The 72,089-nt window shown below is 39.6% G+C and overlaps 1 protein-coding gene across 1 annotated transcript; it reads left to right on the forward strand.

Moving 5' to 3' along the window:
* The first annotated feature begins 11,273 nt into the window (after nucleotides 1-11,273).
* bpnt2 (3'(2'), 5'-bisphosphate nucleotidase 2) lies at nucleotides 11,274-37,800 on the forward strand. The gene is made up of 5 exons (XM_069921455.1): nucleotides 11,274-11,817; nucleotides 25,052-25,214; nucleotides 33,208-33,303; nucleotides 33,756-33,917; nucleotides 34,495-37,800. Exons 1-5 carry the CDS (start codon nucleotides 11,470-11,472, stop codon nucleotides 34,767-34,769), a joined length of 1,044 nt encoding a protein of 347 aa, XP_069777556.1. The 5' UTR covers nucleotides 11,274-11,469; the 3' UTR covers nucleotides 34,770-37,800.
* Nucleotides 37,801-72,089: the final 34,289 nt, after the last annotated feature.

The following is a 72,089-nucleotide window of genomic DNA, read 5'->3' on the forward strand; positions in this document are numbered from 1 at the left end:
CCGCCACGAACTGTCATTCGAAGAAGGATGTTTACTATGGGGTTCCCATACAATTATTCCAGCCAAATGGCAAACTACCATGTTATCAAGACTACACCACAACCATCCGGGAATGGTACAAATGAAGGCACTGGCCCAGATGCATGTCTGATGGTCCTCCATAGACAGAGACTTTGAAACAACAGTAAGAGAATGCAAACTATGTCAGTCAATACAGCCAGAAATGCTGCAAGGCGAAGCTAACCCATGGAAATGGCCACCCAAACCCTGGCATCGGATTCATGTCTACTTCGCTGGACCATTTATGGGTGAGACTTTCACTCCAAGTGGCCAGTAGTTTCACAGCTAAAAAACACCAAAGCAGATCCCACGATTGACTGTCTACGACCTATCTTTGCCACTTATGGATTGCCTCATGAATTAGTTACAGATAATGAGCTTCAATTTACATCAGAACATTTTTAAAAATTTATGCGTGACAACAATATCAGACATATTTTGTCTGCACCCTATCACCCAAGTACTACTGGGGAGGCAGAATGTTTTGTACATTCAAAAAAGCAATGAAAACCATGAAACTTCTTAATGCCCCCTGGACACACAAAATTGCAAATTTCCTTTTGAGATACAGAAACACAAAACGCACTCCAACAGAACTAATGTTTGGCCGCAACCTGCAGACCAGGCTGTCCACAGTTCATCCAGATCTGGGTCTCCGATTTAAAAAAAAACAGCATCGCCACAGACCTCTCCTAGAACATTGGAAGTGGGCGAGAGATTTCTGGTACAAGATCATAGACAATATAAAGACCCATGGGTGGTAGGAGTAATCATAGAAAAATTGACCCCCTGGTCATACTCTGTTCTAGAGGGGGACAGATTGAGTAAGTGACACATTGACCAATTATGAGCATGAACTGCCTCATGAACTGGAGGAGGTGGAATCAGACCTGCCATGGCGGGGAGGGGGGGGGTGGGGGGGGGGGGGAGGTGGCTAGAGATGGTCACAGAGCTGAGCAGTTCAGTGAGGAACCCAGTAACTGAGATTCGCAGCCAGGAGGTCAGTGAAGATGGGCAGTCACCACCGACTCGACTATCTACAGGTCCCGAGCATAGACCGGCACAGAAAACCATGCCGAGGTGATCCAAAAGAGAAAGAAGGCCATCAGAACACCTTAAGGACTATGTGCTCTGATTATTATTAAATACTTTCCCTTTTATAATTATTCATGAGATGCATTCTAATTCTCACTTGTAGTCTTGGGTCCAATGTAATCTTATTAGTTTGAAGGGGCCCAGTCAGCATTTACTGCACAGGGTGGTGGAAGAGTGTTGGGTATAAGCCCGCCCTCTGCTGGACGTCATGACATCCACGTCATGATATCACCCTTCCAGATATATATATAAAACCCTGTGAGTCAGTAGCCATGTTAATCTAACAGAAGTAAAGGATGAGAAAGCATCTCGTCTGTCCATGGCTTTATTTACTGCATCACATCTTTGAGTCTTAATTATATAGCTTCCTGCTTTCTATTCCACTCTTTCCCACAATGGGGACATCACATTTGCAGTTTTCTAACACACTCGGACTTTCCAGTTTGTTGGAAAATCACAACTACTATCACTGCAGTCACCTTACAATATTCTAGGATACAGATCTTCAGGTCCAGGAGGTTTGTCTCCCTCGTACCCATCAGATGTTATTTACCCTTTTTACAATGAAAGAGCCTGCTTTACAGAGAACATTACAGCACATAGCTTGAAGAGAGTTCAGGCTCTATCTATGTTTACCTCCTATGGATGCTGCGAGACCTGCTGAGTTCCTCCAGTATTTCTGAGTTTTTATTACAGCGCACTACTAACCTATGTAAACTAATCCACAACAGATTTTTCCTGCCTCACACCCATAAACTTCTACTTTTCTTTACATCCACGTACCTATCCAAGAGTCTTTTGAATGTTCCCATTCTACCAGTGTCCATCATCACCTCTGGCAATGCATTCCAGGCACCCACCATTCTGTGTAAAACAAAATCTTAATTCTGACATCTCCCCTAAACTTACTACCACTTGCCTTAAACAGATGTCCTCTGGTATTTGCTGTTGTCATTTTGGGAAAATGGTTCTAAGTGTCCACCCTATCTAAGCTCCTCAGAATCGGAAACCGAGTCAGAATTTATTGTCATGCAGCAGCAGCAATTGTGCATCACAGGAGCAAAAAATGCTATAAATTACATTTCCATAAATGCACCATTTAATAAATAAATAAATAACCAAAAATGTTTTAAAAAGTGAGATAGTATCTGTGGTTCATTTTCCATTCAGAAATCTGATAGCGGAGAAGAAACTGTTTTTGTACTGTTGGGTGTATGTATTCAGGCTCCTGTATCTCCTTCCTGAAGGTAGCAGTGAGAAGAGCGCATGGCCTGGGTGGTGACGGGCCTTGTTGCTAGGGGCTGCTTTCTTGAGTCATCTTGTAGATGTCCTTAATGCACTGAAGACTAATGGTCTTGATGGCATTGACTGTTTACAAATTCTGTAGCCTTTTCCTGTTCTGTGCATTGGTACCTCCATACCAGACAGTGACGCATCCAGTCAGAATGCTCTCCAAGGTACACTTGTAGAAATCTTATATACCTCTATTAAGTCACCTCTCATCCTTCCTGGCTCCAGAGAAAAGCTCTAGCTCTTTCAACCCTGCTTCATTAGGCTTATAAGGCACGGTCTGCTTCTCTCAAAGCCACAATGACTATCCCTGAGAAGACTATGCTTCTCTAAATCTTCATATTCCAGTCCCTAAAAATTCTCTCCAATAGTTTTTCCACCAATAACTTAAGACTCACGGCTCTTTAATTCCCATGATTATTCCTCTTGACTTTCATAACCAAGGGAACTATATTTGTCATTCTCATTCTTCAATACCTCTCCCGTGGCTTAGGAGGACGCAAAGATCATTGCCAATGTCTCAGCAATCTTTGCTTCCATAGAACCATAGAAAACTGCAGCACAGAAAACAAGCCATTCAGCCCTTCTAGTCTGTGTCAAAACATCATTCTGCTAATCCCACTGACCTGTACCCATTCCATAACCCTCCAGACCTCTCCTATCCATGTACCTATCCAATTTATTCTTAAAATTTAACAGTGAGCCTGCAATTACTAAGTCAGATGGCAGCTCGTTCCAAACTCCCACCACTCTAAGCCAAGTAGTTCCCACTAAACCTTTCACCTTTCACCCTAAGGCCATGTACTCTCGTACTTATCTCTCCTAATCTAAGTGGAAAGAGCCTACTCGCATTTACTCTGTCTATACCCCTCATAATTTTGAAAACCTCTATCAAATCACCATCCATTCTTCTATGTTCCAAGGAATAAAGCCTAACCTGTTTAATCTTTCCCTAATTACTCAACCCCTGAAGACCCAGTAACATTCTAGTAAATATTCTTTGCACTCTTTCTATCTTACTGATATCCTTCCTTTAGTTTGATGTCCATAACTGGACACAATACTCCAAATTTGGCCTCACCAATGTCATACAACCTCACCATAACATCCAAACATCTGTAGTCAATACTTTGATTTATGAAGGCAAAGATGTCAAAAGCTTTCTTTACCACCCTGTCTAGCTGTGATGTCACTTACAGGGAATGATGTATCTGTATTCCCAGGTCCCTTTGTTCCTCTGCACTCCTCAGTTTGGTTTTTCCTGCCAAAATGCAACACCTCACATTTGTCTGCATTAAATTCCATCTGTCTTGTTGTTTCATTTTTCCTGTTGGACCAGATCCCTCTGTAAGCTTTGAAAACCTTCCTCACTGTCCACAACATCTCCAATCTTAGTGTCATCAGCAAAATTGTTTACCACATTATTATCTAGATCATTGATATAGACAACAAACAACAATGGTCCCAGCACCGATCCCTGAGGCACACCACTAATTACAGGCCTGCAGTCTGAGAAGCAATCATCCACTACCACTCTCTGTCTTCTCCCATTCAGACAATTTCAAATCAGTTTACAACCTCTCCATTGATACCTAGTATCTCAACCTTCTGAACAAACTTCCCATGTGGGTTCTTGTCAAAGGCCTTGCTAAAGTCCATGTAGACAACATCCACAGCTTTTCCTTCATCTATGTTCTTCATAACCTCTTCAAAAAAATTTGTTAAACACGACCTACCATGCACGAAACCATGCTGACTTTCTTTATTCAGCCCTCGGCTGTCCAAATACTTGTATTTCCTATCTCTCAGTACACCCTCCAATAATTTACCCACTACTGACATCAGATTCCTCGGCCTTAATTTCCTGGTTTACTTTTAAACCCTTTTTTACATAAACGGAAAAACATGAGCTACCCTCCAACTCTCTGGCACCTCACCTGTGGCTAAGAACATATTAAATATTTCTGCCAGGGCCCCTGCATTTTCTACACTAGTCTCACTCAAGGTCAGAGGTAATATTATGTCAGGTCTTGGGGATTATCTACCTTTATTTGCTGTAAGGCAGCAAGCATCTCCTCCTCTTTAATCTCTCTATGTTTCATGCCATTACTGCTTGTTTCCCTTTCTTCCTTATGCACCACACCAATTTCCTGAGTAAATATTGATGCAAAAACAAACTGTTCAAGATCTCCCCCATCTCGTTAAGCTCCACCCATAAATGACCTCTCTGATCTTCTAAGGGATCAATTTTGTCCCTTACTATCCTTTTACTCTTGACATACTTTTTTTAATTTTATTTTTTTTATTTTTCATACTATGAACCATACTAACCAAAATACACACAAACATTTCCCTCTTGAATATACAGTGCCATTTTCTCCACTTTTTCCCCCCTCCCTCCCCACCCACTCAATGTTCAACCTATATGATACATTAAACCCATTAAACAATGTCATCACACAATGAAAGTAAATAAGAAATTTGTGTCTTCTACTTTTACATACTGGGTCAGTTCATTTCGTCTTCTTCTCCTTCTGTCATTTTAGGCGGTGGAGGTCCGCGGTAGGACTTCTCTGTTGTGTTCCATGTACAGTTCCCAAATTTGTTTGAATACTGTGATGTTATTTCTTAAATTATATGTTATTTTTTCCAATGGAATACATTTATTCATATACCATTGCTGTATTCTCAGGCTATCTTCTGATTTCCAGGTTGACATAATACATTTTTTTGCTACAGCTAAGGCTATCATAATAAATCTTTTTTGTGCTCCATCCAAATCGAGTCCAAGTTCTTTACTTCTTATATTACTTAGAAGAAAGATCTCTGGATTTTTTGGTATGTTGCTTTTTATGATTTTATTTAATACCTGATTTAGATCTTCCCAAAACTTTTCCACTTTCTCACATTCCCAAATTGCATGTACCGTTGTTCCCGTTTCCTTCTTACAACGAAAACATCTGTCTGATACTGTTGGGTTCCATTTATTTAACTTTTGGGGCATGGTATATAGTTTGTGTAACCAATTATATTGTATCATGCATAACCTCGTGTTTATTGTATTTCTCATAGTTCCGGAGCATAGCTTTTCCCATGTTTCATTCTTTATCTTTATGTTTAGATCTTGTTCCCATTTTTGTTTGGGTTTACAGCTTATTTCCTCGTTCTCTTTCTCTTGCAGTTTGATGTACATGTTTGTTATAAATCTTTTAATTATCATTGTGTCTGTAATCACATATTCAAAATTGCTTCCTTCTGGTAACCTCAGTCTGCTTCCCAATTTGTCCTTCAAGTAGGTTTTCAGTTGGTGTTATGCAAACATTGTACCATGAGTTATACTATATTTGTCCTTCATTTGTTCAAAAGATAATAATTTATTTCCCGAAAAAGTTTTCTATTCTTTTGATCCCTTTTCTCTCCCATTCTCTAAAGGAAAGGTTATCTATTGTGAAAGGGATTAGTTGATTTTGCATCAGTATTAATTTTGGTAGTTGATAATTTGTTTTATTCCTTTCTACGTGAATCTTCTTCCAAATGTTGAGCAGATGGTGCAGTACTGGTGAATTCCTATGTTGCACCAGCTTTCCATCCCACTTGTATAGTATATGTTTAGGTACCTTCTCCCCTATTTTATCTAGCTCTAATCTAGTTTTTCCCTTGTTTGATAAAAATCTGATAGGTATCTTAATTGTGCTGCTCTATAATAATTCTTAAAGTTTGGTAGCTGTAAGCCCCCTTGTTTGTACCATTCTGTTAATTTATCTAGTGCTATCCCTTGTGAAGATATTCATTTTAATGCAATTTACCCTTCCTATCAGTGTTAGTGGTAAGTCTTTCCAATATTCTAAGTTGTCTTGTATTTTCTTCATTAATGGCTGATAATTTAGTTTGTATAGATGGCCTAGATTATTATCTAGTTGTATACCTAGGTATCGAATTGCTTGTGTTTGCCATCTTACTCTTGACATACTTGTAGAAACCCACATTACCTTCACATTATCTGCCAAAGCAACCTCTTGACTTTTTGCCTTTCTGAAGTCCTTCTTAAGTATGCTCTTCTAGTATCTCATTTGCTCCTCATTGCCTATACCTGTTATACACCTCTCTCTTCCTCTTTACCAGATTGTTAATATCCCTTGAAAGCATGGTTCCCTTTCCCTGTTAACTTTGCCCTGAGCAGATAGGATATATCCCATCTGCTAACAGGGACTTGGCTATTTGAATATTTTTAAGATCCAGCGCTCTCTTTTTTCTTAACCTGGACAGGCTGCAAGTCCCTCACAGCTTTTGCCTTTGGAGTTTCTGCTATTATCTAGTTGGATTCAATTCCTCCTAATATGATGTTTAAAATCTGTGTTTTACTCTCTTCCATTATTGATTTTTGAGTTTCATTCTATAAGAGACCGAAGTTTACCTTAATCACTGTCTTTTATGTTCGGACCTGTAAAAGTTCTTTTTTTTTTGTACTTATTAACATTATAATCTATTCTCTTTAATTTTTTTATTTTTCTTGTTTCAAAAATGTTACCAATCTGCCAGTCTTTAACTATTCTGAAGTACAGGAAAGGATGTACAAGATATTGAAAAAGTGTTGAAAAATAAAGCAGAATGTATTCACCATTCACCAACATGTTATTTGGGATATGATTATGAGGAGACGTCCTGCTTTGCGGAAACTGCCAAAATGTTTGGCCTGGAAGTCAGCCTGAAGAAAACTGAGGTCCTCCATCAGCCAGCTCCCCACCATGACTACCAGCCCCCCCACATCTCCATCGGGCACACAAAACTCAAAACGGTCAACCAGTTTACCTATCTCGGCTGCACCATTTCATCAGATGCAAGGATCGACAATGAGATAGACAACAGACTCGCCAAGGCAAATAGTGCCTTTGGAAGACTACACAAAAGAGTCTGGAAAAACAACCAACTGAAAAACCTCACAAAGATAAGCGTATACAGAGCCGTTGTCATACCCACACTCCTGTTCGGCTCCGAATCATGGGTCCTCTACCGGCATCACCTACGGCTCCTAGAACGCTTCCACCAGCGTTGTCTCCGCTCCATCCTCAACATCCATTGGAGCGCTTTCATCCCTAACGTCGAAGTACTCGAGATGGCAGAGGTCGACAGCATCGAGTCCACGTTGCTGAAGATCCAGCTGCGCTGGATGGGTCACGTCTCCAGAATGGAGGACCATCGCCTTCCCAAGATCGTGTTATATGGCGAGCTCTCCACTGGCCACCGTGACATAGGTGCACCAAAGAAAAGGTACAAGGACTGCCTAAAGAAATCTCTTGGTGCCTGCCACATTGACCACTGCCAGTGGGCTGATATCGCCTCAAACCGTGCATCTTGGCGCCTCACAGTTTGGCGGGCAGCAACCTCCTTTGAAGAAGACTGCAGAGCCTACCTCACTGACAAAAGGCAAAGGAGGAAAAACCCAACACCCAACCCCAACCAACCAATTTTCCCCTGCAGCCGCTGCAACCGTGTCTGCCTGTCCCGCATCGGACTTGTCAGCCACAAACGAGCCTGCAGCTGACGTGGACTTTTACCCCCCCCATAAATCTTCGTCCGCGAAGCCAAGCCAAAGAAAGAAAGAAGATGAGGAGAGGTGGAAGAAGGAAGTCGGCTTTCCCAGGAGGGGAGGTTAAGAAGTGTCATGATTTCAATATGTAAAATTATGAGGGTGTCAATAAAGTTGATGGTAGGAAACTTTCCCTCTCTATGAGTGGTAAATAAAATTAGTGATTTAGGGTGAGGGATAAGAGTTTTAAGAGAGAATATGAAGGGGGGGGTGTTTTCACCCAGAGAGTACCTGAAATTTACTGCTGCAGAAAATGGTGGAAGCAAAGTTAGTAATGGCATTTATGTATCCAGAGATTAGGTTATGGGATGTGGCAATAAGGAAGTATTAATATCGATTGGTGCCTACTGCTTGTTATGTTTGTGGTGGGCCAAATAGCTTGTTTCTATGTTGATTTGATGACTCTTTAAAAAAAGTGTGGTCTGCATAATTGCTTATCTGACACCAGCTTACTCAGCTTTTAATTGGGAAGACTGCACTGTAGCAAGTCAGAAGATGAGGTGCTCCTCAAGTTTAAGCTTTTTTAAATTTAGAGATACAGCACAGTAACAGGCCCTTCTATCCCACAGGCCCTAAATACAACATAAACTCGAACCTGGGTCACTACCATTGTAATAGTGTTGCTCTATACCCCCTCTTGGTTATTCTTTAGCCAAGACTATTTCTTACATTACTCAATCTCCCTTGATCTCCATCTTTTAAAGACTTTGCCTTTCTTCTCTGTATCCCTCTTCACTTTCTCTGTAATTTTACCCAATTTTAATGATGTCTATTGGCCTGTAAATTGAATTTTGCTTCTCCCTCCACACATGCTGTCTGATCTGCTGAATGTTTTATTTTAGCATTTTCTGCTTTATTTTGAAGATTCCCAGAACAGCAGTTTTAATTTTGTTTTTGCGTAAATGTCTTTCAAGTGGATTAGTTTATGATTATATGTTCATTTAAAATCATCCGTTACAAAATTAGCTCAAATCTAGGCATGCTCAATCTTTTTAGTAGTCCAAGAATTATCACCCACTTTCAAAATGAGTAAAAACACAAATGCTGGAGGAACTCAGCCAATCTCACGGCATCCACATGAGATAGATATATAAATGACTTTTCGGACCTGAGCCGTTCTTCAAGGTATGAGTAAAAAACAGGCAGGTGTCTGAATTAAAAGGCTGGAGTGGTGTGGGGGGGGGGGGGGAGAAAAGGTGGGAGAAGAGTAGAGACCAACAGTCAAAAGGTGTTACTTTGATTATAGGACAGGTGAATGCAGAGCTGGGAGGAAAGGAGACAGGGAAAAGGGAAGAGAGAGACAGAGCTAGAGAAAATGAAACCTAGGGATAGATGTGAGGGGGATGGCTAATGGAAACTGGAGAAATCAATGATAGTGGCATCCATTTGGAGGGTGACCAGATGGAAGGTGTTGTTCCTCCAATTTACGGGTGGTCTTAGTGTGGCAGAGCATGAGACCATGGATAGGCGCGTCAACAAAGGAATGTGGCGGGGAATTGAAATGGGTGGCCACTGGGAAATCCCAGTTATTGTGGTGGACAGAGCTGAGGTGCTTAACACAATATCCCAGTCTGCATCCAGTCTCTCCAATGTGGAAAAGACCACACGGGAGCACTGGATGCACTTCATAAGTGAAGTGTTGCTTCAATTGTAAGGACTATTTAGGGCCCCAAATGATGGTGGAGGAGGTGTCGGCATAAGTTGGTCACCTTCTGCTGTCATAAGGGTAGATGCCAAAGGGGCGATTTGTGGGAAGACAGGAGTAGACGAGGATGCTATGGAGGGCGCGGACTCTGCAGAAGGTGGAGATGTGTCTGGTGGTGGGATCACATCGTAAGTGGTGGAAATGGCAGAGGAGGATTTGTTGGATGCAGCGGCTGGTGGGATAGTAGGTGAGGACAAGGGGAATCCTGTCCTTGTTGCGAGTGGGGGCAGAGGGGACAGGGCAGGTGTACGAGCAATGGAGGGTATGCGGGTGAGGGCCAAATTGAGGGTGGCCACGTTTTTCGGAGGGCACGAGATGCAACAGAGAGGGTGGAACTGAGGGGGGGAAAAAACTTGAATTCTTACAGGGGACAGGGTGTGAAGAGGTGTAGCCCGGTGTTAGAAATGGAAGTACCTTTAAAGAAATTGCTCGAGACAAAAATTGAGAACAAAGAACATTTATTACTACAACAATGCAAAGTTGGGTGCTTCCCCTTACCCTGGGAATACACACACATACTGGGGCTCACCCAACATTTATACAGTCAATTTCAGTATCAGAGTGCCCTCCCCCTTCCATTCTTCTGCCCCCTGGATGGGTTTGGCATAGGCAATCCTTCCTGCCTACGTGCAGTTTCAGTACACTTGGAGGACCAGGGGGTATCCTGTGGGTGTCCCATCATGTCATTGTCCTTATTCACACCTTCCTGATTCTCGGAGCTACAGTCTCTTGGTATGCAGAGTTGACTCATCCTATCTAGGGTTGGCTAATTTAATATGTATAAATCTGTGTAAGGTTAGCTAATTAGATATGTAGGACTTGGTACTTCTATCTAGGGCTAGGAGACCCTTATCTGATCCAGACTACCTCAACTTCCTACATTCTATTGTACCTTACCATTCCTTTTCTTAGTCTTATGGTGGCTCTTGTCACAAAGAAGATTCTTATGTTAATCGTGCTGACTCTGCTTTCCTGCATCCTAATCCCCAAGCTCATCCTGGTTAACTGATGAATTTTAGTTTCTTCCATGTTCATAATTTTCGATCAATTTTCCCATCTCTCACACCGGGGAGCTGTGGGAGTTTGTTAGAAAACACCTGTAGATAGAAGTCTCGCCTCCCCTGATCATTTCTCATCTTTCCTCCCGTCCATATCCAACTAACACCTGCGGTCTGTTGGTATCTCCTTTGCCCGCTGTCGGGTCACTGGCGAAGAAGGGTCCGAAACGTCGGTTCAACAGTGTCTCTTTACGTCGTGCCGGATGGTGCGAGTCCAGCTGATTTCCTCCAGCATCTCTGTGGACACGACAGCGTTCCAGCGTCTGCAGGCCTTCCTGTTCTCTGAGCGAGTTTCGAAATCAGCTCCATTGTGGATTTCACGAACCCCCAAATTCCAAACTTGCACCCCCCCCCCCCCCCCCCCCCCCCCCCCCCAAACCACTCGAACGCCCAAGGACGACGCTGCTGCATCTGCAACCCCGCTTCGGAATGGAAAGACCCCTCACGACCCAGAAGCGGTTGCATTACCTTTACCCTCTGACCCACAGAGATGACGTGGCCCGGGACGGCAGCTGCAAAGGGCAACTGCTGACGGACTGACGCTCCAGTCCGTGGAGCCTCGAGCTGGCGCGCCCGGAATCCCGGCGTGGGGCGACGGAATTTGCGCCACGCGCCCCGCCACTCAGCCGCGAGCTCCCGGGCCTCCCCTGCACGGCCGAGACTCGTTGACGGCGATGGCTCCTATGGGCATCCGACTGTCTCCGCTTGGCGTGGCCGTGTTCGCATTGCTGGCCCTTGGAGTGCTCTATCATTTCTACTCGGGGGTTCTGGCTGGCAGGATCGCCATCTTCCGAAAGCTGCCCGGCGGGGACAGGGTGGACCTGAGGGAGCTGCTGGCGCTGTCGGTCGAAGCCGCCGTCCGGGGAGGGGAACAAGTGAAGCGAGTGGCGGAAGAGGGCGAGCTCCACGGGAAAAGCAAAGGGAAGACCAAGGAAGGGGCCGAGGAGATGCTCACCAATGGAGACTTGAGGTCCCACCAAAAGATGTACCATCTCATTAAGAACACATTTCCATCCATCCAGGTGAGCTCGGGGGCGCCAACGAGGCAATGCGGTAGGTGGTTTTCGGGGGGGAGGGGGGGGGGGGTCCACAATATTTCTTTTGGATTTCATGCTGAAATGTTGATGCATTGAGTGACGATTCCTGGAGGGAGCAAACGAGTAAAGATCGGAACGAATGCCGATGGAGAACCCCAGGGTTGAAGAGAACATTTCTGATTTCAGCTCCCTTCAGCCTCAACCCAAATTGGAGCGTTTACCACAAAGGCAACTCGTTTTCCAAGAGCACACCGATCATTTACTGCTGGAAATTTGGACTTGGTGCACCGCAGTTTCCATTTTGCTTCAGAGTTCACGGTCACTGGCATCTTAATTGGGGAGGAGAGTCGCCGACTCGGTCTCTCAAAGCAGCTCTGTCCTCACTGATCTGATTTGCAAGTTCAAGATTTCCATCTGCTGATGGTAACTTTTAACCCACCCCTTTGTGATGTCCCCTTAAAAGTTAAAGACCTCTACATTTCCACCACCGTTTGAAGAGGAGTCTAAAGATTCGCTCCCCTTTTCCTCATCTGTCCTTTACTTTTAATGAGCTGCTCCTCGTTCTAGGTACATCTGGGTGCGTCCTTTAAACTTGTTAAGGCCATCTTGTCTGTTTCTTGCAAATCTTCCTTTGCACCTCCCTACTCCTTTGGATACTAGACTGAAACCCCACTTGTTACATTTTGCCAAAGACCACTTTACTCTCATTTTTTGGAGTTGGTCAGTGTTTAAACGTGAACTATTTTCTAAAACTGCGTAAGAATACACCCATCTCCCTGTAGTACACCACTGGGGCATATGTATATGAGTGTGTGTGAAAAGTTTCCTTTATGGGGTGGATCTTCTCCTTGAGTTTTTCTTCACTGGTATAACTATTTTCTTAATACCAGACTTTGCCACAGGCTCCACATTCAAATGTGGGGCACCTGTTTCGGTTATCAAAAGGCTCCTGCAGGTCTTAGGGGTTTGCACTTTTCTGATTGCCTTCTTTAGAGCATCAACCTTGCCTTCTTTAGAGCATCAACCTTGCCTTCTTTAGAGCATCAACCTTGCCTTCTTTAGAGCATCAACCTTGCCTTCTTTAGAGCATCAACCTTGCCTTCTTTAGAGCATCAACCTTGCCTTCTTTAGAGCATCAACCTTGCCTTCTTTAGAGCATCAACCTTGCCTTCTTTAGAGCATCAACCTTGCCTTCTTTAGAGCATCAACCTTGCCTTCTTTAGAGCATCAACCTTGCCTTCTTTAGAGCATCAACCTTGCCTTCTCTTTGCTGTGGGTGGGTCTGCATAGATAGGGATTTCATTTACATCCTCAAAAGGCTCTGGATGTATCTAACTGGCCAGCTTCAAGCTATCCTTCCCTGTCAGAGATTTTTGCACTTTGGGATGGGCACTCGCCCATGTTGACATCTAGTCTTTCCTCTATATCCTTAAATTTGCATTTTGCGGCAATAATTTTGAGTCTTGTGGGGAAGTTATCAACAGTTTCGTCAGTCTCTTGCATTAAGCTGTGCAATTCATAGCATTTAATTCTATGATTAGACCTGGATTTCTGCTCTGGATCATTTTTCTCCACCTCTGTAAGCTCCCAGCTATTAAATAAGTCAAGGCCTCCCTCCCTCGACCAGAGAAGTATATAACTGACCTTCTCCTCAGCTGTTGCATTTTAAAAATAGCTCTTGAATGCTAAATTGCACTTCTGAAACTTTTTAAACAATTCAACAATGTCTTCAACCTCCCAGTCCATCACTGGGCGAACTGCTGTTGCTCCAGCCATTTTTTCATCAATCTGGTTTTTTTTTCTGGTCACCTCCTTGTGAGACTCATTTACATTTGTGAGCCATAACTTGTCTAAACCATGCTAATTGCTCCTAATTATAGTATGCTTTTCCAAAGGCTTGTGAATCCTTTCCAATACTTTGACCACCACTTGCGTAAGGCTCGCTGCTCTGTTATTTCTAGAATTCTCCACAATATCTTTCTTGAACAACAGAGCATTTACCATCCTGCAGTGCCATTCCTGTGGCCAAGGAAGACACAAAGATCATTTCAATACCCCAACAATCTTCTCCTTTGCTTTCTTCTGCAACTGGAGTGCATTCCGTCCATGTTATGTGCTTAATATGATGGTATCTTGAACTTTTTTGGTTAACCCTAAACAGTGAATCCTCCCTTGAAAGTTTTCTTTCTCAGATCATCATATTCTCTTTGTAAGAGAATGTCTGCCACTGCTTCTTGATGTCTTGACCAAGTTTGTCACTTCACCTTTGCCTACACTGCTTTTGAGCGCTCTCATTTGCCCTTATTTATGTTTCAAATGCAAGTCCTGGGGTCATTCTTGTCCCTGTACTACAATCATAAACTACAGATGCTGAAAATTTAAATGTGAAGAGAAAATATTGCGAATAATCAGCAAGTGAGACTGCATTTGTGGAAAGAGAAACACCATTAACATCTAATTTTCTGTCCTAATTTCTGGACATCATTGATAGAAATATTAGGGTTTGTATTGCTTGTTTAAACAGAATCTTTGTATGGATGAGCGTACAAAGATAATGGAAGAGCAAAAAAAAATTCCGATGTAGGAAAACCAAAAGTAACTCCAAAATTCTGGAAATATTTAGCAGGTTAGAAACAGAGTTAATGCCTCATCAATAAAATTTTCTTCGCGATAAGACGAATGGGGGTTATAGGTTAATTGGTCACATGGTCTATTTGCGCAGCACAAGCTCATGGGTCAGAAGAGCCTATTACGATGCTATAATCTCTAAATTTAAAAAAAGGGGAAAATTAAAAATCTGTATTTATCTCATCCGTTTTTACTCATGGATCACGCAATCCCATTTGAATAAGGAAATTTAAGTGCTGACCTGATCAGTATTCATTGATCGCCCAGTGCTACTAAAATGTAATAATTGATCTTTAATTTATTTAAGACATTTATGTGAGAAAATTAGCTTCTGATTTTGAAGATCACAGTGGCCACAATTAATAGGTTCATTGGAAGAGTTGGAAGTTGTGAGTTGCTATTTGTAAACATTCTTTTCATTATAGCTACACATTGTTCCTTCACCCAAGTCCATCACTGTTGATCACTTCTCCCCAAGCTGACTTATAGGGAGAAGTGAGGTCTATTTATTTCCCTGGAAATTATTTCTGTCAGCTTTTCTTATCAATGTAATTCACTTACTTAGGACATGAAGAGGCTGTTTAGCTCATAGTGCCATGGTGGCTTCAAAAGCTTCTCATGGGCTTCAGGTGTGAAATAAATGCAAGTCTTTATTTTATTTAACCATATCCTTTACATTCTTATTGTAGCAGATGTATCTGTCTATAGTAGTGTCTGTAAATGTGAGCAAACCACCCATGCACTCCCCCCCCCCCCCCACCCCCCATTATCTCCTGCCAGCTCAAAGCTGAAATGACACATGGTTATCTTGCACAACAAAAATGCAGGGTGTCATTGTTGCCTGTGAGGACATGATCAATCTCACTGTATTTTGGGATCAATCTCACTGATCAATCTCAATCAATTTCACTTCTCAGTGAACAGTATTTGTATATTGAATAGATTCAGCGAACTGGATGTCAGCAGCACTGTAATTGTATCAAAATATGTAACTTTGTGTCATTTCCCTCCCTTCTCGTAATCAAGCCAGAGTAGAATGTAGCAGGTGTTGCGATGGTTGTACCTTAAAAATGAAGTGTCAAGCTGGTGAGAACACAATATAGAACAGTGTGTATGCTTCTCCCAATCATTTCCTAATATTACATTGGAATGAATCAGATTGGTTAAAGGATGGCTTCTGGGACGAGGAAGATTTAATTGACTATATGCGTTTGATATTTTTCACTATAGTGGGTTGCAAGTTTTTTACTTATAATTTGTATTTGCATATGCATAATTGGTTCATCGTCACTAAGGATGGATGAGGTATTCATGCAACTTCTTTCTTACCTCATCAGAGTTAAATCATCCATAACTGGATGTGGCAGCACTGCAGAACTTTGATTTGATCTCTAGCCATGAGATAGTGGCACAGTACAAGGAACAATACTGGATACCACAATGGACCTGTTGTTTCTGAAAATCAATAACCTCAGCCCAAGAAATCACTGTGGAGGCTTTTTAGGAGCTGTTCTGGTTCTAACCCTTTTCAGCCTCATTTTACATAAAAAAAAATTAGAAATGGAGGTATTTAAATGATGATTACACAATGTTCAATTCCATTTGCTTCTCCTCTGATAATGAAGCTGAATGTTTACATGTGAAATGCTTGTACTAGTGTGAATTGATCTTTGCCAGTAACATTTGTGTCACAAATTAGGGTGGCATAGTTAGTGTAACCGTTAGTATAGCACGACACTATGACAGCACAAGCGACCTAGTGCTGTCTGTAAGAAGTTTGTACATTCTCCCCGTGTCTCAGTCCTTTCCTTCAGGTACTTGTTTCCCCCAGGTGCTCTGGTTTCCTCTGATCTTCCAAAAAAAATTGTATGGAGGTTTATGGGTTAATTGGTGTATTTGGGCCAATTGATGGGAAGGGCAAGTTACCTTGCTGTATGTTTAAATTTAAAAAGATTAAATGTCTCTGATCATCTCTAATAAGGCACGGTTGGCATAGTGGTTGGTGCAACACCCTTATAGCGTCAGTGTTCAGGACCAGAGTTCAAATCCCGCACTGTAAGGAGTTTGTACGTTCTCCCCTGTGTCTACATGGGTTTTCCCCGAGGGTTGCAGTTTCCTCCCTCTGTTCTAAAACTTACTGGAGGCTGTAGATCAATCGAGTCTAATTGGGAGGCACAGGCTTGTAGGCTGAAATGGCCTGTTATTGTGTTGCATGTCTAAATTATTTAAAAAATTATTTAATATAACTACTGTCGCATGACAATCAATGTCTTTACAATGGTTAAATCCTCCATGGTTAGCATCTTTTTATAATTAGTAACTGTGCTTCCATTAAACCAGTGATTTTCAAACTCCCCCACCCCCCCAAACTCACATTCCACTATAAGTAATCCCTATGCTGTAAGTGCTCTGTGATTAGCAAGGGATGGCTTAAGATAGTATGTGAATAGGAAGGGAAGGTTGAGAACCACTGCTCTAGACCCAAATGTTATTGAAAGATTTTGCTGAAGAAATATTGTCATTGGCCCATTTCCTTTGGAGTAGTGCACATAACAAGTCAATTAAGTATGATTAAAACAGAGGTTTTCAAACCTTTCTCTTTCCACTGACATAGCACCTTAAGCAATCCCTTACTAATCACAGAGCACTTAATGGCATGGGATTACTTAAAGTGGAATGCGACTTTAGGGGGCGGTTTGAAAACCACTGAATTAAATGAATTTCAAATCCAACGGCTGTGAGAGCAGCTGAGAGGATACATATCACATTTCAAACAATTTGCTCAAAATTTTTCCATTACACACAAAACAGATGAGGAGTGTGATGGAATACTGTCCACTTGATTGGATAAGGTACCCTGACATCTGTATTGTGTACAAAAACAATTTGGCTCATTAACAGAATTAAAAGCCCAGGACCATATAGGGTAAACATCCAATTTTGCTAACCTGTCAGTAAGGGGAAAAAAAACAATTATAATGAATGGTAGGGAAAAATTGAATGGTTTCATTAAAATATTATACTTCATAATCTGACATAGCAGTGTTCATACAGCAAGATCCCACAAATAGCTCCATAATAATGAAAGGATATTATGTGCCTGGTCAATGTTTGGAGAATGATACCCTCCCATTTTAATTATTATTCAAAATATTTTGTATCTCTAAGAGGGCTTTGTTTTAACATCTCTTACATGAGTTGGCCTTTTGACATTGTACAGCTTGTACATCCTGGGTGGGGTGGATGGAGGGTGTGTGTATGTGTACTTCCTGACTGGATGAGAGTGCTACAGTACTTGTTGAGCCACAATTACTTCTTTGGTAAATGTTTTTTTTTCTTTCTTCAGGAGTGCCCTTCTGTATTTTCTGATGGAAATTATAAATTGCCACTACTTGATTTTGGACAGTTTAAAACAGTAGTTGTCAACCGTTTACTTTCCACTCACGTACCACTTTAAGTAATCCCTATGCAATTGGTGCTCTGTGATTAGTAAAGGATTGCTTAAGGTGCTATGTGAGAGGGAAGGGAAGGGTGAGAATCACTGCTCCAGACCCAATTGTTACTGAAATATTTTGCTTGAGAAAAATTGTCATTAGCCCATTTCCTTTGAAGTTATGAAACTGCACATAATGAGTCAATTAGGTATGATTAAAACAGTGGTTTACAAACTTTTTATTTCCATCCACATACCACCTTAAGCAATCCCTTACTAATCACTGAGCACCTCTGGGATAGGGAATTCTTAAAGTGGTATGTGAGTGGAAAGAAAAAGGTTGAGAACCATTGGTTTAAAATTAATTCAAAATGAGTGGTGATTATTATTTGTAATAGGAAATCATATCAACATGAAGGAGTTCCATGTTTATGCAAGAAAATTGGAGAAACTCTACAATGTGTTTCTCCATTCTGTTCATATATTGTTTTTAGAAGTATCTATCCATTGTTGCCTTAAAAGTTTTCAAGTCTCAGCCTCCAATACATTTTGAGGAAGGGAATTTCAAAGAGAAAAAAAAATCATCTTAAATTGGTGATCCTAATGGTTTCTTGACATTCATTCTTTCATTGCCTCTCAGGATTTTAAAATTAATGCATAATTTAAAGTGATAGCCTCACAGAGAGCAAATGAAAAGTTCAGATATTGCCTAGCATCTAAATTTCCAATCCCTTTCATAAATCTTGTAAGTTAGCTTGCTGAGTTCTATCTGCTGTGTATTGATAAATGTCCTGCATCCTTGGATCATTGTTGTAAAGCATTGTTTTGGGTGAATGTAAATTTATTATATTCATTTCAAACATTAAAATATGATCTATGAAATTAATGTTCTGAGATTAATTTTTTTCTACAACGATCAACAGATTGTGCTTTTGAAAAAACAATAACATTTGGAGGAAAGAGAATACACAGAAGAAATTGAGAATGAAAAATAATAACATTTGGAGGAAAGAGAATACACAGAAGAAATTGAGAATGAAAAACAATAACATTTGGAGGAAGGAGAATACACAGAAGAAATTGAGAATGTAAAAATTTCTATCTGCAGATAAATTTACAGCAAGGCAAATGTTTCAACTGTAGTACAACCATAGCACAGAAGCATGAATAGATCAAATGCTATATGTGAACTGGAGTTAGACAAGCATAGGATGCATGGATGTCTGCTGGGGGATTACTCCATCCTATCATTCTCTCCTTCCACTGTTACAAGCCCAGAGGACTCCCAAAAAAACCCATCACCAACAGAAATTCACCAAGACAATGGTTACTTAAACAAAAATGTTTTTAGTTTTCTTCGTACACAATAATAAAATCGATATTTAAATTAATACTACTAACAACCTAACTTAACCCTCTTCTAATTCTAAGTGCATGTAATGTGTTCAAGAAAGTTCTTTGCTTCACTATCCACTCATTCACTTTTTACTTTCCCCAAGTTCACTGGTATCAGGCAATTTTCCACACTGTATACAGAATTTAACATTTATGATCTTCAAAGCTCTGGTGCTTTAAATTAAATTGTTACTGCTCTGGAGGGTCTTTGTTGTTTCAGAGAGAGATTCGTTGTTTGTTGGACACACAAATTGATCTCCTTCAATCAGCCACTTCAGTGTCTGGCCAAAAAAAAACGCCCCCTTGTGGATTTTTCCAAAAGGTAACCTCTTCTACCAGGTTACCGCAAAGAGTTCTTCTTTTTCTCCTATTTCAGGAGAAACACAATAACCAGCCCCAGCCTCTTGTAATTGACTACAAGGAGCTCAAAACCCGTCTTGAAATGACATCTTGCAGCAGGTTTGTGAATTTCCAGTCTTCAACACCAACTGCTGCAGTAAATCTCTCTCACTCTCTCTCTCTCGCTCTCTCTCGCTCTCTCTCGCTCTCTCTCGCTCTCTCTCGCTCTCTCTCGCTCTCTCTCGCTCTCTCTCGCTCTCTCTCGCTCTCTCTCGCTCTCTCTCGCTCTCTCTCGCTCTCTCTCGCTCTCTCTCGCTCTCTCTCGCTCTCTCTCTCTCTCGCGCTCTCTCTCTCTCACATCAGTCTAATTAACAGCTACTTGTGAAATCTTCACAGGCACTCTTTATGGTTTCTGTAAAGTCAATGGCAGGTGAATTTAATGCTTGGGAAAGCATGATTCTAGTACAATTAAATATTTGTTTTTGTATTCTTTGCAAATACCTTTTATGGTGATAGCGAACCAGAGGGTGTAGGTACATGAGTGTTTTTTTTCTCTGTCTGTAGTAGTTGTGTACTGGAAGTATTAGTGCTTGGAGTTTGTAATGTACTGATTTAGATGAGAATGTAGGTGATCTGATTAGTGCATTTGAAGACAATACAAAAATTTATGGAGTTGTAGATAGCAAAGAGTGTTGTCTAAAGATACAGGGGGAAACAACGATCTGGAAAGTTGGTTGGAGCAAATAAACATTAAACTGGATCAGGTGTGAAGTGAAGATGTGAAGCATTTTGGGAATTAAATTTTCTTAGGAAATGGCAGGGAACGTGTGATGTGGTGAGGGACCTTGGAGTGCAGGTCCATAGCTCACTGAAAGCGAATTGTAGGAGGATTGGGTAATGAAATAAGTATTTAGTATGCATGCCTTCATAGGCAGGGGCATTGAGTATCAGAATTGGAACTTCATATTGGTTAGATTGCATTTGGAGTATTGTGCATAGTTCTATTAGTATCATCATGGGATACTACTAAAACTCCTCTCACCAGTCTTAAGCATTTGACAAAACTGTTAAAACTGCACAGGGTTAGTTTTCCAAGAAAGTTAAAACATTAAAACTGGAATTAAAATGACTTGCAGCTACTTTGGGTTCTGTAGCCAGTTGCAGTCTTCCCCTCTGCAGCTCACTTTAGTCCTGAAACACTTAGCAAAAGGTCCAAGATTTTGCTCACACCAAAGGAGCTAGTTCTATAGTTGTTTCAGCTAAAAAGTCCTTGAGGGAATATTGTGTTCTTACTGATATTGCTGACCCGAGCTGGTCAGTTTTCACAGTCTGCATTTCACACAGGATCCCCATGAGAGGTTTATTTTTGTTTTTTCTCTACTCTGGACATGGGTCTCACTTGCATTCAAATCATTACTCTGCTGCTGTCAACTCTGTTCTTACCCACATCTCCTCTATTTCCTGCACAGCTGCCTTGGACCCCTCTGCCCCTAGGCTCAATTAGGGCTACCCTACCAGCCTCTGCATACAATATATTATCCTCTGCAATTTCTGCCACCTCCAAACACATCTTCTCCTCTCTGATTTCCACAGGGACTGCTCACTCCAGGACTCCTTCATCCACTCATCCCTTCCAACCAATCACCCTGTTGGTACCTCCCTCTATGACCATTAGAAATGCTGCTCTTGTGCCCACATCACCATTCAGAGCCCCAAGTCTGTACTTCCCTGTGAAGCAACACTTCAATTGTGAATCTGAAGGGGTCATCTGCTGTATCTAGTGTTACCATTAAGGCTTCCTCAACATTGGAGAGTTTGAATGGAGGCTGGAAGATCGATTTGTTGAACACCTTCACTCTGGCCAAGGATCCTGCCGTGGGCAACCATTTTAATTCCACATCCTATTTACACATATCCATGGCCTCATGCACTGCCAAATGGAAAAACCACTCCCAATAATCTGTCATGGTGGGGAAGATGTAGATCAGTGGTTCTCAACCTTTTTCTTCCCACTCATGTATCACTTTAAGTTCCTATGCCATAGATGCTCTGTGATTGGTAAGGGATTGCTTAAGGAGGTATGTGAGTAGGAAGGGAAGGTTGAGAATCACTGCTCTGGACTCAATTGTAACTGAAATATTTTGCCTGAGAAAAATTGTCATTGGCCCATTTCCTTTGGAGTTATGAAACCATGCACATAATGAGTCAATTAGGTACGATTTAAACAGTGGTTTTAAAACTTTTTTTCTTTCCCCCTCACATACCACCATAGTTTCCACATCCTTCCTACAATGAGGTGACCAGAACTGAATAAAACTCTAAGTGTGGTCTCACCAGAGATTTCGTAGAGTTGCAATATTACCCCTACTGAGTTCAATCCCCCTATTAATGAATCCCAGCATCCCATCCTCTACTGAGTTCAATTCCCCTATTAATGAATCCTATCATCCTGTGTGGTGACCTTGAGGCTTGTATGGATTTGAAACCCCTCCCCCACCAAGGTTCCTTTGTTCATCCAGACTCTTAAGTCACCATTAACGCTGTAGTCTGCCTTCTGCTTTGTCCTTCCAAAATGCATCTCCTCACAGTCATGCAGATGAAAATCCATGTGCCACTTCTCTGCCCAAATCTGCATCCTGTCCATATCCTCTTGTAACCATCTACAACTTTTAGCTTCATCCACAACTCCTCCAACCTTTGTGTTATCCACCAACTTACTGACCCATCCTTCTACCTCTTCATCCAGGCCATTTAGAGATATGACAAAGAGCAGGAGCCCCAGAACAGATCCTTGCAGCACTCCACTAGTCATCGATCTCCAGGCAGAATACTTCCTTTCACCACTACTCTTTGGTTTCTTACTACAAGCCAATTTATTTTAGTGATTCAAAGAAGTTCACTGGATCATTCTTTTTGATCCCCTCCTTCAATCCAATAATTTGAATGTTGTTGCATCTACTAAAGTTTTCCAAGTTGTTGATCTTGACCAGCAACATTTGCCTATCCAAGTCCCACTTTATTTGTGTCGTCTTCTAAAGGTTTCAGCTTTTCTTGTGTTGTAACCAGGCCGACTTCCATGTGGCCATTTGATTCATTAAGTCATTAATTGTCTCAAGAGTTCACCCATCTTCTCTGACATGTTTTTTATTGCATTTTCCACACTTGTAAAATGTGTACATAAGATCTCCACCTTCTCCAGGATTCGAGTTAAGTATTATGCTGACCCCCCACACCTCCCCAATCACTGCCGGGTTCAGGTGGCATCGAGGCATCTCTTGTGCTGCTCCCTTTTGGGCATTCACTCGGCCGTCTGGATGCCTCTTCAGATTTCGTTCTTTGCAGTTTTTTGACTGTCATTTTGTATATCAGAAGCAGAAAACTTTTAAATTGTCTTTTTATCACTCTTCACGAAGAACTCATTCAAGACACGTCTGCCTAGATCCTTCGCATGGGCACTCCCCTGCCTCTCCTAATCTTGTAGACATCTGTTAAGTCACCTCTCATCCTTCTTCAAAGCTGTGTTAACCTTGACTCATAAGATATATTCTCCAATCCAGACAACATCCTGGTAAATCTACTCTGCACCCTCTCTCAAGCTTTTACATCTTTCCTGTAATGAGGTGACCAGAACCGAACACAATAATTGTAGTAATAATAATTCCTACTTTTTAATAAAAATTTATTGAAATGTATTTCTGTGGTGGATAGGCTGGCAATTATTGCTCATCCCCACATAACCTGAGAAAGTGGTAGTAGACCTTTAATTGCTGTTGAGCAATTTGATATAGCTGAGTGGCTCACTTAAATTGTATCTTCAGGCTCTGAAGAGCTAGCCGTATTGTGACAGGCATATTAGTTAAGACTTTTTACCCCCTCCATAAATCTTCGTCCGCGAAGCCAAGCCAAAGAAGAAAGACATGTTTCTCTGCACAAAGAGCATTGACTGGGTTTTGTATAAATTCTGCTGCCCCTAATAACTTTTTAATTTACGTTTGACTTTAAGATGTTTAAAACCGAATCCAACTCTCCACCTGGTGTTGTTCAATCTGTACTCATTTTCTGGATTATTAGCTCAGGCGTACTAACCTAATGACAGCTATTTCTTGAAGCAATTCTATGTTAATACAAGTAATGCAACCTTTTCAGAAATTTTCTTGTATTTCAGCATTAGAATTGATACCTTTACTGATACTCTTCACATCCCCACCACATTTTTTGTCCTTCTCTTTAATGATTTTTTGAATACAAATGTGATGTAGTAACATCGCTTCCTGATTATCTATAGTTCAAACTCTCCAGGTTTATTCTTCAGGTGAATTACTGAAGTCCAAGTCTAAACTTTTAGAACTTTCTGCCGATAGTGGTTAATTGTTGATTAGTAGAGTCCAGCAATTGCTATTCCACAGCTTCAGTGTGTTGATACAATGAGAATGCATGTTGGCATGCATGTTGGTCTTGCTCCTCCATAAAAATGCAGACAATTTGAGTTTCCACCAGGACCAGACTCTCATGAAACAAATTCATTTTCAGTGCTTTGTGTGATGACTCGTTCGAAAAGCAAATACAATAATTTGATGCTGAAATCCTACCTTGGGTAAAGTACAATTTTTCCAGTCTCCCTGGAAGGGTATCTCGTTGTCCAAAAATGTTTACTTCCAGCAGTAATCGCTAGGCAATGATCATGGAAGGCAAATGTGATCAATTCCTCTAACTGCACCACCAGCTTAAGCCCCATTCACACTGACATTTTAACCCAGTAAATAACTTGCCAATCTATTGGGTAATGTGCCAGTGTGAATGCTTGCGAACTGGAACGCAGGCGTCCGATTACCTGAGGATGAACCACCCAGGGAGGGTGTATCATTGCCGATTAGTTTTGAATCAGTGTACCGGTTAGCCTACTGTGAAAGGAACAGAGGTATGCAAGACTTCACCACTGCAGCATAGGTGCCCCTTTGCTCTGGGATGCCAGATGGTGAGTGTGAAAGGGTGCAGAGAACCGGATAACATTGGTCCAGTGTGAACAGCAAGAATGCTATTTTGAAGCAGTTCGTTGAACTGCTAATGTACCAGTTAGCTAATGCGAAAAGGGCTTTAGGATTGCCTCTTCATAGTTTTGCTGGAGAGGAGGAGCTAGTTGATCAGAGATTTGTACCTCTCTGTGTCGTATAATGTGTCAGATTGTCTTTTCAGCCAAAGTGGAGTCTTTTCCCATTTTAAAAACATGTTTTGTATTTGTAATTAAGTGAATCAGAACTTTTGGTAGCATGGCTATCGAATGTGCTGAGGATTGGTAAATGGAATTAATATAGATGGCATGGCCACAATAGGCTGTAGGGCCTGTTTCTCTGCCAGGAAAATAATAAATGTTATAAAAGCATTTGAGAGTTACTGTGGGCTTAATTGAAGTTCCTTTTACCTTAGGTGTACTCTGAAGAGCATGAAACCAGTAATGTACCAGAAACTGCATCATGGGATCATGTAATTCCAAAGGAAATCCTGGACAAAACAACCACAACTGAAGAAGTCTCCTCTGACAGTATCACAGTGTGGATTGATCCTCTTGATGCCACCCAGGAGTATACAGGTGCAACATCTACCATAGAGTCAATCTGAAAATGAAATGTAATAATTTAAGACAGGCACATTTAGTATAGTGGTTAGTGCTAATGTTATTTCAGCATCAGTGGTCTGGGGTTCGAATCAGCCGATGACTCTAAGGAGTTTATGCATTGTCTGTGTTCATGTTGATTTCCTCCCACTTTCCAAAGACGTATTGGGTGAGTGGGTTAATTGGTCACATTGGATGTTTTAGGGCTCGTGGGCCAGAAGGATCTGTTATCCAATTAAAAATGAATTGGATTATAATTTTTGAGATTAGTTAATTAAAGTTATTGTATGTAAAACATTCCATCCAGTATGTAATTTTTAAAACTGGTGCATTGCCTAGACATTATATTTTCAAGGTGGAAGCTATTGGGATATATTGTGCACTAAGTAGTACAACTCGTTGATCTGCTGCCTTGGCTCCAGCAACCCAGGTTTGATCCTTGCCTCAGGTGCTGCCTCCGTGAAATTAACACATCATCTTGTGATTGGATGGTTTTCCCCAGAGTGCTCTGGTTCCTTCCCATTCTGAAAACTCTGCTAGATGGGTATTGTAAATTAGCCTTAGTGCATAGGTAAGTACAGGTGCTCCTCAATTTACGGTGGGGGTTAGGTTCCACCAAACCCATCGTAAGTCGAAAAAGAATATAGGTATACCTTGTACAATAGTGCTGCATCAGTCCCCACACTGATTCCACTGCCCTGCTGTCTCCCCGCAGCCCTTTATCATTCCTATCACTGATCCCATTGTCCAGCTCTCCCCCGTTAGTGCTGTATCGGACCCTGCAAGCTTTCCGACTAAACTAAAAGAAGTGAATGACCAAGGAGGCTACAAAGAATTCACCTTAAAGGAATTATCAGCGTTTATTGGAAAAATCAATGATGACCTGAGATTCCTTTTTCATGGCAGAATTACCTATAATTGGTAGTGAAAAAAAATAAACTACATAGTGTGAACATGTAAACAATCAAAAGAACTGTAAACAAGCTGTGCAATAAAGGGAGAGGAAAGTAGCAAGAACAGGGGAAGAGGAAAATTATTGAAACAGATTACTCCGTGTTGTGTTTATAAAGTATTGGGTTTAGTGGGTTCACAGAGAGATGAGTGGATGCAAGTGTTACAATCAAAGGTAACTTTATTGAACACATGGGTAACAAACAGGGGAAGATGTCAAATGATACTTGATTACTACTAAATAACTTCATAAACATTCACATTGGACCCAGGTTGGACTCCATTACCAGTGGCCACCTAGCTTCTAAATGCTCCCACACATGAACACGTTTCATAACAGGGTCTTTCAAACACACACCCGATTCCCTGTACCAGCAGGGGTGTGGCTCTTTGCCAGCACTGATCTATTGCAATGCTATGTCTGAACTTAAGTGTAGTGCACACCTTGCCCAGGACTCCAGGAGCCATGTCCACTGTAACGACCTGGTGTGGAGTGATGACTTGGACTAAGAGGCAAAGAGAAAAATGTGGTGTGCATTGATGTTTTTATACTGTTCTGAGCTGGGTATCTGCCTAATGATGACTCTGAATCATTTAAATGAGCCAATGGGAAGGTGTGCACTAATGGGTGGCCAGAGTCCAACCTTGATTGGCAGGTGATGCGACTTCAAAATAAGTTTCACGTGACCATCTGCAATCCACAATGTTCCAGTCAAGGAGGCCAAGTTTTCCTCCACAATCCACATATAACATTTTACCCTTCAGAAGTCACGTCACTTGCCTCTCACTGCAATTACAATGAATAGCTGGCTTCTAAACGATAAAATCTAAGTAACATGTTATAACTTAAAACGTGTCTAAAACGAATCAATATGCACAAGTGCCTTCCGTATGATGGACAAAGCACATTATCAAACTCAATGGCAATGCCTCACCAGCTACCCCACACTGACTAAACAAGGTCATTGTGTTCCTGATGTAGTAGGATGCTGTGGGAACTGCCCCCCAGTCTAAGAGGTTTGTGAAAGAAAATGGTCTGACTGATTCTCATGTCTGCTTTTTCCAGCTTAGCTGGCACACATGAGCACCTTTACCACCAACATCTGTGAGCAGACAGTGCAAAGTCAACCATAAGGTGCCAAAGCCTTCTCTTGGCTAGTGCATCCCATGCCTTTGCATCACACTTGGGCACTCCCTTGGCATAGACCCAAGGTGCCTGTGGCTGAACTATCCTAAGGTGAGGCAGGGGACAGGCCAGGAGGCATACAACCAGAGTGTACCTGTATTCCTGTGAGAGTACCCCATTTCACTGAGCTGTCATCTGACACCAAGATGCAATTCCTACCCGCATTCCCTGTAAAGGGGTGGCACATATGCCTGTAGCCAGGAGGAGTGAAAGTTGACCAAATTAGTAACTTTTAAATAAAAGCTCCTGAAGCACCCACCCCTTGAGGATTTGGTTTCTATTATTGGGAAGGAGTGGAGGACGTTGCCATTACTGAGTGGTTACAAAATATATACAATATTTCCTGATAGTGGATGATCTGCAACATTGTAATTAATTGATGAAACTACAATTTTCTGAGAGTATGCCGAAAGACATTAGTGAAGAGTAAATACCACGGCTCAGGGTTCCATTAAAAAGGTCCATTACAAAGGCTGTAATAGAAAGGTGCTTGACAAAGGTTATGGATGTTGTTAAGCAGGAATTTCATGTGATAATGTGTCCATGGCAATAGTTCTTGCCTGTCTGCTGAAAATGTTCTGTATAGTTCATGACAACAGCTCTTTGCTGCTTTAAATGAGCTAGAGTTGATGGCTGGAATCAATGATGGGATAGCAGCAGTCTGTTTTGATGAGCATGTCATAGACCCTCACGTTGAGAAGAGGAACCTTTGAACTGTAGCTTTCTCCTGTGGAGGAGGCAGGTGTTTTTTGTAGAACTTGCAAGATAGTTTAGTCAGTGGCCACTTCCAGTGAGGGAGGACCAGAGGGGAGGTTGGTCCAGGTGGGAGTGGGTGGAGCAAGGAAAACCCCACCCCTACGGAGCTTCACCCCTGCAATGCTCTCTCTCCAGAGACCATATGTCTCTGAATCACAGGCAGGGTAACGTCACCGAACTATGCCTCAGCCCTGCAAACTTGAGTGGGTGCTCAAGGAGGATAATGGCTTCCTGGATGGTTTTCCTGGTTGCCAGTCCCATGAGGGGCAAGACCACACCTCTAAGGTCAGGGCATGTGTTGGTGACTAAATAGCCCATTAAGGCACCAATTACCTTTGTGGACCCTGGGAGTGGTGCTCGCAGGTACCCATAGATAACCACAATCAGTGTCCCCTCTGGTTTAAGGTCTAGTTATTCTGGTGACATTGTTAGACAGCAGTTCACATAAAAAAGTGACCATTGTGACATAATTTCTGCATTGTGGAAATGAATTTTAATTCCAAATCTCCTGTAGTGGTATTCATGTCAATTAAAAGATGTCCGTTGAACTTTGAGAACCATTATTTTTTATATTTAAAAAAAAACTTTGTGTGGTTTATATCTTATGAAGCAGATCCAGTGATCATTGGGAGATCAGATCTGGAGATGATGAGCAAATTTAAGTTCTTGGGATCTTTCCTGGACCCAACATACAAATGGCATCATGAAGAAAGCACATCAGCACCTCTTACTTCCTCAGGAGTTTGCAGAGGTTTGGTATGACACCAGAAACCCTAGAAAATTTGAATAGATGTGTGGTGGTAAGTGCTGATCGGCTGAATCATGGTCTGGTATGGGGACACCAATACCCGTGAGTGCGTAGCTCTGCAAAAGAAAGAGGACACAGCCCAGGACATCACAGGCAAAAACCATCCCCACCATCGAGAACATCTACAGGGAATGCTGTAGAGAGCAGCAAGAATCATCAAGGATCCACACCATCCAGCAAACGCTCTGCTCTTGTTGCTGCCATAAAGAAAGAGGTCTAGGTGCCACAAGACTCGCACCACCAGGTTCAGGAACAGCTGCTAACCTTCCACCATCAGAGTCCTCAACAACAAACTCATTTAAGGACTCTTACTTTTGCACTTTGGTTTTTTAAAATTCTGTCTTAGCTTATTTATATTTGTTATCAGTTTACATTTTTTTGTTTAGATGTGTACATTTTTTTTACATTAGCAATGTGGTAATTCTGCCATGCCTGCAATAAAAAAGAATCTCATGTGACGCCATGTATGTGCTCTGACAAATTTGTAATCAAAGTTAGGAATTTTAAAAAGGAACAGAAAATGTTATCGCAGAAGGCTTTGGGAAGAGTTATTAAAATTAAATAAAGATTTGGAGAAACATCAGAATTTGAAGCTCTTAACCAAAGAAAGAGTGTCATTTCTTATAGACTTTGCACCGAATGCAAAATAGATTTTTCCTGTAAATGTGCCAGCTTGCTGAACTAGATTGGGGTTAGATCAAGGGTTGTGTATAATTTATCAATTTAGTTTGTTTGCAGTTGCTGTCATGTTCTTTCTCTCCATATCACTTGCCTTCTTTGTTGATGAAAGCTCTCTTAAATTATGGAAAATCTTGAGGCTGAAGAGTGAGACAAGAGAGTTGGAGGATGCTGTACTGAAAATAGCTGAGGCCCAAAGAAGTCTTTTGATGTCATGTTCAGTTTCCTTGTAATGTGTGGAGCCGTTCTCATCCAAACTGACAGTTTGTGATATGTTGGCAATTGTCTCATGCACTTAGTTGTTGTATCATCACTTGCCTTTCTGTGGAGTTTGTTTCTTCAATGTTTACTTTATCACTGGACTTTGTGAAAGTTGGGCAGGAATGAGATATCCGAAGATGATCTTCTCTTGAGTATATTTTATTTAGTTTGAATATGTTTTTATTTTTCTAATATGGTTTTATTTAATTGATCCCAAAATTGTTACAACAGTAAATATTGGTTATGTTGATAAAAATGAGATGGGTGGGGTTAGCATTTGACGAGACCTGGCAATAGGCATGCTCTGAATCAGAATTTATTGTCATGAACATGTAATGAAATTCATTGTTTTGCAATAGCATAATGGTGCAAACATTTAGATAAACTACCTTACAAAATAAATAAAAAATAGTGCAAGAGAAAATATGTAAGTAAGGCACTGTTCTGTGGTTCATTGTTCATTCAGAAATCTGACGGCCGAGGGAAAGAAGTTTTCCTGAGTGCTTGTCTTCAGGTTCCTGTCCCTTTTTCCCTGATGGAAACATAGTGAAGAGGGCATGGCCTGGGTGGTGGGGGTACCTGAGGATAGAGGCTGCTTTCTTAAGACACTGCCTCTTGTAGTTGTCCACAATGGTGTGATGTTTGGTGCCTTTGATGTTGCAGGCCGAGTTAACAATCCTCTGGAATTTTTTCTTGCAACCAGCCAGAATTCTCTCTACAGTATACCTGTAGAAGTTTTCGATAGTCTTCGGTGGAGTACCAAACTACCTCAAATTCCTCACAAGGTATAGCTGTTGGCGAACCTTCTCTGATTGCAACAACATGGAGGCTTCAGGACAGATCCTCAGAGATGTTGACATGCAGGATTTTTTTAAAAATAAAATAACAAGTAAATAAAAGAACATTAATAGATCAGGAGTGTTTTCTTGCAAAACACTAAGTAAATTAAGACAAACAAGAGACTGCAGATGCTGGAGAACATTTGTATTGTTGAACACCTTCAATTTGTCAGTCAATTCCACATCCCATTCCCACACTGACGTCTATATGTGACTTCATGTTCTTGGTTGAGGCTTCACATAAATTGGAGGAACACAACCTTGTTCTGTCCCAACTATCTCCAACCAGACAACATCAATATTGACCTCCAATTTATGGTAACCCCTCCCCCATTCCCCCTTTTTTCACCTCCTACCCTGTCATTGCTTTCCCTCACCCCAACTCCCTTTCTTCTGTTTCTCCCACCTGCCCACAGCCTTTCCTCCTTCAGCTTCTCAACCCCTCCCTTTTCTCTTTTCAGAGAGCATCTTTCTCAGATCTCTGCCTTTTTCACATCTCTTCTTCCCTTTCCCATATGTCACCAACAAGGCTGTGCTGCTCTTTTACCCCCCCCCCCCCCCCCGCCTCATTCCACCATCCCAACCTTCTTGTTCAGGTGAATGCTCAAATTCTGGCATTCCTGATTGACTGAGGCTCAAAATATCAACCACCTATTGCTTTCTATGGATTTTGCATGACCTGCTGTGTTTCTGCAGCACTTTTATGTGTTGTAAATGGTGACAAATGATAAATTCCTTGAAGACAAAAGAGCTCATAATGAATTTCAGGAGGAACCCTACTATAGCCAAGAAGGCACATCAATGTTTCCATTTCCTGAGAATTCTTAGGTAAATGGATCTACAGGAGAAGTTATTGATGTCCTTCTATCGCTGCTCTATTGAAAGTGTGCTGACTTTCTGCATTCCCATGTGGTTTGCCAGCGGGACAGCTGCAGATAAGAGGGGTCTTCAGAGGGTTATCAATATGGCCCAGAAGATCATTGGATGTTCCTTGTCCCCTTTGGTGGATTTATTTTGATCTCACTGTATTGGGAAGGCAGCTAATATTCTTAAGGATTCTACTCACCTGGGCTATCTATCATTTGTTTGACTTATTGCTCTCGGGTAGACAATGTAGGTCCATTAAATACGGACAAACAGACTCGAGAACAATTTCTATCCCGGAGCCATTCGAGAATTAAACTTCACCAATTAGTGTATTTGTATTTTGTATTGCTTTAATGCTGCTCTTTTCTTTCTTGTTTTTATCGATTTTACTGTTTTATATGTTCATGTATATTATTGTGAGTACTACCGCGATTGCACTTTTTAATTTCATTGTGTTTTCTTACTGGGAAAAACCAGAACCAGGGGTCTTATTTTAAGAATAAGGGAGAGTTTTTTAGGACTGAGATGAGGAAAGATTTCTTCTCTCAGAGTGTGGTAAATGTGTGGAATTCTTTGCCACAGGAGCCACAGGAAGTAGTTGAGGCCGGTTCCCTGTCAATATTTAAGTGTAGGTTAGATTTGGCCCTTGTGGCCAAAGGGATTAGGGGGTATGGGGAGAAAGCAGGATCTGGGTACTGATCAGCCATGATCATAATGAAGGGCCAAATGGCCTACTCCTACACCTATTTTCTATGTTTCTACAACAACAATTAAGTACTTAAGTTGTTTTGAGTTTGATTATGGGCAGAAGAGTTTTGAAGGACCACTTTTATGGAGATGAAAATGAGGAAGCCTAGTAAAGATTGCATTGGAATCATTGATCTTTTTACATTTATTACAGACATATAACCATTTACGGAGCGGAAACAGGCCATGTTGGCCTTTCGAGTCCGCACAGGTTCACTGATTTTGTGCGCCCTCTTCAGGCAATGGTCCCGGTAGATCACTTCGATGGGGGAGGGGGCAAAGGGAGACTCCATTGATCCTCTCTGCCACTCTTTTTGCAAACAAAGTCTGATTGCTTCATTTCCTCAGCTTCCATGATCTTCTCCATAGTAAAGACTAGCAAATATTCTTGGCTCATAATGAAAGTTTCAGCAGCAGGATGAGAAGAGGGTATGGACATTAATGGTATGAAGGAAAGAGTCTGAGAGCCTTATGGCATGGAATCAGGATTTCAGCCTTTCCCTCAATGTCAGCAAAATGAGAGAGCTTGTGGACTTTTAGAAATTGGTTGGAGGATACACCCCTGTCTATATCAGAGGTGCTGTGGTCAAGAACTTCAAATACTTTAGTGTAAATATCACCAACAATCTGCCCTGGTTCAACCATGTTAATGCCATGGCCAAGAAGGTGCATCAATGCCTCTACTCCTCAGAAGCCTAATGAAATCTGGTATATCCCAAATGTATCCTACCTACTTTTATAGACATATAGACCTATTTTTATGGATGCATAACAGCTTGGTATGAAAGAATCTGCCCAAGACTGAAGTCCACAATTTTAGCATATTGCAGCAATTGTACATTAACAGATGACTTTCTGTTTTCATCTTTTGTGTAGAAAATCTTTTGCATTATGTTACCACAATGGTGTGTGTGGCTGTGAATGGAAAGCCAGTTATTGGAGTCGTGCATAAGCCTTTTGCTGATTTTACTGGTAAGGAGAACAATTGCATCTCTGGAGTAGTGTGTACCCTATTATTGAACAACCTCCTTTTCCTGCTCTCTTAATATTTAATTTTTGTGAATTTTCAGCCATAATTTCTCCAAATTAATCTAATTCTTATGAGATCAGCTACGTATTAACCTTTCACAGTTTGCTTCAATAATACAAATGTATATGAAATTTCAGCTTTACTGTGGTTATTTTTAATATTTTTCAATTTTAACTTTAATCCTTTTTACATTTGTGGCATGCCAAGCTTAATTTACAGTTTATAAATACAGTAGGGAACAAATCCTCACAGTAGATGAATGTTTTAATCATGCGATGATATGCTTTTACATGTGCAATTAAGTCACCAATTTTAAAAAATTTAAATTAAAAAAAAACATACTGTACAGACTAGAGCTAATGGTTTGTCTTAACAATAATTCTCTCTCTGACAGCATGGGCAGTGGTGCGTGGAGGATCAAATGTCAGCATGCGTAAATCGTACAATGAAAAAAATCCCAGAATTATAATGTCCCGGTCGCATTTAGGTACTGGTAGGGCATTTGCTCAAAAAGCATTTGGGAACAACACTGACATTAAAGAAGCTGGAGGGGCAGGTAAGATTGGGTGTAAAATACGGAGTTTTTAAAAATGTTTTTATTGTACACATTTTATTGAATTCAGAAAAGCCCTTCTGAAACTTAAACTCCTTCATTACATAAGGGACTAGTTATAATTTCACTGGCAGATGGTGAGTTTTCATAATTGGAAGATAAACATTGAAATCAACAAATCGGAACAAACTGGTAAATTTAGTCTGGCCACATACTGAAGATTGTGAGTTCACAAATGATGAACAGGAATAGTAGACGGTCAAACACTTGAATTAACTTCACCCACAGTGTCTGCAGACTCGTGTTTTGCTACTTGAAATGATGCCTGATAGCAACTGATGTTGGGGAAAATATGACCTTCAAACTGCAGAGATTGCTAGTTCTTTGTGGGCAGAGTTCTTGAAACACTACTGTTACAAATTTCAGACCAATATTGAATCAAGTGACCAAGAATATTGATCAAATGTTCAAATATGAAAGAACCTAATATTTTGTGTATCATTAGATTTATTTAAATTCTAAATTAATTTTAGATTTCTTTTGTTTATAATTTACTTCTCATCCCGCATTTTATTTGTAGGTTATAAAGTACTGTCCCTGCTGAATATACCTGATGATAAGCAACCAGACCATGCTGATGTGTACCTACATGTAACCAATATCAAGAAGTGGGACATCTGTGCTGGCAATGCCCTTTTGGAAGCACTTGGTGGCCAAATGACCACTCTCCAAGGAAAGACGATTGATTATACTGACAGTGCGTTGAATGAAGGTGGAATTTTTGCCACTATTGGTGTCTCTCACAAAGAATTGCTTGAAAAATTGCCAGATTTGAAATCTATTAAAACCAAGTAGAAATCTCCAACTACTTATTTCAATGTAAAAGCAAAAAAAAAGTAATTTGTCTGATTTAGCCTTTACTTACATGCTCTTGGAATCTTTGAGCAGATTTGAGCGCGCGCGCGCGCACACACACACACACACACACACACACACACACACACACACACACACGTTCTGTGAAATTGGGCGTTATGCGATGTGGACATTATGCAAACACTACATTTATACACTTAGCTAAGATATATGGGATACTATAGTGTACCTGTAAATTTTTTATTTGTAATTAGGGATCAGTGTTCGGGCAGTGGTATGATTGTAGGGATTGACACAGGGATATGGGGAGAGGGCGAGGCAGTGGGATCAATGTGGGGACCAACACTGGGCTGTGGTGAGAGTGCGGGCCAGTGGGATTAGTTGGGACTGATAACAGTGCTGTGGGAAGAGAGTGGGGCAGTCAGATTTGTTTGGGTATACAATTTCCTATAGCTAATGATTGCTTTTTCTAAATTGCTGCGGACTTGCTCGCGGTAACTGAATAATTATGGGACCGTGGACGTATATGCGGTCGGACATTGCCCAAACCGACGTTAAGTGGCGCATACAGTATAAAATTGAAAGCTGAGGATTTAGATGTGGGTGGCATTGCATATAAGGAAACAGGTTTCAGTATGACCAATCCTAATTTTAAAATTGCAAATTTTGCAAAGGAGTGGTGTTACTGTGCTTGTACAACAGTCGTCAAATTTAATGTGAATGTTTATATGTAAATAAGTTATGGGTGTAGAATTATGGAAGTTGCAATTCTAGGTTCCATTATATTCAACCAGTAGTTTAAACAACTAGTTAAGAACTAGATATTTTCTTTCTCCTAACTCAATTTGGATGAAATGTACTGCTATGAGAGAAAACTGAATTTTTATGTAAAACAGGAATTTAAAATATCCGCATGAGGAAAAAAATGCTTTCATGGCTTTTTAAGGTGTACCTGTAAACCACAGTGAATGAGTGAAAGCCAATGTGATTCTATTGTTTTCTAAATTTAAAAAGAAATCTTACTCGTAGTTAAATTGAACCTGGCTTTATTTTGGAACAAATGCTTTATTTAAAAAAAACTATAAGAATTTGGCAGTAATGAATGCAAGTTTAGTGCACTGGAATTTTGGTGTTTTTTGCAACCTTGTCCCTTTATTTTTCTCCTGAAGACACTCCTTGTATGCTTTAATCAATCTTTGCGTGCCATGGGTAATGGATCAGTCATTCTAGGTGTTCCTTGATAATATGGGGATTTGGATTTTCCAATTGGCTCCACTGCATAGTAGATAGGAACTGGAATGCTACCTGAAACCACCCATTACTTCCAACTAAACGGCCAGCTCAACACAGATTGAGGTTTGAAACTGGTGCACCCTGTTACATGCTGGGTACTATTGTAGGTATTGTACATGGTATATTGCCCATTAAGCATCAGTGGCACTTACCAGGATTGTGCTATATTGAAATTTGAAATGTTTTTGTATTAAAATATTCCATATAATACATGTATCTTGCAATTCAAGCACAATCTATTCTTTTTAAAACTTGCTGAAGGTAAATTTTAAATTGGGCAGCACAGTTGACATAACGTTTAGAGCAAAACCTTACAGTGCCAGCAATCTGGGCTGGAGTGGGGTTTGAATACCATGCTGTCTGTAAGGAGTTTGTATCTTCTCCCCCCCCCCCCCCCCCATGTCTGCATGAGTTTTCTCTGGGGGATCTGTTTCCTCTCACGTTCAGAATGTCTGGGAGTGTAAATTAAGCAGCATGCACTCGTGGGCTGAATGCCTGTAACTGTGCTGTATGTCTAAATTTTTTATATTAAATAAATAAATAAATAATTCCACGGACTTTTCCAAAGATGAAAGAATCAAATTTGGGTCAAAAATTTATCAATACTGTTAACGTGAGAATAATTGAACAACCTTCCAGCTAAATGGAGCAATGTAATTTGCAATGTACTTTCATCCTATCCATTTGAATTGTTTTATTTTTATCCCATCCATTATCTTTACTTTTCTGTTCAAATGCTATATTTATTTTCAGATGAAGCCACATAGTCTTTCTATGTAAATAGAAGTATTTGTGAAACTAAAGTCATCTTTAATTTTATGTGCAATTACTGTGAAGTATAAACTAAGGGTGATTGTTAATTATATGATTGCTTGAATTCTGTTGATTGAGAAAGTCTGGCTTTGTATTCTTACACATCTTGAACTCAAGTCGGAAGTATTTTAATTTGCAGCTTTTCTATTGCAAAGGTTGCATTATCTTATTTTTATTACTGATTAATAGGTTGCCTATATTTTGAAAATAATGTTTCTCTGGATTACATTACAGGCTTTAATATCATGGTTTTGAATTTATCTTTGATAAAAGCTGTCCTCAAGAAAAAACTCTTGGATGACTCAATAATTTATTCAGTGTGATAGTTAGACCAAATGTCCCAAGTTTGTTCCCCAGGATTTTCTGAAACAAGAGGCCTGACTTCATCTTGACATTGCAATAAGCTTTTCTGCCTCTACTAGGGAGGAGATGTAGTTGGGTTTCATGCAACTCATTCCCTTGCTTTGCTCTTTTCTGGAAATGTGCACTTTTGATAACTTGAGTCTCTATTATTGAGCACCATTTCTGCCTTTGGTCACTGTGTAAAGGCAGCTGTGAATAATAAGCCATTTGAGGAAGATGCTGAGGAACAGTACCCCAGAAAGAATGCAACAGCAGGATCATATTGGAGAGGAAAATGAGTACTGTAATGAAATTGAAACAGAGGTCAATGTCCTGTATGTCAAAGTGGCAATTTCCTCCATGTGAAAATTGAAATGATTAATGACAATGTCTAACAGTTACTGTAATTTGCCAATAGACCATCTCAATTTGAGTATGAATATTCTGCTCTTGCTTTATGCTACCCTGTGAAGCATTGATCTACTAAGTTCTTATTCCTGGGGAAAATATTTTTACAATGAAAACCTAGAAAAGAAAATAAAAGAATAATAAAATTTTCAAAGGTTACCTGGTTGTGAAATGTGTCCAGGCAGTTTGCTGAATGTGGTCATGTTGTTCATGTATGCTTGCCTGAGTTCTGCAATGAGTGTGTAGTACTTAAAGATGACTCATTTAAAGTTATTCTTCATGGAATATATCCTGTGTACAGAGTAAAATGCGAGCATACATAAATGAAAGGATTTACTGAATTTTGCTGAACTCTACACTATATATTGTGAATTTTCATTTTTGGTGCTGAGAGCGTCAAAAGCATTTTCATCAACGTGTGTTAGTTTTGAAAGGGTACCAACTTCCATTTCCTCAATTAAGCTAATAAATGTACATTTGTGTAGACAGATGATTTTGAATATAAATGTCTCATGGCCAATATTTATCCCTCAGCCAATATTTTAAAAACAGCCATTAATATTTTTAATATGCACATTTGTGCATAATAACAATTTCTTCAAAATTAATTAATTGGCATTAAATGACGAGAGAATATCCTAAACTAGTGGGTGGACAGTGAAGTTCATTGTATAAATACAAGTCTTCTATTAATTTTAAGAAAGAGTTATGTAGCTTGATAAGATATCCCTTTGAATTTGATTACGCTCTAATCTTTAATTACTCCATAGAAAAATTGGTCGTCTCCTGTTGTCCTTCTGGATCAGAATTGCTGGAAATCAAACCCCTCTGAGGTCCATTTAACAATTGTGCTACAATCCATTACTGCCCTTGTGGATTTCCTGCTACGCAGATGGCAGATTTTCTGTTCATCTCTCTTCTATTTAGCCAATTGGCTCTGCCGTGCACTCCCATTAAGCATATCATCGGTGTGAACACAAGAGTCTAAAAGATTTGTGCAGTGATCATTCCCATCAACACAGTCATGGACATTTGTTACAGGTTTCAATACAACTTTGAAATCTCAACTTCAGTTTCTGAATCAAAGCTGATTAAATGTTTTGAGAATTTTCCCTTCATAATGTTTCATGTCCAATCCACCCACAGAACTCTTTGAGTGACTTGCACCATTCTTTAGATTATACCAATTTTACTTGAATATACTTTGGTTTTGGAGCCTTGCATTTATCGAATAAATAGCATCACAAACGCTTCTCCATTACAATAGGAATTTGTCAAACTGTGGCTGTTGTATCACAGTGCAAAACAAAGAGTCATAGTTGAGTTTAAACGGACAACAACAGTTTACTGCTGGACCTGTGTGCCTTTTAAATGGCTCCCAGCCACCCCCGCACCACGAATAGCCGAATGTGACATCATCACACTGCCCTCGACTTCCCGAGCCAGTTTGAATTCCTGACAGGTGAGCTGCCACATGGCCCCCACCCTAACGAGAACAGGCTTCTGGAGGCACTAACGTCGGTGTCTCGGTCCCTGCCTTCCTGCTGTGCATGGGGGTCTCCCATATTAATGTGATAGTGGTACTGCTACAGGCTTGTCCAGGTCTAGGTGTGCAGGTTTAAGGTGATCAATTGTGAATGTCTCTGATCTCCCATTTATGTCCAGTATGCAGTTTGTGCCATTACATCCCAGTACTTTAAATGGACCTTCATAAGGCCATTACAGGGGTGGTCCATGTGCACCTCTGCACAAATACAAATTTGTAGCTTTTTAAGTCTTGGGATAAAGGATGTCGTGATGCTAATTTGTGACATGGGAACCTGGGCCAGTTTGCCAGGGCAATCCCACAGTTTATTTAGGACTTCCGAGGGTGGCTGTCTTTGTCCTTGGGGTGCTAGTTCGAATTTTCCAGGCATGTCAAGCAGCGCCCTATATACCAATTCCACCGATGATGACTGGAGATCCTTCTTGGGTGCAGCCCATAGTAGCTCATTTGCCCAATCCAGTCTCTGGAAGTGGGTAATCAATGCAGTGTTTAGGTGTCTGTATAATCTTTTGACCAGGCCGTTGGTCTGGAGAGGGTAGGCTGTCGTGAGATGGAAGCATGTTCCCGACAGTTGAGATAATGTCCCATAGACCAGATGTAAACTGCGGACCTCTGTCAGAGGTGACGTGGGAAGGAAGACTAAAATGAGACACCCAGGCAGATATGAGTGCCCTGGCATAAGACTTGGTGGAAGAATGCGACAACGGGACTGCTGGTCACCTAGTGAACCAGTCCGCAATGGTGAACAGATATTTCGACCCAAATTACACTGTGAGTGGGTTGACGATATTGACATGCACGTGGTCGAATCTGTTGTTTTCTGCTTGAAGTGTTGAAGTGGTGCCTTCACCTGTCACTGCACTTTAGCTATCTGGCAGTTCATGCATGTCTTAGCCCGGTAGGTGATCTGCTTCCAGAGTCCATGCCAGACAAATTTGTCAGAAACCAGGCAGACTGTCGCATGAATTGAGGGGTGTGCCAATCCGTGAAGTGCATCAAAAATGCGTAGTCTCCAGGCAGCTGTGACGATGGGGCGAGGCTGATCCGTGGACACATTGCAAAGGAGAGTAATTCCTCTAGGTCCAAAGGCAATGTCCTCAAGGCACAGTCCAGTGACTGCAGTTCGGTACACTGGAATCTCTGTCTTGTTGTGCTTCAGCAAGCACCATATAGTCAATCCCCAGAGATAGGGATCACAATGCCTGAATGTAGGAGTGGGACAGAGTGCATCCACTACCACGTTATTCTTACCAGAGATATGCTTAATCCTTGTGGTGAACTCTGATATGTAGGAGAGGTGGCTCTGCTGTCAAGCTGACCATGAATGCAAATGTCAGTGGTTTGGGGTCTGTGAATACCATGAAGTCCCTGCTTTCCAGAAAATAGTGGAAATGCCGAACCGCCAGGTATAGAGCCAGTAGCTCCCTATTGATAGTGCTATATTTTGTCTCTGGGGTTTGTAGGTGCCTACTATAGAAGGCAAGAGGCTTCCAGGGTCCATTGATGCTCTGCTCCAATACTCCACCCACTGCTGAATCTGATACATCCACTGCTAATGCAGTCAACAGGTTAATTCATGGGTGGACCAGCAGGGTTGTATTTGCCAGGTCGCTTTTTGTGTTCTCGAATGCTGTCGTTACCTCCTCTGACCATTCCAGGTCCTTGGGTTTGATGGACATTACGTCGAATGGGCTTCATGATCTGGGCTGTGGATGGTAGAAAACAATGGTAGAAATTGACCATTCCTACAAACTCCAGTAGGTTTTGATTGTGAATAGTTTTGTGAATTTGAGGGTGGCTTCCACTTTGGCTGGTAATGGGACGACACCCTGGCTGCTGGTCTGGTGTCCCAAAAAAAAGTGCAAATTTGCACTTTGCGGGGTTTATGGTTAGACTGGAGTCTTGTCGGTGACAGCAGAGTAAATGCTGGTGCTGCAGGTGCTCTTTGTGGTAGTGGCTGGCACAAGCATGTCATTCAAGTACACAAAAAGAAGCCCATTCCTCGCACCATCGCATTCATAAGTTGTTGGAATGTCTGCACAGCATTCTTAAGGCCAAACAGCATACACAGAGACCAAATGGTGTTTTGATAGCAGTCTTGACTACCCTCATACCAAATCAATCTGAGAATACCCTGGCCTCATGAAGATTTGCAGTAAAGACCTGTATATGAGGCACAGGATACCGGTATGTGATAGTGGCATCATTGAACCACCTGTAATCCCCACAAGGTTTCCAGACTCCTGAAGTCTTGGGCACGATGTGAAGTGGGGAAGCCCACGGGCTGTCAGACCTTCACATGATCCCCATTTCCTCCGTCTTAATGAATTCTTGTTTGGCCAGGTGCAGCTTGACAGGCACTAGTTGATAGGCTTGGGCGTGAAATAGGAGCTCCATTTGTCAGGATATGATGAGCATGCCATGTTTGGGTGCAGCCGTGGAGAACCGTGGTGCCACGATGTCTGGGAACTCCGCAAAAACCTTGGCAAATTCATTAGTGGAATACACCACTGAGTCTAAATCTGGGGTGGATAGTTTGGCTTCTCCTAGGTTGAAAGGTTTTCGTATCCACCAGCCTGCACATCTTTAAAACTACTAGCAGTGAGTGAGCTCTGAGAAAGTAGGCTCCAAGCAACGGCTGAGAGACTGCAGCCAGTGTGAACCTTTGGGAGAATTGATTGCCGCCGAACCACAAGGGTATGATTCTCATGGTAATTGCCATGAGAACTGGGCCCACACTCCTGATACAGATATCATAGCTGATCAGGGGAAGGACACTAATTTCAGTTCCTGTGTCGACCAGAAACTTGCACCCAGAAAACTTATCCCATACTTAAAGCAGGCTGTTATGGTAGCCAGCCACCATAGCCATTAGCAATGAATGGCCCTGACGTTTCTCAGAAACACACAGTGGTCAGCAATGACGCGCTCTAGAACCTATCGGTGATTTAAAAACACCAAGAGTCTGTCTCGGTAACTTCTTTATTCGGGGTTGTGTGTGTCTTCGTTGCTGTTGCAGATGAAGACAACCTTTTGGCGTGACACAGCACTAATTTCAGTGGGGCACCTGCCTCGCTGCTTTGTGTGCCACAGAACATCTGCATGGGCAGCTACCGCACGGGGCTCTACAAGTCTTCAGCGGCCAACATGAGGAGGATATCCCCTGGCATCTGCTCTAAGAATATTTGCTCAAAGAGCAAGCAAGGTTTATGACCGTCTGCCAACGCCAACATGTTTGTCATTAGCTCCAACAGGATGCGTGCACCCAAGCCGTCTAAATGCAGGAGCTGCACAGCTTGCTCATGTCAGGAGAGACTGTGTCTTTAAGAGCTAGATACCTGCCGTGATCTGGTGGATCATGGAGGAAGTCGATGACTCGACCTGCTGTTTCTTGGTTGAGGGTGCATACCACATAGTAGTGGCATCTGTCACTATCGAATGTGGAATTGTGCCTCAGCTTGTCCAAACCACACTTCTGGTTGATTTGTCCAGAACACAGGCAATTTGAGGGAAACTGCTGAGTTGTCCATTTTGGGCCCAAAGGCCTTTTGGGGCCTGTTGGAGTCACCAATGTCAACACCATATTGCAGTGTAAAATGAAGCGTCGTAGTCAAGTTGATTTCAAATGGAAAACAACAGTTTACTGTTGGACCCACGCCCTTTTTGAAACCCCAGGCTCCCAGCCACCCCAAAGGGAGGGTGGGGAAATGGGGGTGGGAATTAGAGAGGGTGGAATGGGAGAGGGAATGTGGAATGGAAGAGGAATGGGAGAGGGGGTTGTGAAGAATGGGAGAGGGGGATGGGGAGGTAGTGGGAGGGGGAAGGGGGAGAGTGGGGCCAAGCATAGCCGAAGGGAAAGTCATCGTTCTGCCTGAGACTTCCGAGTTTGTTCAATTTCCTGCTGGGCAAGCCACACGAAACCAAATTTTAAAACTACTGAAATAACTAAATCTGATTACCATTTATTCAGTATCTACCTGTGCTTGTCACAAGAATAAACTGCTGAAAGAGTAAATTTTAGCAAATTATAAATTGTGCACATGCTGCACTGTGATATACAGTTTGTGAATATTAAAAACAGTACATGTTCAGTACCCATCTCCATATAGAATTACACCCTTTCAACTGCTGTTACTTATATTTGTAATAATCTAATGATTGTTTTTAAAATCTGAGCTATAGATTTAAAATTAGTACAAGTAAAATGTAAATTGCATAAAGATGCTAAGTTTAGGGGATTCATTTTCAAAATATAGAATTTTAATAAAAATTTTGTTGCTCTTTTCTGTGCTGGGTATGGGACCAGATAACTCCTAATTAAGTGTTATAAAAGATTATGAACATTATTCATAACAAAATATGTTTTTATTTGTGAAGAAATAAATTTAGAGATGATTATTGCCTGAGAATTTTTTCCGCAAAACAAAATTGCATGGTTAGGTGCTGTAATTGTGGAAGTTATCCAAATCACATCAATTTATTGCAAAATTATAAAATTGTTAATTTTTTTCAGTTAAACTATTTGAAATTTACATAATTTAACCAATGTGTTCAGTTAGGGCTGTTAATTACATAATTTAACCAATGTGTTCAGTTCGGGCTGTTAATTACATAATTTAACCAATGTGTTCAGTTAGGGCTGTTAATTACATAATTTAACCAATGTGTTCAGTTAGGGGTGTTAATTACATAATTTAACCAATGTGTTCAGTTAGGGCTGTTAATTACATAATTTAACCAATGTGTTCAGTTAGGGGTGTTAATTACATAATTTAACCAATGTGTTCAGTTAGGGCTGTTAATTACATAATTTAACCAATGTGTTCAGTTAGGGCTGTTAATTACATAATTTAACCAATGTGTTCAGTTAGGGCTGTTAATTACATAATTTAACCAATGTGTTCAGTTAGGGCTGTTAATTACATAATTTAACCAATGTGTTCAGTTAGGGGTGTTAATTACATAATTTAACCAATGTGTTCAGTTAGGGCTTTTAATTACATAATTTAACCAATGTGTTCAGTTAGGGCTGTTAATTACATAATTTAACCAATGTGTTCAGTTAGGGCTGTTAATTACATAATTTAACCAATGTGTTCAGTTAGGGCTGTTAATTACATAATTTAACCAATGTGTTCAGTTAGGGCTGTTAATTACATAATTTAACCAATGTGTTCAGTTAGGGCTGTTAATTGTATTTTATCTTGAGATTTGCAATTATTTTTTATACTTCATAAATTAGATATTTACAACTCACTGAATGAACATGCTGCTTGCACCTGTTGAAATTAACAGTGGTAAATTTTAGGATCAGTTTGTTACCATTGAAGTATATTCAATGTTTTTTGTAACAAAATTTATAATAAAAGTGAAATAGATCATTTAAAGACCAATTTTGACTTATTTTACATTTGTGCTGCACATGTTTTTAACATAGTTTGGAATCTATTGCTCAAATCTGTTTAAGGACATTTAAATAGTCTGACAGAATTGATCGATTATGCCATGCATTATTATAATCAGATACAAAACTAAAATTCCAGTGGTGAATGATCTGGAATGAACGAAGAACTGAAGACCACTATTAGTTTTTTTTTAAAAAAGTGGTACCAGAGCAGCTGATGAGACAAAGTAATTAAATCCCAAGTACTTGGTGACCTACAACCCAAAGCTTTGGCTGCAGTGATTATCAAGTGTGATTGAATTTAGAATTGTTGAAGATTGGAGGATGACAAATATGATGCCACTATTTTAAGAAAATAGGAAAGGTCAAAAGGGAAATGCCAACATGATGGCCTAATGTCAAGTGGAATATGAAAAAATAGAACAGGAACATGTCCTGTGTCCCACCATGTCTGAGCTGACTTGAATTTTAATCCGAACATTCTATCTGCTTACACATGGTCCATTTGCCCCTTAGTGATGCTGTGGTATCTACTACCTCCTCCCATTGACAGCACATTCCAGATACCTTCTGATCACAGTGTGTTTTTTAAACAAAAAACATTCAAATATCCTTTTAAACTTTCCCCTTCTATCTACTCCATGTATGCCTCTCATAATTTAATATATTTCTATCCGATTGTTCCTTAGCCTCGGACACACCAGCTAAAACCAAGTGTACCCAACTTCTAAGAGCGAATACACTCCAATCCAGCCATAATCTTGGAGAACCTTATCTGCATCCACACTAGAGCCGTGCACCATGATCCAAACGCAGCCTAGCCAAAGTTTTATATAGCTGTGACCTGATTTGCCAGAGTTTATACTTAATATCCCAGTTTCACAGAGCTCTGGACTTGCTTACCAAGTTCTCTCTGTACATTAGTGCTCCTAAGGGTCCTGCCATTACTGTATGCCTCTTGCATTTGACCTTCCAAAATGTCCAGATTAAACTTTGCCATTTCCCTGCCCACATTTACAATTGGTCTATTCTGCTGGATCATTATCCACAACTCCACCAATTTTTTTGTGTTGAGTACTCTGTAAACTTACTAAATCAGCCCATCAATATTTTCAATATATTATGAATATATATTACAAAGTAAGAGGAAAATGTGGGAACTATAATGAAGGAAAAATAATCAGGCATCTAGCAAAGAAAAATAGAACTAAATTAAATAAATGGATTTATTGGAATTCTTTGAGAATGTGATTAGTATAAAAGGGAACAAGTGGATGTGGTTTTCATATAGTTTTGAACAAGGTTCTACACAAGTTGATCAGAAAGGCTTGAACAGGGAATTGGGATTAATACACTGGCATGAATGAATAAAGACCAAAAGCAGTTTGGGAATGAACAAATGTTCCTTTGTTTTTGCAGGTTATGACAGATGTCAGATGGAGTCCAGATTTTCTGATCATGAATAGTAAGATGAAAATAGACCAGCCAAATGGGTGGAAGAGGATGGGACTGATGTAATCTTAGGTTGACAAAATGTGAGATCATTAACTTTGGTGCACAAAACAAGAAACATTTGATGTTGAGATGGACCTAAAAGGCCTTTTATAAAGTTAATGGAAAGTAGACATTTAGGGGCAGCACATGATGTGTTTTTTAAACTTTATTTATTCGTTCAAAAAACAAATAATATATGACATATGCAGCAATTAAACATAAACATGAACGTTTATTTTTATATATAGAAAAAAAAAGAAAAAAAGAAAAGAACCTCCCCCCCACCTTCAGCCAACTCTCCTAAGGAGAGCCATAAAAAAGAAAAAAGAAAGAATATTAAAGAAAAAGTTAAATATACATATTAAAATCTAATCAATATAAATTGAAATGTAAATATTCTGAGTATAACAGCCACTTATTAATAAAAAAATTATAATTATCATGCAAAACATACATAATTTTTTCCATTATTAAACAATATTTCATCTCATTTTGCCATCTATTAATATTAATCATATTTGTATCTTTCCACATACTAGCAATACACTTTTTCACTATGGATAAAGCTAAATATACAAAAGCAAGCTGAAACTTATCTAATCCCAAACCTTTCAGAGGTTGCAAACTACCCAATAAAAATACTGTTGGATCTAAAACTATTTTAATCTTATACAGGAATTCTAAAAACAAATGAATTTTCTTCCAAAAAGATTGTATATGTATACATAACCAAACAGCATGAAAAAAAGTTCCAACCGTATCACCACATCTAAAACACAAATCTGATTCATGAAAACCATATTTTTAAAAATTTTCAGCTGTCAAATATAATTGATGTAAAAAATTGTAATTAATCATTGCATAACATGGATTTATCAATCTAGTTACACTATCATAACAGATATCTAACCAATCATCTTCAGAATAAATAAAACCAATATCTGCTTCCCATTTAATTTTAGCTCTATCCCAACCCTTTTTATCCATACCATCCTGTAATATTTGATACATAGATGAAATATAACCCTTCTCTGGTACCTTCATAAGAGAAGTCTCAAATTTAGTCATTTTAGGTAAAATCATATCTCTACCAAACATACATTTTACCAAAGATCGAATTTGATAATAAAGAAATAAAAGTTCTTATCAATTCCAAAACCTTCCCTCATCTGATTAAAAGATAAAAACCTACCCTCTTTAAAACAATCTCCCAAATTTTTCACACCTTTAAACCTCCAATGCAATAAACGTTGATTATCTATGAAAAATAAATAAGTTGATTATTATACAACGGAGTCAAAGTCAATAATTTACCCCTAGAACCTATCATTTTATTTTTCTTTATCCATAACTTCATCAAATGTTTTAGTATAGTCACATTATATTGTTGTAACAAATTTATATTCCATCTAAACAAAAACTGATGTATTTCAAATTCAGAAATACTTGCCATCTCAATTTTAGCCCAACTAGGAGGCCGTACCAAATCCATCAATGAACTAATAAATTTAAGTTGGGCTGCTTCATAATAATTTTGAAAATGTGGTAAATGTAATCCCCCTAACTCATATTTCTAAGTTAATTTATTCAGAGGTACTCTCGAAAATTTACCCCTCCATAAAAACTCCCTAACCATTTTATTCAAATCTCGAAAAAAAAATTATCAAGTAAATACGGAATAGATTGAAACAAATATTGTATACGCGGAAAGATATTCATCTTAATTGTATTTATCCTACCCATTAAATTAATAGGTAAATCTTTCCATTTAATCAAATCAGTTTTAAATTTTTTCATTAACGGAGCATAATTTAATTTATATAAAGTTTGATAATTAACATTCAAAATTATACCCAAATATTTAATTCGATCAGTCCACTTCAAATTAATAATATTCTTATAAACTGAATAATCTCCTTCACTTACCGGTAATATTTCACTCTTATCCCAATTAACTTTGTATCCAGAAAGACATCCATATTGTATTAAACATTCCTTCAAGTGCAAAAGTGACTGAGCTGGGTTTATTAAATACACCAATACATCATCAGCAAATAAATTAATTTTATACTCCTCATCTAAAACCTTGTATCTGTGTATTTTGTTTTATCAGCTGTGCTAAAGGTTCAATCACTAACATAAACAAAGCTGGTGATAAAGGACAACCTTGATGAGTTGATCGAGTTAACTTAAAAGATTTCGAAATCAAACCATTCATCAATACTCTAGCTACCGGTTTACTATATAGAGCCCTAATCTAACCAATAAAAGAAGGACCAAACTTAAATTTCTCCAGAACTTTAAACAAAAAATTCCATTCAACTCTATCAAATGCTTTTTCTGCATCTAAGGATAGCACCATCGGGTGATCTGAAGATTGTTGAAATCCATTAATCAAACTAATCACGCGCAAAATGTTATCTGAAGCATATCTATTCTTTATAAAACCTATTTGGTCATTATGAATCAACTTGGGTAAAAATTTAGTCAATCTATTTGCTAATATTTTAGCTATTATTTTATAATCTACATTTAGCAATGAAATTGGTCTATATGAAGATACTTTCAAAGGATCTCTATCTTTTTTAGGAATTACTGTAATTAAAGCACTAGAACAAGACTCAGGTAATTCATAATGTTCTCCAACTTGACGTAATACATCCCCAAACACTGTAGATAAATCATCATAAAAAATTTTATAAAATTCAACCGAAAATCCATCATCACCAGGCGATTTCCAGCATTGACATTTTAATTTCCGAATCAGTAAATGGTTCTTCTAACTCCTGTATATCTCCATCCTCTAATATCGGTAAATTCAACTGTGATTAAAAAAGATCAATCGATCCAGATTCCTGTTTTCCTTCAGTTGTATATAACTTTTTATAAAATGGATAAATTCATCATTAATCTCACGAGGTTTATGTAATAAGAGAATTCCGTCTAACAGCATTAATAGTCCTCGAAATCTGTTCTTTCTTTAATTGCCATACCAATACCTTATGTCCGTTCTCTCTCCATTCGTAATACCGTTGTTTAGTCCTATTAATCACACATTCAAATTGATAAGATTGCAAAGTATTATATTCCAATTTCAACCTAGATAATTCTATTTTCTGATCTTCTGTAGCATCTTCCTGAAATTCCTTTTCTAACTCATCAATCTGTTTCTCTAATTCAAAACTCTGATTTAATTGATTCTTTTTTATTTTAGAAGTATAACTAATTATTTGTCCTCTTAAATAGGCTTTCATAGCATCGCATAATACAAACTTACTTTGAACAGAATTAGAATTTTCTTTCAAAAAAAATTAATTTGTTTTTTCAAAAAATCAATAAATTCCATATTTTTTACAACATTGTATTAAACCTCCAATGATCGGCCATTTGAATTTTCTCAGAAGTTGCATATGTAAAATATAACAAGGAGTGATCTGAAATCACCCTACTTTTATATTCCGCTTGTTATATTTTCCCTTGTAAATGTGCCGATACTAAAAAGAAGTCAATCCTTGAAAACAATTCATGTCTAAATGAATAAAAGGAAAAATCTTTCTCTGTCGGATTAAGACATCTCAAAATATCTACTAAATTAAGATCTTTCATCAACACTTGGACCTGAATTGCGATCTTGGATTTCTTAACTTTCTTCAGAGATTTATCTAATAAAGGTTCCAAAACACAATTAAAATCACCACCAACTAAAATATTATCATTAGCCTGACCCAAACATAAAAATGCATCTGAAATAAATATTTTATCATCTGCATTTGGGGCATAAATATTAAGTAAAGTCCAAAATTCACTAAAAATCTTACAATTCAATTTAAGAATACATCCTGCCTTTTCCTCCATTGATTGTAATTCAAAAGATAAATTTTTATGTATCAAAATTGTTACACCTTTAGCTCTAGAATTAAATGAAGAAGAATATACATGCCAAACCCAGTCCATTTTTAATTTCATGCTTTCCTTCACATTCAAATGTGTTTCTTGTAAAAAAGCAATATCAATTTTAATTTTCTTAATATACGCCAAGACTCACTTACGCTTAATCGGACTGTTTAATCCTCGAACATTAAAAGTAGCAAACCTCAACTTTGACATATCTACTATTATTACTAAAAACCAATAATATCTTTATATAAAAACTCAAATCAATGTATATAGGCCCTCCAATAGAAAAAAAAATCACAAATTAAAAACTAACTAAAATGAAAATTAAAAAATAGTAAAGAAAAAAAAGAAACCCCCCCCAAAAAAAAAACTACCAAAAAGTAGTAATCCCCTAAACAAAAATTGGGTGTGGGTCACCCACCAGTGGCTGATGACTAGTAAAGAACTTAGAGCAAATCTCTCCCTCCCTGAAGCATTTAAGTCTTTTTTTTAAAAAATGAGGAATCTTGCAAGGAATAGACTGGAAGAGATATTGAATTTGAGGAAAAATATACATTTCAATACAATTAAAGTGTCCTATCAATGTAATAGGTAAATCTTCCCACAGATTCAGATCATATTTAATTTTAGATAATAAAGGCAGGTAATTCAATTCGTATAAATGATTATAATTACCATCTAACTTAATACCTAAATACTTAATCTGATCTGATCATTTAAATTTCATAAAGAATAATCATTTCAACTAAAGGCATAATCTCACTCTTTTCCTAATTAATTTTATAACCCGATACTCCAGTCTATCATGCAAATTTCTCAAAGAACTCAAAGGTTGTGTTAAATATATCAAAACATAATCTGCAAACAAATTTATTTTAAATACATCAGATTTCACCTTAATACCTTCAATATTACTATCTTGTCTAATCATCTGAGCCAAAGGTTCAATAATCAATGCAAATAGAGCTGGTGACAAAGGGCAGCCTTGCCTAGTCAATCAAGTTAACATAAAAGGTGAACAGAACTGCCTATTTGTCACAACTCTAGCAGTAGGGCTTTTATATACTGACTTAATCCAACCAATAAAAAAGGGCCAAAGTTAAATTTCTCCAAAACTTTAAATAAAAAAAACTCCATTCTGATCTATCAAAGGCCTTCTCTGCATCGAGAGAAATAACCATTGGTTGGTTAGATTGCTCCCGAGAAGAATTAATTAAAGAAATCAATATTATCTGCTGAATATTGATTTTTAATAAAACGTGCTTGATCTAAATGATTTAAGCCTGGTAAATATTTAGCTAACCTGTTAGCTAGAACCTTTGCCACAATTTTATAATCAACATTCAATAAAGAAATAGGTCTATAAGGCCCTGCTTTTAATGGGTCCCTATCTTTTTTAAGAATTGTAATAATTGCTTTAGAAAATGAATCTGGAAAAAAAACAAACCTCTGTTGCCTGTTTCAATGCATCCATCAATAAATGAATTAATAAATCCTGAAATTCTTTATAAAATTCAGAAGTAAAACCATTATCTCCTGGAGACCACTAAGCATAGATTGAAGTGTATCTGTTCCTTCTTTAATAGTAAAGGAAGCATCCAAATCCTTAATATCCTTATCATTCAAAAAAAGCTAAATCTAAATCAAATAAAAAAGTTACCAATTTTGGCTTAATCTTCCAATACTTCAGAAGTATACAATTCTTGGTCCAGAGGGAGATGACGTCGGGTGCCAGCACCATCTTTGGCAGCACTGTCTGAAATTGGCGCTGGTGTAGACTAGATCCTACCAGAGAACTGGTCCTGTGGATGAGGGTGAGGAGGAATGAAGTCCGGAGGCTCAATTTGTAAGGTAGGCCCAAATTCTTCAGCACTTGTTAACTCTTTTGTAGTCGTTTTCTTTGCTGGTTGAGCTTTTGTTTTCTTCATAGCTGCTTCTAGGGTACTTCAACAGTGTATTAAAAACTTTCTAAAAATAATTTTAAAATTTAAAAACTGATGTTGAATAGTTCTGCGAGGGGTAGGTGTTTTCCCATGTTTTCTCCTTATGCCATCACGCCACCACCCCCCCCCCACCAAATTCAGCCATTTTTGGGTAGGTGTGGTGGTAGTACACTACCGGCCTACTGCAGGGGGAAACCTCTGTACCTGCAGGAGTGTAAGGGGACAGGACAACACCTGACTGGCTGTCAATCAGTTGGCCTGAAGGGATCAAGCCCCACCCAGTTGGGTGTCAATCACCCTCCGGGATATAAGCCTGCGCTGGCCTCCCGAAGCTCCCTCAGAGTTACTGCAGCTACAGCCAACCTGGCTCTGTGGAAGTCTTTGTAGATTAAAGCCTTTTGTACAGTCTCTACCTTGTGTGTGTCTGATTCTGGCTAACAGCGCACCACAGTAACTTATGAAGGGAAGAGGCAGAGGATAATTTCTTGGTGATGGTGAAATTCTGAAGACCTGATTCAAGTGCAAAGCTTGGTTTGGATGGGATCTGCAGTGCAGAGTTGTGAGGATCATTGTGTTAATGCAAGGTCACAAATCATGAATAGGAAAAAAGCATCTCAGGAAGGAGAGGGATCGGCCTTTTAAGCAACAATTACCTGAAGAGAAACTGGAAGAAAACCACTAATCCTGTGACAGAGGCCAAATTCACCCCTTCTCATAAGATGCAGGAGACAAGCTGAACTTTGAAAGTAAGTCAGATTAATAACAAAGCAAATAGGTGCCATGAAACATTTGGCAAATTGTTTTGGCTTTGTTTACATGCTTTATAGGGTGACAAAGCGCACAATGTCTCCACTTTCTTAGAAGGCTTCCACATGTCACCCCTAGTCCCTCAACAGCTTCTGCAGGTGCACTTCAATAATGGTGCAACACAATGTGCTTCAAGTGCACTGCTCAAGATCACAAGGTAGAGAATGCAGTTCAAAACATAACAAAAGCTTCCCTGCTGTCCATAGATTCCATCTATATCCCCTGCTGCCCGGGAAAGGTAACCTCCATACAGAAATACCCATCATATCCCAAAAACTCTCTACTTCCACCTCCTTACAGGGAGAAGGCTTAAGAGTATGAAAGCATGCACCAGCAAGCTTGAAGATGGATTACTTCCTGCAGCCTTCAGTCTCCTGAATGAACCCCATTACAGTGCTCTCATGCTACCCTTGAATGGTGCTAATTGATCTTCATTTTCATTGTAGTCCTATATTTAGTAACATGGCTCTATGCAGTGCTAGAGATGACAGAAGAACCCTTCTCACTCTACTAGGTGTCTTGTAACAAACTTAATATTTAATTGGTTAACCATCCACATGCCAGGAAGTCATGTAATCTGATTCAATAGAATTTGAATAAGTAGTCTTTTTTTTTTGAAACTTTATTTATTAATTTTAACATATAAAGAAAGTAAGTAATACACGTACAAAAAAAATACAAAATAAAGTAATACAAGTATAATATAACATAGTTAATACAATACCAATCTCGGCATCTCCCCCTAACAACTAAAAACTAAGACTAAGAAAAAAAAACTATTTTTAACCCCTAAACCCCCCCTCCCCACCCCCACGATAAAGAATGAAGAATTAATACTATTAGTATAATAATAATAAAAAAATAAAAAATATATATCTTAAAAAAAGATTAATATATATATAAAAACAAACAAAAAAAACCAAAAAACAAAAAAAAGTATTAATTAAGTATTAATTATTAATCCAAAAATTTTTATTATATAAAAATATATATGAAAAAAACAAAAACAAAAAGAACTTAAACAAAAATATTTAATTCAAACTTATTTAAATTGTATATAATCAATAAATGGGGTCCACTTTAACATAAAAAGACATCTTATCTTGTATAGAAAAATATATTCTTTCCATAACCAAACAAAACTTCATCTCTGAATACCACCTATCTAAAGACAATACATTGAATAAGTAGTCTAAACCATTTCTATTCATGCACTTATCCAAATGTTGTAATTGTACCTGTCTTTACAGCTTCCTCTGGCAGCTCGTTCCAGATTTGCACCACCCTCTGTGTCCATTTTAAACCTTACCTCTCTCACATTAAACTTGTGCCTTCCAGTTTTAGATTCCATTACCCTGGAGAGAAAAAAAAACGACTATTCACCTTACCTATGGTTCTCATTATACATCTTTCTTATCTTCCATCACCCTCCTCCACTCCAGAGGAAAACAATCCTAATCTATCTTGTCTCTTCCTATAACTTAAGTCCTCCAATCCCAACAGCATCCTTGTAATTTTTTAGCACTCTTTCCAGCTTAATGACATCCTTTGGTCTCTCTCTTTGGAGAGTGAAATGGATGCTTAGTGCTGTAAAAGGCTGTAAAATAGCTGTTATACTCCAAGAGGGATATAGGTCACATGCAAGTGAATGAAACGAGCTCAGGGAAGCAATATGTTCAGCATTCACAAATTGGGCCAAAGGATGTATTTCTGTGATATATAGTTCAATTACTAGAACGCTTCCATCAGCGCTGTCTCTGCTCCATCCTCAACATTCATTGGAATGACTTCATCACCAACATCGAAGTACTCGAGCTGGCAGAGTCCGCAAGCATCAAATCAATGCTGCTGAAGACCCAACTGCGCTGGGTGGGTCACGTCTCCAGAATGGAGGACCATCGCCTTCCCAAGATCGTGTTCTATGGCGAGCTCTCCACTGGCCACCGAGACAGAGGTGCACCAAAGAGGTACAAGGACTGCTTAAAGAAATCTCTTGGTGCCTGCTACATTGACCACCGTCAGTGGGCTGATCTCGCCTCCAACCGTGCATCTTGGCACCTCACAGTTCGGCTGGCAGCAACCTCCTTTGAAGAAGACCGCAGAGCCCACCTCACTGACAAAAGACAAAGGAGGAAAAACCCAACCCCCAACACCAACCAACCAATCTTCCCTTGCAACCGCTGCAACCGTGCCTGCCTGTCCACATCGGACTTGTCAGTCACCAACGAGCCTGAGCAGACGTGGACATACCCCTCCATAAATCATCGTCCGCGAAGCCAAGCGAAAGAAAGGAAGAAGAAGAGTTCAATGACTAATGCTCAGGATGTTATTTGGATTGTGCAAGCTAAGATTGACCTTAATGTTGATGAGTTTCTTGTCAAAAACATTCTTATCAATATTCTTACTTGCTGCAGCTGAACAGGTTGCATTACGATTTATGTTTATATTAATTAAATGATAGTAAACTACATTGAATAAAAATAATACATAAGATGGATAATTTTTATTCATTGTGTAATACAAAAATGGACTTGCTATAGTGCAGGTAGTCCTTTTGTTGGAGCAGTCATGAGTATGATAGACTTTGGAAAAGAATTGTTCTTGAACCTAGAGATGCTGGTTTGCAGGCCAAAGGTAGCACTGAGAAGAGGGTGTGACCAGGGTGATGGGGGTCCTTTATGATATTGGCTGCCTTCTTGAGGTAGTGCCTCACATAGATGTCTGCATTGGATAGGAGGTAATCCTCTGATGGATCTGGCAATGTTCATTATCTGCAACCTTCTATATTCCCTGGGCACTTGAATGTCAAATCCCGGCTGTGATGCAACCAGTCAGAATACTTTCCACAGTGTGCCAGTAGAAGTTTGAAAAGTATCTGACAACATGCCAAATCTACTCCACTCCTTAGGAAGTAGAGGTGTTGGTGTCCCTTCTTCATGATTGATTTGATGTGCTGGCTCCACGATGCCTTTTGAAATATGGGATCCCACAAACATTAAGGTTTTGGCACTCTCAACCCCCATCCCAATTCATACAAGTGTCTCTTTCTAAAATCAACAATAAGCTCCTTCGTCTTGGTGTTGCTGTGGCACCACCCAAGCAATCTCTTGATCTCTATCCTATATTCTGACACATTATTTCTAGTTATTCGGCCAACAATGGTGGTGTTATCAGTGAATTTGTTGATCAAGCTAGAGCTGACATGGGAGTACAAGGAATAGTGTCAGGAACAAACTACAGTGTGAATGGTCAGCATGGAAGAGGTGATGTGGCCGATTGGGGTCTGATAATGAGGAAGTCAAGGATCCAGTTGCAGAGTCCCAGATCCTTCAGCTTGGTTATGAGTTTTGCAGGAATGGTGGTCTGACAGGGGTGTTTCTGTGGGGTAGGTGATCTAATACATCTTAAGCCATTTTGGTTCAGTTCTGTGGAAAGATGCAGATGATTCAGATTACTAAGGGTCTCTGTGGCTTGCAATTCTAGATTTTGTTTCTGTTTTTACAGATGCTGTCTGATGTGCTATTTATGTCTTTTTTATTATTCTGAAGCTCAACCATTGTGAAATCACTGCATCGTTGTCTGTAGCAAGGGAAGAAACCTATGCAGTGTTCAATAACAGGCAGACTGTGGCACTGGACCCGATCTTCTGAGTCCATTTATCTGTTGCTTTCCAAAATAATAATCCATTTCTCCACAGTATGTCCAATTAACACATACTTGTGAAGTCCTTCAGCAAAGCAGTTTCCATTGTCTTTACAGAGGCATTGGGAGCCTGGACTGTCTGGCTTGAGCAGAATTCTGGCATTTTAAATGAGATCTGTTTTGAAGTGTTTGTTTGTGACCTACACTAAAAAAACCTGACACATATCTATATTACAATATAAAACATAATATAATCCGTCACAACTAACCATTACACTAATAGTCCCACTCAAATGAACAATCTTCATAGTCTTCATTCTAATCACTGTCCTTTTATAATTTCCTAAGTTAATACTAGGATATTTCCAAACAATAGTTTTATACCATTGATAATTCTAGGAATAATTTCATTTATTCATGTATTTTTATAATGTTGGTCACTATTAATTGCCCCTGAGAAGATGGTGATGAGCTAACTTCCAAAACTGTTGCAATTATTCTGGTGAAAGTATGTTCACAATAGGGAGAGATTTCTGGGATTAAGACTGAGAAACAATGAACATAAAAATACGAGAAATGGGTGCAGGAGTCGGCCATCCAGCCCATTGAGCCTACTTTGTCATTTAATAAGATCGTGGCTGATCTAATGATAGGCTCATCTTCACCTACCTGCCTTTTCCCCATATCCCTTCATTCTCTTAATTATGTAGAAATATATCTAACCTAAAATATATTTACTGAGGTAATGCCCACTACTTCAATGGGCAGCAAATTCCATAGATTCACCATCCTCTGGGAGAAACAGCACCTCCTCATTTCTGTCCTAAATTTGCTACCCTGAATTTTGAGGCTATGTCCCCTAGTTCTGGTCTCCCAAACCTATGGAAACAACTTTTCTACCTCAATCTTATCTTTGCCTTTCATAATTTTATGTTTCTATAAGATCCCCTCTCATTCTTCTAAATTCCAGTGAGTTCAGAGTGTTACGAGCCCAGAGGACCCATAAATCCTGCAGCAATAGATATTCACCAAGACAAATGGTTACTTAAACAAAAGTTGCTTTTAATTATCTTTAAATATGAAAACAGAATCACACTTTAACTTATCACTATTGACTTAACTAACCTGACTTAAACCCCTTCTAATTCTAAGTGCACGTGTATGTAATGTGTAAGTTCAGAAACATTCTTTGATTCACAGTCCAATCTCACTTCTCATTCCTCCAAGTTCATTGCTTGCAGGCAATTCTTATACTGTGCACAGAATTTAACATTTATAAAGTTCACCAGGCTTTGGTGCTGGAAAGGTAAATGGTCACCATTCAGGAAGGTTCTTGTTGGTTTTCAGAGAGAGATTCATTTACGTTGACACCCACAACAAATTCCTTTTTTTAATCAGCCTCTTCAATGCCTTGCTGAAGAAATTTCCCCCCTCAGGGTTTTCCAGATGATAACCTCTTTCTTTCAGGTCACCACAGATTTCCTTTTTGTGTCTTTTATTACAAGTGAAACATTAGACAGCCAGTCCTCTCCTCTAGCATGAATCCCAAGGGTGTTGACCAGGCTGAATTATGCACTCACAACCCATCTTCCAAATGGGGTTTTCCACAAGTTTGTCCTGTTCTAGTTCCAGTTGTACTGCTGACTGTAAAATTGTAGAACTGATCGCTCTTTCTCTCTCTGAGAGAAAGCCCGTTTGACTCTCTCTCTCTGCTTGCAAAACCACATGACCCTCTTAGAACAGCAAGTTCTCCTCCAGACAATCTGAGGCTCCAACAAGTTCTTTCATCTGTTGCCTTTTGTAAAGAAATGCTATGTTATTAATAGTTTAATAAAAACTATTATTGTGAATCTACCATTGTCTGATGAATTTTCAATTGCTGTTCCTTAGTTAGTACTAATAAGGTTTGTTAGTTCATAACACAATGATGAGTCACAGGTGGAAAATCTCATGAAATGGTGTGAGAGTAATAACCTGAGTCTCAATGTGGACAAGATGAAGGAGATGATCATAGAGTTCAGGAGGACCAGGAAAGACCACCCTCCACGTACATCAACAATTCTGTAGAAGTGAGAGTCAAGTGCACCAAGTTCCTTGGAGTTCACTTACTATATTTGAGAGCATATAAGACCCACTGGCATATAAGACCCCCCACCACCATTTCAGCAGGGAATATTAAGAATTAATATATTTTAGTGTATTTACAGGAAGGCCAGGTCTTGCTGGACCTTACCTTGGTGGCTGCCATGTTTTATTTGGTGTTTTCATTGAGGGCAAACACTAGGATGAACAGGTAAATGTACCTTCTATGGCTGGGAAAGCACTTTGGGGGAAGTCAGGCAGTGGTGGTTGCACTCGGGGTGGGTAGGGTTAGGAGTGGCAATGGCAATGCTTTGGGGAACCTTCCGGTAGCACCCCAGGTCCTAGGGGGAATCCTTCCCTCCATGATACTGGGCCCTGGTGGCAATACCAGGTGGACAGTGGGGGATACCTCTCTCCCTGATACCGGGGTCAGGTGACAATACCATGCTCTCCAAAATGTCACCTTCATGTACAAGACGCAGGAGGTGGTTGGGAGTGGTGGAGAAAAGGGGTCCTATATGTCATCAAATATGGTAACTAGTGACTTATTGTGTACACTCAACATCTCCTCACTTGTCAGGAAGGCGCAACAGTGACTGCACTTCCTGAGAAGACTGAAGTGGACAAGACTATTGGCCACTATTATGTCAATCTTCTATAGAAGATCTATCAAGAGTGTCCTGGCTGGCTGCATCATGGTGGTACAGTTGTTGCAGAGAAATGGATTGGAGGTCAATCCACAGGTCCATAAGAGTGGCAGAGATGATCACTGGACTCTCCCTTCCTCAAAAAATGATCTTCTGGGGTCATTGTCTGAAGAGGATGTGACCCCTTCCACCCGCACGCAGCATCTTTCAGATGCTCCTGTCGGGGAAGAGATAAAGGAGTATCAGAGCCCACACCACCTGGCTGAGTAACAGTTCCTTCCTACTGGTAGTGAGAATGCTGAAGGAACTGCTCTCACTAACCATCCAAGACTCTCATAATTCATGAAACAATATTTATGTATTTGTATAGATGAAATAGTTGTCCTGCATTGTTGTGTGTGGGGGAGGCTCCCTGCCTATTGCTGGTGACATTGTTGCCTCCCCATCCAAAAACTATTCAAAATTCACACCACCTGTCATTACATGATGTACTCAGTGTCCTTATTGACTAGAGCCCTGTATTTAGCACCAGCACAGTGGACATTTGCTCTCTCTGACTTGTGGTGATAGCCCCAGACACTGTTCCATGACAGACTGATGATGCAGACATCATTTGGAAAGGTCTCAGGTAAGTTGCACACTGCACCGAAGCTGAACAGTGGTATTGCTATAGCTCGAATTGTTATAGATCAATATTGGCAGTAAAGCCACTGCTCTCAACTGATCAGGGGTCTAAAGGTGTGTGAATACCCCTATGGTACAGTGGTACCCGATCCACCTCCCCTTATTCGGGGCCTGGAAGGGTGTGCATAATCCTTGCTTATAGGCTACGAATGATTGCATTGCCTGTGTAAATTAATACTTGTGTACTGTCTAACATTCTTTCCTGTTTGTTTCCTGTAACAATTGGTTCCCAAGCTCCCTTATAAATTGTGTGTGTGTGTATTCCTACACTTATAAATTGTGTGCGTATATTCCCACACTTTTTAGAAATGGTCTCTCTCATTAATTGTTGTATTAATAAAGATATGTTTGATTGCAAACCCTTGTGTCCATACTTGAAGCTATAGGTTTGGGTTAAGATATTTATAGAGCTCCTGAGGAAGAACATTAATACCCAGAGGATGGTGGGAATGTGAAATGCACTGCTTGAGTGGCTGGTGGAGGCAGGTACTCACAACATTTATGAAGTATCTGGACAAAGGTTTGAATTGCCAATACATGGAAAAGTATGGATCAAGTACAGGTAAATGAAATTAGTACAGATAGTTGGTTGGCATTGTCATGGTGGGCTGAAAGGCCTTGTTCTGAAATTGAATTTTGATTGGAATTCAGTGCTGTTAAATTTTGTGAAAATGCTGTCAATGTTGTATATCTGGTTCAATGGGTTATATTGAATAGGATGCTTTTTAAAAATTACATCAAGTCCATTTTAATGAAATACTCCATTATGGATCATTGTTAGATCACTATTGAAATAGGGTTTTTGGGGAAAAATAGCTTGATAATAAGCCTTTGATGGCAGGTTTAAAAAAAATAGTTTTTGTCATCTATTTATAAAATATTTGATGACGAGAATCTCTGTTGCAGTTCCAAATAAAATCACAAGGAGGCAGCAAGTTTCCATAAAACAGTGATAAAGATTCAGTTTGATAAAAAGCCTTCATAAACATTTGATCTTTTGTCCTGTAATTTTATTTCTTAGGAATGAGACCTTTCATAGTAACATTAAACAAATTAAACAACTTTCAATTACTTTGGTTTCTCTGACATAATTTTTGAGATTATTGATATTGTATGATTTGAAATGTTAAATTACTTAACTGGCAGCAAGCATCATTAGATTTTTAACAATTTACTGCATAGAAAATAGAAGATGAGTTTAATTACATTGACAACCATAACAGATGATTCCCACAGACATAATCCAGATGTTCTATGTTTGTCCTTGATTCATAATATCAAATGATCTGTCATGCATCAACTAAAGTGAGCAATAAAGACGTTACAGTAGAAACTTGAAAAGCAAAAAAAAATGCCCTATTGAAGGAGCTAGTTCAATGTCAACATCAACTCTGTCCCTCATCATTCTGAGCTTTCCACCAAGCTGTGACCTTAAAGAACTGGTTGGATATCAATTTGAATAAGTTGCCAATTAACTACTGAGAAACTTAGCAATTATCTTGATATGTTGCTTGAAACTCCATATTTATGTTATATTTACATATTTTTCAATACCATCCAGAATGACCACTCTCACTAGTCATAGGCCAAAGGTTCCCAAAAGTAAATGGATATGTTGCAATTTTCAAGGAAGCTTTGAGCACATCCTCGAATCTTTTCCTCTGTTTGCCTATTAATCCCTGCCAGTGACAGAGGTCAGAATAGAGTTTACTACTGGAGTCTCGTGTTGGACATGTGAATGAATATAGAAGGACCTGATACATTGTGTCATTGGAGAGGTTGGTTTACTTACCATTGCAGGAAATTTGTAGATGTTTTGAGTTCCTTGTGGTGCCTGCAGTATTTAGTTCAGTTTTCAGAAGGGTTTCTTGAATCCTCATTTGACAAAAAACTGTACCAATGCATTAACAATGGCAGATTTTATCATTGCTGTCTGCCCTCACTGAGAGCTGTCTTCAGAGGTACATGAATTAATCCACACTTTACAGGATACCCAGTGGACCTTTATTGTCATTTGGCAATGTTGTACATTGGGGCAGATTTCATACTTAAGGAATAATCTCATAAGTATTTCCAAGATTTTCTGAAAGTTTTATCTCAGTCCAGACTTGTAGAATAAAGACATAAAAGCCTGCAAATGTTGGAATCTGGAGCAAAAAAAAACAAAACTGCTGGGAGAACTCAGCGGATCAAACTAAATTTGTGGAAATAAGTCTTATGGGTGTTTGACTAAGGCCTATTCTCTGTTGTATGCTTTCAGAACTTGACCTCTAAGCAGATACAAATGCTTGCACCATCTCTAAACCACAATTGACCTTCATTGTAGAGTGTAGCTGACGTGGGTTGAACATTTTCCCAATAGTTTTGAACATTTGCTCCACTGTCACATGAAATTTGCCAGAAGCGAAGTGAGCATTACAGCAAGAAAGATAGAGAAAAGTGTTGGGTCAATGACGCAACCTTGTATGACAGCAGTCTTCACTGAAGTTGATCCTGTTGTAGACACATTGGTTAGCATTTAAGTTTGCACTATTTTTAAAAAATATTTTATTTATTCAACATATATAATGTCAAGAATTAAGAATATTATACCATAGGAACATAATATAGGCTGAAACTCTATATGAAAACTAAAATACTAAAATTTAAAAACTTAAAAAAATCTGACTATCTCAAAAAAATCCTAAAAACCCACCCTTACCCCTAAACTCATCAGTTGACACTCAGAGACCTCAAAAATATGATAGAATTGTTATAATTTTAGGTAAAATTTCACTGGTCAAGAAAAATTAATAAAATCATAGTTTTAATTTCATAATTTTAGCATACCCAAATTTGCAAATATAAAGACTATTTATCCCTTAAATTATACATATTTTTTTTCTCATGGAATACAACTTTGAATCTCAGCAAGCCATCTATCTAACGTTAATGAAACATCAGATTTACAGTGACACATTTCCTTGCTATTACTAAAACCAATTTAACAAACTTTAATTGAGAATCTGACAACCATAATTTAGGGGTAACACTTTCAAAATTTCCTAACAAAAGTAATTCAGGATTTAAAGGAAAGTTCACTCTCATTATCCATTGTAAAACTTTACGAATAGAAACCCAAAAGGGTTAACTTTTGAACAAGACCACGCAGAATGAAGAAAAGTTCAAATTTCTGTTCGACATCTAAAACAATGATCTGATAAATCCAATCTCCATCTATTCCATTTCTGGGTAATATACAATTGATGTAAAAAATTATAATGAAGTAATCTATATTGTACATTAATAGTATTTTGTCATAACTTCTTTACACAAATTTTGCCAGTCTTGCTTTAGGTGTCTGTTCTTTTAATAATATTTATGCAATTGAAATAAATTTTAAATAATTTAATCAACCATAATTTGTTCCAACTTTTAAAATAATTTCTGATCCTAGTTTCTCTCTCAAAAAAGCCCTCAGTTGGAAAAAACAATAATGTATTATGAGGTATACCATATTTGATCATTAATTGATCAAAAGACATCAATCCATTATTATCATAACAATCCCTCAATTTAGAAATTCCCTCATGATACCACATGTTTAAAAAAGGATCATCTTTTGAAAAAAATCAATAATGGATTATTTAGTGGCATTTTTAATGAAAGAATATTTCCATCCATTTCTAATTTAACTTTATTCCAAATATTCAACAAATGTTTTAATATCGGAGCTTCTTTAACTATTACATTAGATTTGAAATCCCATTTATAAATAGACTCGTCTGTCTTAACTTCTATCTTATTTAATTCGCCAAGGCAAATAGCGCCTTTGGAAGACTACACAAAAGAGTCTGGAAAAACAACCACCTGAAGAAACACACAAAGATCAGCGTGTGCAGAGGTGTTGTCATACCCACACTCCTGATCGGCTCCGAATCATGGGTCCTCTACCGGCATCACCTATGACTCCTAGAATGCTTCCATCAGCGCTGTCTCCGCTCCATCCTCAACATTCATTGGAATGACTCCATCACCAACATTGAAGTACTCGAGCTGGCAGAGACTGTAAGCATCGAATCAATGCTGCTGAAGACCCAACTGCGCTGGGTGGGTCACGTCTCCAGAATGGAGGACCATCGCCTTCCCAAGATCGTGTTCTATGGCAAGCTCTCCACTGGCCACCGAGACAGAGGTGCACAAAAGAAGAGGTACAAGGACTGCTTAAAGAAATCTCTTGGTGCCTGCCACATTGACCACTGCCAGTGGGCTGATATCGCCTCCAACCATGCATCTTGGCGCCTCACAGTTCGGCAGGCAGCAACCTCCTTTGAAGAAGACCGCAGAGCCCACCTCACTGACAAAAGACAAAGGAGGAAAAACCCAACACCCAACCCCAACCAACCAATTTTCCCTTGCAACCGCTGCAACCGTGCCTGCCTGTCCCGCATCGGACTTGTCAGTCACCAACGAGCCTGCAGCAGACGTGAACATACCCCTCCATAAATCTTCGTCCGCAAAGCCAAGCCAAAGAAAGAAGAATTTAATTCAATATCCACAATGATGGTCAAATTTTAATGAACATAAAAATTAAAAGCTTAATTGTGCTGCTCTATAATAATTCTTAAAATTGGGAAGTTGTAGTCCTCCTTGTTCATATTTCTATGTTAATTTTTCTAATAACTTTCTTACCATTTTCCCTTTCCAAAGAAGTTTCCTAATTTGCTTATTAAATCTTGAAAAGATTTTTGAGGTAAAGATATAGGTAAAGTTTGAAATGAACATTTTTCCATGACTTCAATATTTATCTTAATACAATTAACTCTCCCAAGTAATGTATTTGGTAAACTTACCCATTTCCTTAAGTCTTCCTCTTTTTTAAATATTGGAATATAATTTAATTTATCTAAATTTTTCAAATTAGTATCAATACATATGCCTAAATATTTAATGTTTGCACTATTGACCAGAGTTAAATGGATAAAGAATTTGAAGGACATCTTAAAGCACTGGGGAAAATTACAGAAATAAGAAGCAATAAAGCCATAAAAAAATTGAACACCCTTCTTCATGCCGGGTGGCACAATGGTTAGTGCAATGCTGTTACAGCGCTAACGTGAAATAAATATAAGATGGAGATTAATTTCAGGCTGTAGTTAAATTTAAGGAGAATTTTTCCATCCCAACTTGTTAATATAGTTAAAAGTTTTACTGAATCTGAAAAAGGCCATGAATGCTTATATTCTGACAATATTTTAGTGCATCTTGGATGGCCAATCATTCTCCGATGTTGGAGATGTGGAAGTATGTAGGATGATTTAGCAAACTACATTAAAGGGTGGAGGTTGATGCAACCAGGTGGAAAAATTGTTCGGTGTGGATTGTATATGCTAAAGGTCCTGTTTCTGCGCTGTAGTGTTCAATGGTTAACATGGAACAGTACAGGCCCTTCGATACATGATATTATGCCTACCCATATATAACTACCATATATATATATATAAAGCCCTCCCAACCTCAAACATCTATTTTGCTTCCATCCATGTGCCTGTCTAAGAATCTCTTAAAGGCCCAATTGTTTCAACCTCTACCACCAGCCCTGGTAATACATTCCAGGCACCCACAACTCTGTATATAAAAAAAAATGTCCTAGCTCTGCTAACCTTGCCTCATAAAACATAGGCAGGCAGCCTACTGGTAAATCTCCTATGTACGACCAGATTGAGACGACCAGATTGGAACACAATATTCCAAGTGTGATCTCACAAGAGATTCATAGAGCTGCAACATTACCTCTCGACTCTTGAACTCAATCCTCCAACTAATGAAGCCCAATGTACCATAGACCTTCTTAACAATCCTGTCAATCAGTATGGCAACCTTGTGTGATCTATGGATTTGGTCCTCAAGATCCCTCTGTTCTTCCACACTGTTAAGTATCCTACCATTATCTATGTACTCTGCCATCATGTTTAACCTTCCAAAAATAAAACATCACCTCCCACTTCTCCAGATTGAGCTCCATCTGGCACTTTTCTACACAACTCTGGATCCTGTCTATATCCTACGACAACCTTCAACACTATCTATAACCTCTCCAACCTTCATATGATCTGCAAAACTACTAACCCATCTCTCTACTTTGTGTCCAGATCATTTATTTAAAAAAAAAACAGAAAGACGAGGGTCTCCAGAACAGATCCCTGCAGAACACAAATCATTAACCTTCAGGTAGAATACTTACCATCCACTGCTACTCTCTTCTTTCTTCAGCCAAGTAATTTATGAATCCACACAGCCAAAGAGGATGTTTTGGTGATCTCTTGTGTGGGTTCTGGATATATTTGTCTCACTGAGACAGGGAAAAGAGAATTGTGAATCTCATTAAAAAGAAGGAAGCATACTGCAATTAGATATAGGAAGCAAAAAAAAGGACAGGCTCAACAATTATATGGGAGCCAGGAAGGAACTTAAGAAAGGACTTGGGAAATCTAGAAGAGGGCATGAGAGGGTTTTAGGATTAAGGAAAACTCAGGTGTTCTATGCATATGTGAAGAACAAAAGGAAGATGAGAGTAGGGCAGCACATGTTGTACTCCTCTTGAAGAGGAGGAGGTAGGGGAAGTCCTAAATAAGTTCCATGAATCCCATGCCTCATGAGTATCTGAAAGAGTCTTCCATGAAGGACCTTGTCAAATGCCTTACTAGAGATGACCCATGGGACAATGAACACTGTGCAGACCAGCAAGGGGCTCTGATGCTGAAGAACACACAGGCGGCAGGTTGTTGGTAACTCAAAGCAAGAAACCCATGTAGGCTGCTGGTTGCTGATGGACTGACATAAAAGGACTTGCATTAGGCTATGGACTGCAAAAGAATGGACCAAAAGGGGTGCCGGATATTGGAACCGGGATGTAAAAGTGCTGAGGGCACTGAGAGCTTCCTGATTGTGTCAGAGGTTTGGATTTGGAGCCATGTGGATGTGGAGGCTGCAGGAATTCTGGAGGAAAATCCATGTATGCTGGTTGGATCCTTTTATTTGTCTTTCTCTGACTGTCAGAGGCGCCAAGCAATTTGTGCTGATGGCAAATCCTTGACAGCCTTATGGTAGTGTGACAGAGTATATAGATATGTTTTTGGGAGATAAGTTGGGAAAGGTTAATACAAACACTTTAAAACATCTTATTTAAAATACTAGAGCTCTGCCCCATGCTAGACATGGCAGGGCCTCATAGCTTTTGCAAGAGCTTTGAAGAGTGCTCAAGAGACTTCACTAATTGACTGTTGTTTACCAAAGGCAACAGATGAAAGATCTTGTTGGAGCCACGATTGTCTGGAGATGTTCCAAGTCAGAGAGATGGAGAGATCTCACTTCTACAGTGTTACATCCAGCCAACTGGCAAGCTTATTTTGTAAGACAGCCTGGTCAAAGCCCTTGTGGCTCATACAAGAAGAGAGGACTGGCTGTCTAATGATTCACTTGGAATAATAGAAACAAAAAGGAACTCTGTGGTGACCTGAAAGAAAGAGGTTATTATCTGGAGAACCCAAAAGGGGCAAGTTTTGTAAGTAAGACACTGAGGTGATTGATGGAAATACATAATTTGTGGATGTCTTTGAACAGACTCTCTCTCTCTGAAAACTGACAAGAACCAACTATTTACCTTTCAAACAGCAATGCCTGGTGAACTTTATAAATGTTAAATTCTGTGCACAGTACAAGAATTGCCTGCAACCAGTGAACTTGGAGGAATGAGAAGTGAGATTGGACAGTGAATCAAAGAATATTTCTGAACTTACACATTACATACATGTGCACTTAGAATTAGAAAGGGGTTAAGTAAGTCAATAGAGATAAGTTAAAGTTTGATCTTGTTTTCATGTTTAAAGATAATTAAAAGCAACTTTTATTTAAGTAACCATTTGTCTTGGCAAATATCTATTGCTGCTGGGTTTAGGGGTCCTCTGGGCTTGTAACAGTAGACTAAATGAATTATCATGCAATATTACATTTTCTGTTTTATTACATCACAAAAGAATCTTAAACTAAAATCCATATACACCACATCCTCTGTACAAACTTCATTCTCTTTTGTTACCTCCTCAAAAAATCTTAATTAGGCTTGAGGCAAGACCTTCCCCCTCACAAAGTCACACTGATTCTCCTCGAGTTCTCTAAATGCTTGTAAAACCTGTCATTAAGAATCTGTTCCAATAGTTTGCCCACTCCTCATGTAAGACTCACTGGTCTATAATTCATACGATTCTTATTATTATCTTTTTTTTTAAAAAGGAGACCACATTTTCCATTCTCCAATCCTTCAGCACCTCCCCTGTGGCCAAGGAAGATGCAAAGATCATTGCCATTGCCCCAGAAATCTCTTCCCTTCCTTCTCATAGCAACCTGTGGTAGATCTCATCTGGGCCTGGACACTTATCAATCCTAATGTTTTGAAGAAGATCCAGCATTTCCTCTTTCTTAACCTCAAGATGGTCCAATACATAAGCTTGTTCTATTCTGGCCTCCCTTTAACCAAGGTCCTTTGCTCTGGTGAATACTGAAGCATTTATTTAGGACCTCCCCTACCTCCTCCTCTTCAAGCCACGTGCTGCCCTACTTTAATCCTTCTGTTTATATATGCATAGAACACCTGAGTTTTCTTTAATCCTAAAGCCCTCTCATGCCCTCTTCTAGATTTTCCAAGTCCTTTCTCAAGTTCCTTCCTGGTTCCCATATAATTGTTATGAGCCTGTCCTTTTTTTGCTTCCAGTATCTAATTGCAGTATGCTTCCTTCTTCCTTTTAATGAGATCAGTGAGACAAATATATTCAGAACCCACACAGGAGATCACTAAAACATCCTCCTCATTAATTCTGTGTTTTTTTTTCCCTGAGTATCTGTTCCTAATTTACTCATCCTACCATCCCCATCCCACCACCCCGCCCTCCCCCCCGCCCCGCCCCCCCCATCCCATCATCATTAGCCCATCTCCAGTAAAACACAACCATTTTGTTTGCCTTTATCCTTGTCCATAGCTATGCTAAATCTCAGGGAGTTGCAGTCATTATCACCAAAATGCTCCCCACCGAAAGGTCTATCATCTGACCATGTTCATTACCCAGTACTAGATCCAATATGGCCTCACCTCTCTTGGCTTGTTCACATTACTGTGTCAGGAATCTTTCTTGGGCACACCTGACAAATTACACCCCATCTATATCCTTTGCAGTGAGGAGGTGCCAGCCAATATTTGAGAAGTTAAAGTTTCCCATAACTACCCTGTAATTTTTGCACAGTTCCAAAATCTGCTTACTTTTCTGTTCCTCAGTGTCCTGAGGCCTAGAGACTACTCTCAATACAATATTTCCTCCCAGATGCCAGGGTCAGGAATGTCTCAAACTGAGTCCACAACTTTCTGAACAACTCCCTACTCAATAGATACTCCCTCTATACATTCCAAAAAGCTGTGATACTATCCCTGACCAGTAATGTACTCCCCTCCTTTACTTGCTATCTTATCCTTTTTAAAACATCTAATTCCCAGTACCTACATCATCCAATCTATTTCAAACCCTCCAACTGACTGCACTTATGCTTTCTCCCCTGCCTGTCTTTCCTCAAACCCACAACACATTGCATCAACCTTTCCTTTCTGCTCTATTCTCTGCACTCACATTCTGATTCTCATCCTCTTACAAACTAGTTTAAATACTCCCCAACAGCTCTAGCAAACCTACCTTCCAGGATATTAGTCCCTCTTCAGTTCAGGTACAGCCAGTCCTTTTTGTATAGGTCAGACCTTCCCCAGAAGAAATCTCATGATCCACAAATATGAACCCCTGCTCCAACTCTTCAGCCATGTATTACCTAACACTTCCTATTCCTGCCCTCTCTGGTGATTGGCACAGGCAGAAATCCACTAGATGACCTCCCTTGAGTTCCTGCTTTTCAGCTTCCTTCCTAACTCTTTATATTCCTTCCTCATCCTTATTGCTATCTATGTTGTTGGTACCAATGTGGACCATGACCTCTGGCTGCTCATCCACCCGCTTCATAATGTTATGGACTTGATCAAAGATGTCCCTGACCCTAGGAAGAAACATACCATCTAGGAACCTCTATCTTGTTCACAAAACCTCCTTTAAAAGGCTATTTAAAACCTATTGAATCCCCAATTACTGTAGTTTTCTTTCCCACCCCAGCCTTTCCTTCTTAGCTGAAGGGCCAGACTCTGCCAGAGACCTGACAACTCTGACAACCGTGGTAGATCATTCCCACCAACAGTATCCAAAATAGCATACGTATCATTGAGGGACTGACCAGAGGGGTGTTCTTCATTGACTACCTGTTTACTTTCCCTCTCCTAACAGTCACTTAGTTATCTGTCTCTTGTCCTTTTGGCATGACTGTCTCCTTATAACTTCTCTCAATCATCTCCTCTGCCTCCCAAATGATCTGGAGTTTATCCTGTTCCAATTCCAGTTACCTAACAGTCTGTAAGGGGCTGGAACTGGATGCACCTCTTGCAGGTGTAGTCATTGGGGACAATTGCACTCTCCTAGATACCCCACATCCTGCAATCAGAGCATTCTACTGCCTTAGATACCATTGCCACTATCTACTCTTTGTTACTATGTAAAGATATTCCCTGACCTGTACCACATCCTCAGCTCACCAAAGCCTCTAACTCACCACTCCTACACTGGGCCATTTCCTCTTGAGCTTCCCTTCTTTTTATTGGCTACAGCTAATTGGCCAATGGAGAACTTTAAACGGGCATCAACCTCTCCCATTGGTTTTTAACTGCTCCTCCTCTTGATCACAGTCCTGTTCTCACAGACACAGATGAGATTTAAATGAGTAGTTTCTATGACCAGTTTGCATCTGTGGGAATGGTCTGTATGGATGTCAGTGTAATTACATTCATCCTGTATATTTTAATAAGCAATATAATTTCAGATATCAAAATGAAATCAGTTCTTAGTTGAACCCAACATGGAAGGAGGGAGAAGAAACAAAACAATGCAGGTGGAGCAAAATGCAAAGCAGGAAGACAGGCAAGCCACGAGCTCCACTCTCAGAGATGGAAAAAAACCCAAAAGGTCAGTGAAAAATAAAGGATAAACAACACAATTTGAGCCAATCTCACAAGATTGTGAGAGGTATAGACAGAGTGCAAATAGGCTTTTTCCACTTCGATTGGGGGAGATAAATATGAGAGCTCATAGTTTTAAGCTGAAGGGGGAGATCTTTACGGGGAACATTAGGGGGAAGTTTTTCACTCAGAGAATAGTGGGAGTGTGGAATGAGCTGCCTTCTGATGTGGTGAATGCGAGCTCTTGATTGCGTGTTTTAAGAATAAATTGGATACATACATGATGGGAGAGGCCTAGAGGGTTATGGAATGGGAACAGGTCAGTGGGATTAGGAAGATAATGGTCAGCACAGGCTAGAGGGTCCAAATGGTCTGTTTGTGTTATAGTGTTCTAATGGTTCTAATAATTGGATCAGCATTTTCTCTGAAACTTATTTGTATTTTTCTAACAGAAAAATATGTAATTCTTGGGGCCATTTTCAAGCAAAGTTTTTTGGGCACATTAGGTAGATGGTTTCAAATTACACTGAGAATTGTACTGGTCCCCTGAAGTGAAGTTCCAGTTCAGTTTTTGTCCCAGGAAACAATAAAGGTACCCAAATTAGTTGGAAGGTTCCTCATGTATAAAACAAGCTATTCTAAATTTTTCACTTATTTTGTTCATGAACACCAATCAGTTCCTTGGTAACTAATTTTTCTTTACAGTGACTACCAATCCCCTTGCATCTAAAAGAAACAGTTTCATTTGAATAGTCAGAAAATGATATTTGTTGAACTGATGTATCACAATTACAAGGTTCAAAGTTCAATGATCAAGATTCCTTTATTGTCATGTAATAGTATAGGGCATGTAATGTTACACAAAATTGCCTTCTGCCTGACATAAGGCAAAGAGTTGCCATTAGCGTCACCTGGCATTTCTTACAGTACAAGAGAAGGAGAAGTAAAAGAGAGTCCATTAAGTGTCATTGAGTGTCCATGGATTCACCACCAGTGCTTTAGCAGCTTTGTACCCAGACAGAATCCTGTTTGATCCATCAGCAACTGAGCTCCAGATCCAAACCTTCTTGCCTTCAGCACCCTCCCAAATCCCAGCTCTGATTTTTGGTTCCCATGAGCCTTTCTTTGGCAGCCTGCAGCCTGTGCAGGTCCCCTGACCACAAGTTGCTTGCAGCCTCTGTGAGTCCCTCAGCCCTTGAGCTGCTCTGCTGCTATGGTTCCTG

Source organism: Narcine bancroftii, chromosome 2 (assembly GCF_036971445.1).
Source record: "Narcine bancroftii isolate sNarBan1 chromosome 2, sNarBan1.hap1, whole genome shotgun sequence".
Lineage (NCBI taxonomy): Eukaryota > Metazoa > Chordata > Chondrichthyes > Torpediniformes > Narcinidae > Narcine > Narcine bancroftii.

Bases quoted from the DNA above. Each gene is read 5' to 3' on its own strand.
- bpnt2 (XM_069921455.1), top strand. From the start codon at position 11,470: ATGGCTCCTATGGGCATCCGACTGTCTCCGCTTGGCGTGGCCGTGTTC. The intron at 11,818-25,051 runs GTGAGCTCGGGG...CTTTTACCTTAG, and splicing joins ACACATTTCCATCCATCCAG to GTGTACTCTGAAGAGCATGA. The intron at 25,215-33,207 runs GTGCAACATCTA...TCTTTTGTGTAG, and splicing joins TGCCACCCAGGAGTATACAG to AAAATCTTTTGCATTATGTT.